Source organism: Corvus kubaryi, unplaced genomic scaffold, assembly GCF_017639235.1.
Source record: "Corvus kubaryi isolate FWS band 111438036 unplaced genomic scaffold, C.kubaryi_AGA036_p1.0 65067, whole genome shotgun sequence".
Classification (NCBI taxonomy): Eukaryota; Metazoa; Chordata; class Aves; order Passeriformes; family Corvidae; genus Corvus; species Corvus kubaryi.
Genome location: NW_024581738.1, coordinates 72391 through 140520, shown reverse-complemented (window position 1 = coordinate 140520; position 68130 = coordinate 72391). Strand labels below are relative to the sequence as shown.

At 50.0% G+C, this 68130-nt stretch overlaps 5 protein-coding genes across 17 annotated transcripts in view; 2 read left to right on the top strand and 3 right to left on the bottom strand.

Moving 5' to 3' along the window:
• LOC121672977 (myosin phosphatase Rho-interacting protein-like) overlaps positions 1 to 13474 on the top strand; it is a 73939-nt gene extending 60465 nt beyond the window's left edge. For 6 of the 10 annotated variants that reach the window (XM_042045958.1, XM_042045953.1, XM_042045952.1 and 3 more), the window contains 9 exons: positions 1 to 1343; positions 4290 to 4437; positions 5045 to 5162; positions 6073 to 6232; positions 6322 to 6441; positions 6924 to 7010; positions 7666 to 7828; positions 8158 to 8243; positions 12338 to 13474. The exon at positions 1 to 1343 is cut by the window's left edge and continues 2521 nt beyond it. In XM_042045958.1, coding sequence (XP_041901892.1) covers positions 1 to 1343; positions 4290 to 4437; positions 5045 to 5162; positions 6073 to 6232; positions 6322 to 6441; positions 6924 to 7010; positions 7666 to 7828; positions 8158 to 8243; positions 12338 to 12409 — 2297 coding nt within the window. In that variant the 3' untranslated portion in view covers positions 12410 to 13474. Of the gene's footprint in view, positions 1344 to 4289; positions 4438 to 5044; positions 5163 to 6072; positions 6233 to 6321; positions 6442 to 6923; positions 7011 to 7665; positions 7829 to 8157; positions 8244 to 9293; positions 9360 to 12337 lie in introns of all 10 variants that reach the window. The other 4 variants (XM_042045954.1, XM_042045960.1, XM_042045959.1 and 1 more) reach the window with 4 other exon arrangements.
• A 4435-nt stretch (positions 13475 to 17909) lies between these two features.
• LOC121672982 (mitochondrial cardiolipin hydrolase-like) lies at positions 17910 to 19732 on the bottom strand. The gene is made up of 2 exons (XM_042045966.1): positions 19309 to 19732; positions 17910 to 19193 (listed from the first exon to the last, which is right to left on the bottom strand). The coding sequence occupies exons 1-2, from the start codon at positions 19730 to 19732 to the stop codon at positions 18952 to 18954; spliced, it is 666 nt and encodes a 221-aa protein (XP_041901900.1). The 3' UTR covers positions 17910 to 18951.
• A 1590-nt stretch (positions 19733 to 21322) lies between these two features.
• LOC121672979 (folliculin) lies at positions 21323 to 32981 on the bottom strand. Of its 2 annotated transcripts, none has more exons than XM_042045963.1 (12): positions 32724 to 32981; positions 31192 to 31470; positions 29850 to 29996; positions 28983 to 29204; positions 28218 to 28378; positions 27416 to 27507; positions 26512 to 26702; positions 25837 to 25950; positions 25360 to 25483; positions 24968 to 25099; positions 23635 to 23740; positions 21323 to 22869 (listed from the first exon to the last, which is right to left on the bottom strand). In XM_042045963.1, exons 2-12 carry the CDS (start codon positions 31438 to 31440, stop codon positions 22668 to 22670), a joined length of 1740 nt encoding a protein of 579 aa, XP_041901897.1. In that variant the 5' UTR covers positions 31441 to 31470; positions 32724 to 32981; the 3' UTR covers positions 21323 to 22667. The 2 variants fall into 2 exon arrangements, with proteins under 2 accessions (XP_041901897.1, XP_041901896.1); XM_042045962.1 differs by lacking the exon at positions 32724 to 32981 and adding an exon at positions 32530 to 32625.
• Positions 32982 to 34292: 1311 nt separating this feature from the next.
• On the bottom strand, positions 34293 to 48059 carry LOC121672976 (COP9 signalosome complex subunit 3). Of its 3 annotated transcripts, none has more exons than XM_042045948.1 (12): positions 47953 to 48059; positions 44974 to 45103; positions 43979 to 44091; positions 43829 to 43878; positions 42873 to 42965; positions 41987 to 42166; positions 40908 to 41048; positions 39694 to 39867; positions 38774 to 38860; positions 38359 to 38472; positions 37702 to 37782; positions 34293 to 37383 (listed from the first exon to the last, which is right to left on the bottom strand). In XM_042045948.1, the coding sequence occupies exons 1-12, from the start codon at positions 48005 to 48007 to the stop codon at positions 37330 to 37332; spliced, it is 1272 nt and encodes a 423-aa protein (XP_041901882.1). In that variant the 5' UTR covers positions 48008 to 48059; the 3' UTR covers positions 34293 to 37329. The 3 variants fall into 3 exon arrangements, with proteins under 3 accessions (XP_041901882.1, XP_041901883.1, XP_041901884.1); XM_042045949.1 differs by lacking the exon at positions 47953 to 48059 and adding an exon at positions 47870 to 47892; XM_042045950.1 differs by lacking the exon at positions 47953 to 48059 and having other exon boundaries at positions 42873 to 43033.
• A 1731-nt stretch (positions 48060 to 49790) lies between these two features.
• LOC121672978 (5'(3')-deoxyribonucleotidase, mitochondrial-like) lies at positions 49791 to 58038 on the top strand. Its single transcript, XM_042045961.1, has 5 exons — positions 49791 to 50549; positions 53893 to 53993; positions 54316 to 54376; positions 54707 to 54821; positions 54987 to 58038. Exons 1-5 carry the CDS (start codon positions 50286 to 50288, stop codon positions 55142 to 55144), a joined length of 699 nt encoding a protein of 232 aa, XP_041901895.1. The 5' UTR covers positions 49791 to 50285; the 3' UTR covers positions 55145 to 58038.
• Positions 58039 to 68130: the final 10092 nt, after the last annotated feature.

Below are 68130 nucleotides of genomic sequence, written 5' to 3'. Positions count from 1 at the left end.
TTGTTGCAGAGAAAATGAGAGAATCTTTTCATCAGAGGTTAAAAACAATTGAAGAAGAGCTCCATAATACCAAAACAGCTCTCCAGCAGCACAAATGCATGTTGGAGGAGATCATCAAAGCGTACAGGACTCCTGAGTTTGACAGCGTTATGCACCAGATTTCTGAAGCACTTGAAATACAAAAAGATGCTTCAGAAAGAACCCAGATCTCCTGGGATGGGAGCCGTCTCCAAATGGCGCCATGCCAGAAATTAGCCAAGGTGGAGGAGACTGGCAGCGCACCAGACCATAGTAGTGAAGCTCTTGTTTCCATTCAGGAAGATCTTGCCCAGCAACTAAAGGACAAATCCAGTGTTCTGAAGGAGATATCTGTTGCCTTACTCTCTCTGCCTCCTGAGGAGGCCATGAGAGACTGTCAGAAGCTCCTGAAGATATCCCAGAGTCTTTCCTACCATTCGTGCATGGGAGACCTGGAGCGGTATTCGTCTTTGTTAGTCCACGATGCCATTGTTCAGGCTCAGGTTTGTTACGCCGCTTGCAAAGTCCAGCTGGAGCACGAGAGGGAGATGAAGTCCTACAAGGAATCCTTGCAGAGCATGGATGCGCTGTGCCAGGAGCGCGTGAAGACGGTGTCTCTCCTGCGGGACGAGTACGAGGAGCTGCTCAGGAAGCAGCAGGGCGAGTACAGCGAGGTGATCGCCGTGCTGGAGAGGGAGAACGCCGACCTCAAGGCAAAAGTGTCCCAGCTGGACAACCAGCGGAGGCTCTTGGAGGAGGAAGGGCATAAACACAGCAAGAGCCTGAGTGAGCTGCAGGGGCGGTACGAGGAGGAGATCCGGAATGTGATCGAGCAGCTCAACAGGACAGAGGATGCCCTGAAGGCTGAGAGGACAGAGGGGCTCAACCAGCTGGATGCCATTGTCCGCGACAAGCAGAACATGGAGCGGTATCACCTGGAGCAGATGCAAACGCTGGAGGAAAAGTTCCAGGCCAAGATCAAGGAGCTGCAGGTCATCCACAGCGAGGAGCTGCAGGCGCTGCAGGAGCACTACAGCCAGAACCTGCAGCGCCTGCAAGAGACCCTCGACGAGTACCAGAGGCAGCACCCGGAGGTGTCACCCACGGTGGCCCCGGGCACTGGGGACACCTGGGCGGCCGGCGAGGTGGGTGGCACCGGGCAGGACCCCGGCAGTGACCCGGACTCCATGCACGGCCTGAGGGAACGCATCCAGGAGCTGGAGGCCCAGATGAACGTCATGAGGGATGAGCTGGAGAACAAACATCTGGAGGGGAGCGCTTCCACTTTGAGGGAAAAATACCAGAAAGACTTTGAAAACCTAAAGGTCTTGATATGTTTAACACTTCCTGCTTTCTGCTGCTGAGTGTGTGGGAGGGCGTGTGTAGTCCCGGAGTTCGCTTGCCGAACCAAGGGACATACTCTAGAAGAGCCAGCGTGCCAAAACAAGTCCCAAAGTATTAGCCAGGCCTCTGTAAAGCATGGTGTTCCTTTTTCTCCATGCTGGGGTATTCTAAATGCATTGCTGAGGGCTTGGGAGGGTGGATTTCTGAAGGTGGTCTTTGCGTGGAGAGGGAAAGAGTTTCAAAGTAGCTCGATAACATCACTCTCTCCTTCAACACGAAGACCTCAGTGTTCCTCCTTGTACCCAACATGTACATTTTGTTTGTGACTTCCCTTTAAAAGCATTCCTCAACTCTGCCTATCCCAGTCTGATCAAATCTCCAGTCTGTCTCTGCTGCCTTCAAAAATGCAGGATGAAGTGGAAACTTGATGCTCTCAAAATGTACGTTCCTAGGGAAAGTAGCTGCAAACAGATGCCAAATTCCATAGCAAAGCAGAGCTCCTCTGCAGGAGGCTGCAAGGACCACGCTGGTGTTGGACACAGTAATTCTGTATACAAAAAAGAGTGCACAGTTGTGGAACACCCAGGTGAGGTGCAGAGAAACCCACTGGCAATGAAATGCCACTGATCAAATTGCCCCACCAGTCAAACTGGCTGTAACACTGGTTTGAGATCATCCAGCATCTAAAAAAAAAGGGGGTTGGTGGTTTGCTTTTCCTAGGAGAGCATTCCCAGTCCAGAAGTGAGTTTAGGGTGGTAGAGGACTCTGGCAACACCTAGGGAGGCTGCCAGGTTGAAAAGGAAGCCAGAAGGGCAGCGATGCAGAGACTCTGTTGGTGAGGCTTTCACAGACCAGTTGCTCTTAAGAATCAGCAAAAATGTGGGAGAGCTTGCTTCCAGCCACAAGATCCACACACATTTCAGCTGGGGGTGAAGTGTGGCTCAACTCCAGCCGAAAGAAAACCGGTTTTAGGTTGGGGAGAGCAGTAGTTTTGCTGAATCCCATTGGAATTAAGCAGTGGTGGTCAGAAAGCCATCCAGGTGATTGGAAACCTGCCCAAATTAGAGGCTTAAATGTGCTCCATTCTTCCCTTAAGAACTTGATGGAGAATGTAGCATCAGTAGCATGAGAGTAACAACCTGGAGAAGAGAAGGCTCCACGAAGACCTTGGAGCTCTTTCCAGTGCCTCCAGTGCCAGAGGGACTCCCAAGAGAGCTGGAAGGGACTTTTGACAAAGGCATGGAGTGACAGGACAAGGGGGAACAGTCTTAAGATGAAGGATGGTAGATTGAGATTTAATACTAGGAAGGAATTCTTCCCTGTGAGGGTGGCGAGGCCCTGGCACAGGGTGCCCAGAGAAGCTGTGGCTGCCCCTGGATCCCTGGAAGTGTTCAAGGCCAGGTTCAAGGCTTGGAGCAACCAGGGAAAGTGGAAGGTGTCCCTGCCCATGGCAGGGGGTTGGAACAGGATGGGCTTTAAGGTCCCTTCCAACCCAAACCATTCTGGGATTCTGTGAGATACGGGTTTGTACACGTGGATTTGTGGCAATGCATTTACAATACATTAAATAGAGCATCTACAGCCTCCCACGGAGGAGTGTAATTCCAAAATTAGAGTTGTTTCAGGAGTGGGACTTGATGATCCTTGCGGATCCCTTCCAACTCGGCATATTCTATGATTCTGGGTGTAATGAAGAATCCTGCAGGGCTGCTCTGTGCCACAGCCAAGTCCAGGCAGGTACTGGCACTGAGTTAGGAGTTTAAAAACAAACAAACAAACAAACAAACAAGGCTGGGAAAGTGAAGAATGCCTTGGGATTAAAAATTAAATGGGAGGGAAAAAAAACACCAAAGCTGAAAATTGGAAATGAGGATTAGGCGTAGGTAACAGAGCATTAGCCAACAAAGTGATGCTGAGGGGTGTATGTTAGTGAGGGTCAGTGGTGTTGGACTGTCCTGAGCACTTTTGCCACTGGTGAAGTGAATTTGTCCCCCTAAAATTTCCCATGGGGTCCCAGAGGTCCCTAGGGGACAGTTCTCACTTTCCACAGAAAACACTGGTGTTAATCAAGGGGAGCTCCACTGAAATCAGGGAATAAAGCCAGCCTGTGTCGTTAAGAGGAAAAGCCCTGTGCAGTACTTGGCATCAGGTTTGTCCCAAGCTGCCTGACGGGGCTCAGCACTTTGTCCCCAGTGTGTGCCCCTTCTTCCCTCGTGGCTTGGGCCTGCCTGTGGCTTTGCTGGTCCTGTCTGTGTCCCGCAGGCGTATGTCCATCCGGGATCCCAATGTGCTTGGGCTGGCAGCTGAGCTGGGAACAGGCGTTTGCATTTGTCTGCTGCAAAGGCAGGAGTGGGGGCTGTGCCAGGGGCAGAAGGACCAGGCAGGAATTCAGGACCTCACCCCTGATGAATCCCAACTCCCCAAATTGCTGCTCCTGTGTCCTGGCCGGAGTTCTTTCCTAGTAATTCAGTTAGCAAGTAATCGTCCCTGCAGCATTTGTAGCAATACTCGGTTGGGAATTAAGATCCTCTTGCTGTCACGTCATCTTCCTTCCACCCAGAGGCTGAAAAAAACAGGCATTGAAAAGAGCAGGAGGGGTGCAGAAGGTGCACAAAAGGGTTTTTTTGGTTATTTTTTTGACATATATTTGCATTCCCCAACCGGGTCTGCCCCTAAACCAGGTCTGCCCCTAAACCAGGTCTGCTCCTGTGTGTCCCTTTCCCTGGAGCTGTCAGGGGTCAAGTGACTGCAGGACAAGCCTTGACCTTTGCAAGGTCCATCCTGCTCCATGGCTGGGGAAGCAGAAGATCCATGCTGGACCTGGGGAGCTGAGCTGCCCGCTGGCGTGTGGCTCCTGGTGGGCTCCCCACTGCCGTGGCACCGGCCCTGTGCTCCTGGGCCAACCCTTTCCCCTCCTCCCTTCGCAGGCAACATGTGAGAGGGGCTTTGCAGCCATGGAGGAGACGCACCAGAAGAAGATCGAGGACCTGCAGCGGCAGCACCAGCGGGAGCTGGAAAAGCTGCGGGAGGAGAAGGATCGCCTGCTGGCAGAGGAGACGGCTGCCACCATCTCAGGTACCAGAGGGGTCCCCCATGGTGGGGCAGCTCTGTGGTGATGGGGATGTGGGGGTGGCGTTGGCTTCATTGAGGAGCAGGGCAGGGATGGGATGAGGGTTGGGTAGGCTGCACAGGGAATGGGAAAGGGCTTTTGGGAAAGATGTTTTGGATGGAGGACCATCTGGTCCTCCAAGTTTGGTGCCCATCTCCTGGTCTTTCTCCAGGCTTGGTACCCCTATCTTTGGGTGTTATATAGTTTGATTTGTTTTCCATTCCAAGTCAGAAAGGCATTAGTCATTCCTGTGGTTAAATTATTGTCAATTCCACATTGAATTCATTCTTCAGTGCTCCAGGAAATGTTAAAACGCTGCACTTCAGGGGCTCTGCCTTAGGAGTCTCACAGTCCAGGAAACAATGTTTGAAGTGGACAATCATTTGGACTTGTTAAAAAGCGGGATTTGCAGAAGCCCTTTTGCAGCTGGGGCACAGACTGAAGGGGCTGTGAAGCAGTGTGAGGTTTGCAGGGGTGACTTCGGTTTTGTTCCTTTAAGAAATGAACAAAAACTCAAAAGAACCACCCATGGGTGGAGCATGCTGGGTGCTAACACTGTGCTGCCCCTCACAGCCATCGAAGCCATGAAGAACGCACACAGGGAGGAGCTGGAGCGGGAGCTGGAGAAGTCCCAGCGCTCCCAGATCAGCAGCGTCAACGCCGACATCGAGGCCCTCCGAAGGCAGTACCTGTAAGACCATTACCATTCTCTGTCTCCTGCCATCTTGCAGGGAAATCATGTGTGGGAGACCCCTCTCTCCCATTTGATTTTGGCGTTGAGTTCGGGGCAAACCTGTTGTTGCAGGGGCCTTTTCCCTTGGTCCCGACCCAGCTGCATCCATCAGAGCCTCCTGGTTGCCCATAATCTTTCAGGCTCCAGGTCAATGTCCCCACATTACCCAAAATAGCTGCTTTTTGGTCTCCAGAAGTAGCAGATGTGCAGCCAGTGCTGCCTTTCATGCAGCTGCAGCAACGGGGTTGTTCAAAAGGCGAGGAGGAAGCGCTGAGCTTTTTCCATGTCCTCCTGTGGGAACTGAGCAGAGCTGCCTGTCAGCTTTATCAACCTTGATACATCTATATAAGATGGGGAGGTGTGCAAATACACCTGGTCCCGAGTGCCCAGAGCAAACTTAGAATCCTGGAATGGTTTGGTTGGAAGGGACCTTAAAGCTCACCTCATTCCAGGGTACCTTCCACTATCCCAGGTTGCCCCAAGTCCTGTCCAACGTGGCCCTGGACACTTCCAGGGGTGGAGCAGCCACAGCTTCCCTGGGAAACCTGTGCCAAAGCCTCACCACCCTCACAGGGAAGAATTTCTCATAGGTAGATTTTGATAGATCTCAGCTCAGTTTTTGGAAACCTGAGAAAGTTCTGCTACTTAACCTCTGAGAGAATGGCCTCCTGTCCCCTTTGGTGCCCAAGCATTGGCTCTGCCAGGAGAGGGAAGAGTTGACTTGCTCTGGGCTTGAGTTTTTCCCCAAAAGGAATATGCAATCCTCATCCTTAGCTCCCTGTTGGGTTTTCCTGGGATGCTGAAGGAAGGATGGGCATGGGGGGGGGGGGTGTGTGGAGAGGGCACTACCCCGGTGTGTGTTCCGCAGGGAGGAGCTGCAGTCGGTGCAGCGGGAGCTGGAGGTGCTTTCGGAGCAGTATTCCCAGAAGTGTTTGGAGAATGCCCACCTGGCGCAGGCGCTGGAGGCTGAGAGGCAGGCCCTCCGCCAGTGCCAGCGGGAGAACCAGGAGCTCAACGCCCACAACCAGGTGAGGGTCCCTGCCCAGGTGACGGTGGGCTCCGTGCTGAGCCATGGCTGTGCTCCCCCTTCCCACAACGGCTCTCCCCCTCTTCCCAGGAGCTGAATAACCGCCTGGCTGCGGAGATCACGCGATTGCGGACCCTGCTGACCGGGGAGGGCGGGGGAGAGGCTGCTGGGTCGCCTCTCACGCAGGGCAAGGACGCCTACGAGCTGGAGGTGAGTTCTGCAGAGGGGCATGTGGGTGGGCACAAGTGCTGTGTACCCCAGGAGTGTGTCACAGCTGGGAGGTGTCACAGCCATCTGTCCCCCAGTCAGCTCTCATGGCTGGTCAGCGCTGTCATCATGGGCTGCGTGAGGCCAGGAGATTCTGGGGTCCTAATCTTCCCTTCTCACCATGTCGAGCCAGACACTCAACTCTTCCTTCTGCAGTCCCTGCTTGTCCCCAGGATCCAATCCATGCAGAGCAGTGGGGACAGAAACTGGGGTGTGCAGGGAGCGCGTCAGCACTGCAAGCTTGGGCAAGTTCCCAAGAGATTCAGGAGGACTTTTCCTGGGAGAAGCAGAAGACGGGTGGACCAGAGACTTTGTGGTGCTGGCATGGGGCTGAGTCTCTAGCCCTTGGCTTGATTGTCACTGGGTACAGCAGGTGTCACACTGTGTCTGCTCAGGTGCAAAGATGCTGGTTTTTGTTCCCACAGGTCCTGCTCCGGGTCAAAGAATCTGAAATCCAGTACCTGAAGCAGGAGATCAGCTCCCTCAAAGACGAGCTGCAGACAGCACTAAGGGTAATGCCAGGGGTGGTTCTGCAAATCCTCTTACTGTGCTCTGCTCCTGAGTGTCTGTGCTTAGATTTCAGCCCATTTACACCCAGATATGAAACCATATTTAATTTTTCCCCTGAATGTAATTCAATACCCATTTTGGTGTCATCAGTAAAACACTCCATGTATCAATTTAAGACTTACCCCACAAAGGACACAGTGTGGGAAAACATTCCTTTCAGCATGATTTCCCCATTTTCTGTCACATCAGATCAGATTTAAATGGCACAAACAATCAGTGTTAGAGATCTGCCCAGCCTCGCAGCAGTGGAACTGGTTTGCTCTGGACAAGCCAAGGCCATTTCTGGGAATTCTGCTTGAATTCTGTGTCTTGGCTAAAACGAAAAGCCACAAACAGCCCTGTAGCCGAGGGGCTGCACGCACGGGCAGCACTGTGTGCTTGCCCTTGGCTCTCAGCTCTCCGCCTGTCTCCGTTCCCGCAGTCCCATATCGCTGTTGGAAGCAGCTCCGAGGGTGTGTGTTGCCCTGGCCAAGCCTTTCTCCTGCTGCCGGCTCTTCTTCCGCCGGCATTTGCCAAGCTCCTCTTCAGTGCATCCACAAACCCCTCGGCTCCAGCTGTCTGTCTGGCTCCATCGGGTTGTTCTTGTTCCCTTGCCAGGATAAGAAATACGCCAGCGACAAGTACAAAGACATCTACACGGAGCTGAGCATCGTGAAGGCCAAGGCAGACTGTGATATCAGCAGGTTGAAAGAGCAGCTGAAAGCAGCCACAGAAGCTCAGGGAGAGAAATCCCCTGTGAACACCACTGTATCGGGATATGGTCAGTCCTCCTCCAGCAGCTCTAAGCAGTCCTGGGTGTCCTGAGCTAACAGGGAATCCCAGAGTACAAACCCTTGTGCAGTAATGGGTCTGAGTGTAGGACTTGGCCTTCCAACCCAAAGCTGATGGGCTTTGAAAGCCTTCTGGCATTTTGCATCAGGAAAACCTTGTGATGCAGGGATGCCCAAAAGCCCTCTCTGCCCTTAGGGCAGCACTAAGAGTCGGGCTCATCGGGGCACTTTCCTGGGCTGGGAGGGCAGAGCCCCAGCCCTGTCCTTGCAGGAAGGCAGTGGGCACCAGGCTAATCCCACTTCTTTTGCTTCTTCCCAGATATTATGAAATCAAAAAGCAACCCTGATTTCTTGAAGAAAGACAGATCCAGTGTTAGCCGGCAACTAAGGAATATCAGGTCAAAGGTGAGCTCAGATGTCCTGCCCCGTGGGATGGGAGTGAGGAATGCCCAGCATTTCTCTTCGGTGGGGATCCCAAGTGGGAAGAAGTGGGCAGGGGAAGAAAACTAAGAATTTCCCAGCCACTAGTGCTAGCTTGGATGGCTTTTTACTGCAAAAGGACAGACTGTGCAGCCAGGCAGGGCCCACTCCCTCACTCTGACCCTGCTCAGATGGAGGCATGAAGCTGCTCCCTGGTTGGAAAAAAGGCTGGAGTTTACCCTGTTCTTTGGTCTTTCACAGGAGGACTATCCCAGTATCTGCTCCCTCTTTTCAGCTGAAATTTAGGTGGAAATGTGCACATCATTCTAGTTTTAATGTTCATCACTGCAAGATTTTTGTCTTCATGTGTATCAGCAGTGCCTGAGTCCTGGGCATATTTAACACACACTTTGCATGTGTGTTAACATGGTGCAGATGGCCCTGTGCTTCTGTGGTCCTTCTGTGCTTGCTGTTGATCCCAAAGCCCAGTGATGCTGTGCCAAGCTCTCCTTGGCAGCCAGTTACATCACGTGTGACCACAGGGATAAGGAAGGGCAAATATTGCTGATTAGGAGTCAGCATTAAACACAGGGCAGTTGGGAGGAAGCTCAGCATGAGCAAACCTGCTTTGCCTCTCACCTGGTGTCTCATGCTGATGTTTGAAGTGGTTGGGCCCTTGCAGGGCAGGCAGAATGCTTCGAGCTCGCTGCCCATGTGGGGAAACACTCGGAGCTCTGCGAGCAGCAGCTCCTCAGCGTGGGGTGTCTGCGCTGCACCCAGTGAACACAGAGAGCCCAGACCTGCTGGGCCACTCCAGTGTTGAGTTTCCCTTCACCACTTCAACTCAGATCACTTTCTGTGTGGTCCCCATGTGTGTTGCTTGGTGAGGAAGGAGAGGAGAGGAAGCAGGGGCTGTGCCAGTGCATCACTGTGGGTCGGGGGGCTGGGGCGGCGCCAGCGCCAATTCATTTGGGATTTATGAGCTTCTTCTTTTGTTTTTGTTTTTTTGTTTTATTTTGCTTTTTCCTTCAACAGTCCGTTATTGAGCAGGTCTCATGGGATAACTGAAATGAACCCGAGTCCAGGTTCCCTGCCACATAGGTAAACACATCGGCACCCACCCAGCACCGCAGCCTCCTCCAGAGCGGCCCAACCTCTGCATGCACTGCTCACACCTCCCTGCCAAACCAGAGCCCTCCTTCTCTTAATGACTGACTGACGGGTTTATTCACTGCTAATTCTTTTCCTGGGGGAAGGGAAGGGAAGGGGAGAAGTCGGTGCACCCAAGATCTGTGTGAAACGCAGTTTCTCTGCCTCTTCCCTGGGGAATATGGCTTTTTCCTGCTCTTCCCACCCTCACCAACACAGCTCATCGTGACGGAGAGGATTTGGACGTGGTGGGGCATGTTTTCCTGTTTGCTGTGTTGGGAGTGTGGGACACTGAGTGTGCATGCCTGAATGACTCTGCATGCCTCAGACTAAACTCAGCACCGTCCAGGTCTCGTAGGAAAACACCTGTTTTGCTGTTAGCCAGATGCAGGAATAGTCAGAGATGCCTTTAAGTATACTTCCCATGACAGCCTGGAGCATGGAAAATGGTCTCAGCCACCTCAGCTGCAGAGGGGATGTCCTGGACTGCCCTAATTTCCTTTATCCACAAGTGCTGCTTCTTCAGGTTGATCCATGCCTGAGCAAGTCTTCCCTGCCCAGTAACCTTCTCATCCTGTTCTCCGTCCCTGAGCCTCCAAGGCTTCCAAACTCATCCAGCAAAAGGAGGGAGATGATGAGAAATGAGGCTGACCCTATGAGCCAGGTATCTCCATTAATTGGAGCAATAGTGAATTTCCTGGCCCATGGCAAAGACTGAGGTGGGAGCACCTGCAGAGGCAGATTAGGAGAGGGGAGCTCCCAGCACGATGGCTGGAGAGCCCCAGGAAGTCTGTAGGAAGATCCCTTTATCACAGATATCATCCTACATTAGTCTCACTTCATCAGGCTCTCCTCATCAGCAACTGAAATGGGTTGTGGGACTGCCCTGGGGCTGACTTTGCTGGAATTTGTGCCATCAGGCAGAACAGTCTGATGATTCCTGGTGTCTCCTTCCATCCACTGAGAAATCAGATGCGAGAACTGGAATGCACGAGCTGCTCCCATTTAAAGAGGCCCAAAGTAAACTTCCTTTAGGAAGTGTGTGCTCAGAGACTCACATCCCAGGTGACTCTGCTGCCTGTTGGAAGGAGAGCACATGGCGTTTGGAAATTCAATCCAATTTAGTGCTTTCATTTCCGTGCTGCCTAGCAAAGCCCTTCTGTGTTTGTGGGCCTGTGGGAGGAAAAACATCTCCAGAAATACAGTAACCATAGGAATCTGCACAGCCTTGGGGCAAGTTTATCATGGAGTCCTGCCTTGATAAACACATGGGAAGGAAAACTCAGCCCAGAAGTCCAACCTGCTGCTGTGATAGAACAGTCCTCTGGCACCATGGCTGGGGAAGGGAAAGGAAAAGGGGAGGTGGCTGCCTGATAGTAGGATCATGGAATCAAAGAATGGGTTGGGTTGGGTTGGAAGGCACCTTAAAAATCATCTTGTTTCCAACCCCCTGCCATGGGCAGGGACACCTTCCACTGGATCAAGTTGCTCCAAGCCCCATCCAGCCTGGCCTTGGACACTTCCAAGGAAGGGGCAGCCACAGCTCTGGGCACCTGTGCCAGGGCCTCCCCACCCTCACAGGGAAGAATTTCTTCCCAGTATCCCATCTAACCCTGCTCTCTGTCAGTGTGAAGCCATTCCCCCTTGTCCTGTCACTCCATGCCTTGTCCAAAGTCCCTCTCCATCTCTCTTGGAGCCCCTTTAGGCACTGGAAGGTGTTCTAAGGTCTCCTTGAGCCTTCTCTTCTCCAGGCTGAATCCCAATTCCCTCAGACTTTCCTCACAGGAGCTGATTTCCATCCCTCCAGTCTATGCCTTTGAAGGTGCCAAGTCTTATTTGTAAAGCATTTGTTGCTATTTGTAAAGCAAATAATGTTCCGGCTGCAGCATAAATTCCTTGCAAGTTCCAAGGAGTGGGCTGGCAGACAGAGCTGTGGGGTGGGGATGGGCAGTGGGGCACAGAGGGGCAGAGCCCTGGCTATGGGGGCTGTTTTAGGGTTGGGAGGTGGCTGTGCCTCCTCATCCACAGGGACAACTCACCACCCAATGCTTTGCTCTCCTCAGTCTCTCACACCACAGGTTTGGGGCTGCAGGAACGAGGGAGGCTGGCATTAGGCTAGTGCATCCCCTCAGGCTGGTTTCAGTTTAAATCTGTCCTGCAGGAGGCAGGCAATTTATTTCTGGGTTTCTGCCCCTCTCAGTGCTGTGCTGCTGAGTCCCCATGTGTAGGTAATGGATTTCACAATTCCAAATGCCAGGGGGCTGCTGTCCAGCTGAGAGTTGTGCCTTGAAATCTGGATGCTGCATCTGAAATGGATCAGCCATCAGGGCCTGCCAGACCTGAACAGCATTTAGGAGTCCTCTGTCTAACCGTGGGCAGTCGAGGCAGCTTTGGTTTGGGAGAGTCCCAGAGTGGGGTGAGAGAAGGGGTGTGATGGTTGCTGGCAGCACACACCACTTTCCAGGGTTTCTTGAGCAAATCCTGCATGGAGTGGAGCCAGGACTGTCCCCATGGGTGCCACAGCTGTGCAGGAGGCAGGGGGGGACCAGCCTGCAGGTCCTGCTCAGCATCCTGGGGCTTCAGCGTAGCAGATCCGAGCTGGCCTGCCCAGGGCTCCCTCCGCTGGAATTGCCCCATCCAGCAGTGTCCTGTGAGCTCCGGGGGTCATTCCCAAGTCAGCTAATCCCGCTTGCAGCATGATGTGCCTCTCATTTGCTTCTGGTTCGTCGCCTGGTTCATTGCAATCTCACCCTGTCTCAAGGCAGTAACCACCCTCCATAACCGTGTGTTCTCTCTCAGCATGTCCCACTAATCCTCCGCCAAGGAGCCCATTCCTCGCTGCCACGTCTCCTTTGCCTGAGCATCGCTGCCTCTCCGCACGCCAGGCGCCCGCCCGTGCCCCAACGCTCTCTGTCTTTTGTCTCTCCCAGAGTCTGAAGGAAGGCCTGACTGTGCAAGAACGCCTGAAGCTTTTTGAATCCAGGGACTTGAAGAAAGACTAGTTCTCCCCGCTCCGCTTGACCACGCGCACCTCCCAGCTTGAGGCAGCACAGCACCAGCACCGTTTGTCTCTCGTTCCTTACGATGTCCTCGCTGTCGTTCGTCCTGATGCCCCAACGGGACCCAGCGCCGCGGTGGCGGTGCCCCCCCCTCGCCTCCCTGGCTCCTTTCCCTGCTTGTGAGATGCTCCAGAGACTCTGAGAGGGAGAGGAAGGGATTGGAGTGGGGTTTTTCCCCCCCTCTCTTTGGCGCTTTGTAGGAGAATCCTTTCTTTACTGTAAACCATTACACTAAGTGTCAGTATTAAGGCTCAGTAGCCTGTTAATAAGCTATAGCTCTGTCGGGAAGAGCGAGCAGGGCCTGGGTGGTGTCAGCCAGACCGAGCTCTTACTGCTGTCTAGAGACCCCGTGCTCAGAGCACACCAGGAGCCTGATCTAACCATTGATCTCGACTGCATTACTTGCACCTACAAGGGGGGAAGGCCCGGGGGAAGCTGCTGGGGAGCGTGAGTCCGTGCCAGCGTCCGCAGCCTGGAGGTACAACACTGACATCTCGCTGGAGAAGGATGCAAGAAGTGATTCTCCTGCCCCGTGACTGTGCCGTATCCTGAATGTAGGTGCCACTGAAGCTCACTGGGCTTCGGTGGCTGCCCAGGTGGTTATGGATGGGGAGCTGCAGCTACTGAAGTGCACCATCGACTCGGCCCTGTCGGCGCGTCCTCGCTCCCGTCTCGCTGGTGGTCGGAGTTGGTGTTCCAGGGGCCGAGCTGTAAGATCACTTTCTTGCCTCTGTTAGATCAAGCCCAGCACTCTTTTTTTTTTTGCTGTTACTCCCTTCCTCTCATTGAATCCCGTGTATCCCAGGGTCTGTGCGCATGTGAAACTCCCTTTTCCTAGTCAAAGGAAAGTAGAGTAGAAAGTAGAGCCAATATTGACTGAAAATGCACAGTGCTCAATGCATATAATGCTCCTTTTTTACCAGCTTCTTGAATTCAACTCTTCTTGTCAGCAGGGCAGCTCCTATTTTAATTCTTTAATCTTTTCCTGAAATAAAAATCTCAAAACCAGTATGTGCTTCAGACCTTCTCAGTCCTAATAGCTTTTGTATTTAAAACATACAGTTGAGCACCATGAGGCTGATAAATGGATACAAACGAAGGGATGAGGAGCTGGTAGCACTTAGATGGTAACAGCCAGCTGAGCAGAGGCTTCTTAGCAGAAGCCTGTGCTGCTTTGCAGGTGTGGGCTTCATCCCAGGCTAAATCTCAAGATGCCACTTGGAAAGATCCCAAGTCCTGCCTCTCCAGTCACCAGGGCTGAAGGAGACTCCGGCACATTGGCTTCCCAGTCTGGTTGGGTGCTGAGTGACCACATGGCTTCAGGCTGGGATGTGGAAGATACCGTGGCCTTCATGTGGAGCAGAGCTTCCTCTTCCTTCGGGGACTCAGCTGAGGTTGAGGCCAGCAGCCCCCAGTACTTCCCTGCTGGTTTTGGGTCAGGTGGGTGGCACAGGCGCAGCTCTCAGAGCCCTGCGGGGCTGGTGAAGCCACCGCCAGTTGTACCAGGCTGGACTATGGCAGCTGCCAGAGTTACCTTCATCCTCCTGGGAGCAGCATCTCTGTTCCAGCCACCAGACCCTCAGCAGGACACGGTGTCATTGAACCACAGTGTGAATCAGCTCGTCCAGCTTGTGTGGCCTTGCCGTGGCCAAGTGTCCGGCTTGGCACCTCCTGGGGCACTCGTGGCAGCACTTGGCAGCCGGTCCTGCCCAGAGGAGCCCCGCTTGTCCCCAGCCAGGATGCCAGCACCTTGCAGGGGGCAGAACGCCTGTTCCTGCTGGAAAGCTCTGCGTGCCTTGGTGTGCATGGAAGTCCTGGAGATGGGAGCAGGGTAGGAAAGAGGCTCAACCTGTTGGATACAAAGCCTTTCCCTCGTCAGCAGCACATGCCCTCGGATGTGTGGATGTGCAGCCAGTCACTGCATCCAAGCTCACCACAGCACTTCCATAATCTGGGCACTGGAGAACCTGGGAACCTTCCTACCCTGACCTGCCTGGATCACTTCTCCGACCAGTTCCTCCCTGGCTGCTCCAGGTCCGTGGTGAGCTCTGATCTCCTGGCAGAGGCCATGGGAGGCAGCATGGATTTTGGATGGCACGTAGGCCTTATTGTCATTGCTTTTCCCTTGCAAAATGTCACTGCCTCTAGAACACCCTCCTCCTCCTCTTCTCTTTAGACTTATGATGGCACTTTGTTCTTTTTAGCCAACCAAGCAGAACGTTCTGGTCTCCTTCTTGCCATGTGGACCTTACCTTTCTTAGATTCCCCAGCAAATCCTGTTCATATGCTCTAGCTTGTAGGAGCAGACATTTTCCATGGGGAAGTTGGGCTCCTCTGGAAAAATGAATGGAGGATCTTGGTCTTCTGTACAGACAGGCTGAGCAGTGGCCTTGACATTGTTGGGATCAGCTGCAACCTCTGTGGCAGTGTGTGGGAAGGATGTTTTGGGGTGTCTTTAGGGTGGGAGCTCTGGGTTCTGGGGGTCACCAAGAGGAAGAGGAGGAGGGAAGGTGCCTTATGCAGCCACATGTTCTTGAACCACTGCCGAGGGTTCTGGGCTCACTGTGGTGACTCTGAGCATCTCTCCAAGGCAAGAAGGCAGCACTTTACCTGCCTTTACAGTAAAGAGAAAGAACCTGCAGCACCAATAAACAGCCCCAAACTGAAATATTCCTGCAGAGCACAGTGCTTGAGAATAAAGGGAGAAGTCCTTTTACTCATAGCAGTGGTCCTTAGTTATCCTCCTGCTTCTTCCTGCTCCAGGCTTCATCCACCTTTTGGGATTAATCAGTGGCTATTTAAATTAGAAAGTGTGTGGGCAAGCTGCTGCATTCTGCATCACTCCACACTATTGATAGCAACCAAAAAGGGAGGTTTAGGAAAACTCAAGTGCAGTGAAGGCACAGGTGTCTTCTTGTCGGCTCCAAGTAATCTTATTTTTCCTGAGTAAAATTTTCCTCCCATTTGCACCATCTCCCCTGAGCCAGACTGAATCCTTCTCTAAATGTCACCTTTTCTTTGCCCACATATTAAAAAAAGAAGCAAATTGTGTTCATTTGCTTCAAAAATACAATTGCTTAGAATTGGTGCTGACTTGCAAACCAGAAAATTCCTTTTTTTTTTTGGTACCAGAGAACTGGGCTGCAGAAAAAGTGCTCACACTGCAAAATATGTCACTTTGGTACCAACTCTATTTGATGGCACTTCCACATGATCTCTGCATTTTTGTCCTGGTTTGGATACTCAGTTTGTTGTGGACACTCAAGCACACACACACTCGCTGTGGTTTGCCTTTGCTCTGTAATTTTTTCCATTTTTTTAGGTAAAAAAGCTTTCTTATTCCTTTTTTTTTAAAAACAAAAGTAATTTAAAGCCTGTATAGTATTCCAAGCACGCAGTGTAAATATTTATTCCTCAGTATTTTGCAGAGGGTTCTCTTTTGTGACTGAGTTGTGGGTTTGATTTTTAAGTCTCATTGTAGCACAGAGGCCCCACGTGTGGGTTGGGAGAGGAGCAACAAGTGTGATGTGTCCAACCCACCCCATCTGCCCTGATAAACTGCTTTTTGGGGGTTTGAGGACTGTTACAAATATCTTTTCAAACCTCTTCTGCTGATCTATGCCTTTAGCTTTGAAGGTGCCTGTCCAAAGATTGTGTACAGTCTGTTTGACCACTGTAACCGACTTTGCTATAAATTTGGGGTATTTTTTTCCAGTCAGAGGACCCAATAATCTTGTGTTTGATAGTGGCATCAACGCTGTGCATGTGCAAACTGTGACCTGTTGTTACAGAGAACAGCAACAGCTCCCTGCTGAGCCACAGCTCTCCTTGCACAGCCACCTGGGGCTGTCGCAGTGAGCACAGCGAGCCCCCGGATTTGGGAGGCACCAGGAACGCTGTGCAGCACATTTGGGATGCTCTTGGGCTGCCCAAGGGAGCCACAGCCCCCACGGCACAGACACCCCTCCCACAGCAGCGCAGCCACGAGCTGTAACTCACTGTGTAACTTCAAATGCAGTGTAACTACAACAAGGAGATCCAAGGAACTGCTGCAGGCACAGGGAGCACCAGGCTGGGAACAACCTCAGTGTGAGGCTGCTGAGGAAACAGGGTGTGGGATTTACTAGAGAAACTTGACAAGTTGGTACCAATTGAACTAACCCAGCTGGTCCTGAACTCATAAATAATGGGTGCAATTAGCATTATTTTCTTCATGCTTTCTTCACCCTGTGTGCAGGACAAGAACACTCACTGTTCTCACCTAGAGAGCACAAAGCATGTAAAATACTAGAGACTGTGGTAAGTAGAAAGCAGGAACGCTCTGGCTTGGCCTGTGACCACCCCCCTGGAGTTTGGGATGACTTGAGAGTTTAAAGAATCATTTGGAAGGATGGAGGTTTGGTTTAGGGGGAGGGAAGGAAGCTCTGCGAGGCTGTGGGTGGTGTCTGATGTGGCTGTTCAGGTATTGTTAATGGCCAGTCTTCCTCCAGTGCCCTCAGAACAGCTTGGCCTTGGTTTGGCTCTGAGCAGAGCTTCACCCGACTGACTAATGATGGGGACTTGTTCTGGGTCAAATCTGGGCACTGTGCTCTGCCACGTGTGTCTGGGAACAACCATGGGGGACTGTGAGCACTGAGGGTGAAGGAGTCATTTCCCAGGGTCGTTTCTGTGATGATGTGACACAGCAGCCAGTCCTCAGCTCCAGCTGTGGCGTGGCCGAGCAGCATCGGAGCAGGGCCAGCGGGACCCGGGCAGCGCTGGGATGCTGCAGCCTCAGGTCTCTCACACATCATTTTTTTCCCCCTGCAAAGGGGAAGGGCGTGGGAGGCTCCTGTTTCTCCATGTGTGTGAGTTCCTGTCTCCTTCCCTTCTCCCTTCCACTCCCAGTTTATTCCAGTGCTTTTTTAAGAGCCGCCGTTCCTCATCAACTGCTCGCTGTAATAGAAATGTCACTTTTTCTCACTGTATTGATTCCTTACAAACCTTGTGTGACATGCTAGGCTCCCCTGGATGTAGCTGATCATTTTTACTTTGTAAATATAATTACCTAACTTTACATTAACTATATAGTAATAAACTATTTTTGCACCACCCTTTGCATGCCGTGTGTGACAGGTTTACTTCTAAAAAGAAGGAAGAACAGGGCAGAGGTCAGAGCCTGAAAAGGGAGATGTTTGCCTTTAGTCTCACTTCACAAAGGACATGCAACAGGCAGCATTTTGACAGCAATAATATATTTTAAGTAGTTTAAATCTAGTGCTGCTGAATGGGATTTACTGGAGAATGACCTTCCCCAGGTGCTTCCACAGAGGCAATATAGTTTTCTTTCCCCCATGCAACCTTTCTCAGAACTGAACAAATCTAAAATCTGGGGATGTCCATGTATCATAAATATCTCAGTAAGGATCTATAGGAATTGGAATGCCAAAGTCAGATGAGGATATTGATGTTTTCTGTGAAAATGCTTTATTTAACAGTGCCAATCGCAGCACTACTAGTAACAAAACTGGTAACAGAATATCAATTTGGAGAACTATTAAGGCACTTTCTATTTAGTATAAAACAATTATTACACAGACATTATTTAGAGTTTGAAATACTCAGGTTTACATCATCTTTGTTCCACCCTGAGTTGCAGGGATGGAGATGCCGCCTCCCTCCCCTCACTGTCCCCAGCCTGGTGCTGCCAGGAGAGGGCACAGACCATGGCATGGCATCCCAACACCTGAAAGAACCAGGGTTTCCAGACCTCTCCTGAAGTGGATGACCCAACTGCAGCCATGTCTGCTCTCCAGACAAACACTTATCCCAAAGAACCGTTTCTCTCATTTCCTTCCAGACTTCCCTACACTTCCTTGCTGGAAGAGAAGCTGTCATTACTATCTGTGCTCATGCTTTTACACTGGAGCTCTGCTAGCCTTTAACCAAAGGAAACATGCACAATCAAAACTTTAACATTTTTGCTATTTCCCACAAATTTCCTTTGACAAACTTTCAACAATTAATGCCAACAGGGAATATAACTGAGGCACTTAATCTATAGAAGCTCGTAACTGCTGTAGCCCTTTTATCTCTCCTTTAGTTACTGGTGTAGAGGAGCCCTTGGGCTACAATTCCATTTGGCATTGGCTACAATTCCATTCCATATCCCACGCTGGAAAACTTTCCTTTTACCACTGAAACACGTGCCCAGCACTGTGTGAACACACCTGGTCTGCACCAGGACTCAGCAACGAGCCTGCCCAAAGTTTTAATGCCTGTGAATGCAGCTCTATGCCTGTAACCCTCACAACCAAACAGTTGTGTCATTCCCTCTAGCACAGGAATGACCCACAGCAAGGGATCTGTGGCATTTTAGGGCAGAGAACACTTCTCTGGAGATGTTTACCAAAGTTACACCCAGATGGACAAAACAATGATGTCTATACATAATAATAAAATCTGTGGGTGTTACCATGCTCCACTAGCCCTGTAAGGCAGCTCAATCATTTATTGCCTTTGAGAAAAAAACTGTAATTGGTGGGATTGTATTCTTCCCAAATCCTTTCAAACTCATCCTGAAAAGCCTTGACATACTCGGCGTCCTCCACGACCAGCACATTCTCCCGGTTGCTCTGGATGGCCTGCGTGGTCCAGTTGAGGGAGCCTGTGATGAGCATCCTCCGGTCCACGATGGCGAACTTGTGGTGCATGTACCCGCTGTGCTGGTCGTGGCGCACCTGGATCCCTGCAGAGACAGACACCTTCTCAGGGGTCACCGAGCCCCGCAGTGGGCCCCGGCCACCCCGGGTGCCGGGCTCCATGCCCGTGCCGCGATCGATGCCCGGCTGCACCGCGCTCACCCGCGTGGCGCAGGCGGCCGATCTGGGAGCCGTGCAGCCCCATGTACTGCGCGTCCGTGACGAGGCGGACGCGGACCCCGCGGCGGTGCAGCAGCTGCACGGCGCGGGCGAGCTGCGGGCAGGAGAAGCAGAAGAGGCAGAGGTCGAGCGAGCGGCGGGCGGAGAGGAGGCGGCGCACGAGGCGGCTCAGGGCGGTGTCGCCGCTCGGCAGCGGGCACGGGCAGGGCCGGGCGGGCGCCCCGGGCTGGGCCGCCTCGGCCAGCAGCGCCTCGATGCAGCAGGGCCGCGAAGGGAAGAACAGCACCTCCCGCACGGGCCGGGCCCGCCGCCAGGCCAACACCGCCAGCGCCACCGCGGTCACCGCCACCGCCGCCGCCGCCAGCGCCGCGCCCCGCGCACCCCCCACAGCCCCCAGAGCCCACATGGCCCGGCCCGGCCCGGCCCGCGCAGCCGCGGCAGAGGCGGGAGCGGCCTGTGGGGAGGAGTGGCCGCCACAAGGGGCTGGGCCGGGCTGCGAAATCCCGGCACCGAGCCTGCCCTCCCTTCCCCAAACGCCGACCCCTTCCCAGGCAGCGAAACTCTGACACCGAATCCTTCACCACACACCGACCGTGGACGCTGCAGACACACAACACATCCTTTAATCCGAGAATGGCTTGGGTTCGAAGGGATCTCAAAGGTCATCCAGTTCCAACCCCCTGCCATGGGCAGGGACACCTTCCACTATCCCAGGGTGCTCCAAGCCCCATCCGGCCTGGCCTTGCACACTTCCAGGGATGGGGCAGCCACAGCTTCTCTGGGCACCCTGTGCCAGGGCCTCAGCACCCTCAGGGTGGAATTCCTTCCCAATATCCCATCCATCCCTGCCCTCTGGCACTGGGAAGCCATACCCTGTGTCCTGTCACCCCAGTCCCTCTCCAGCTCTCCTGGAGCCCTTTTAGGCCCTGGAAGGGGCTCTTAGGTCTCCCTGGAGCCTTCTCTTCTCCAAGTGAACACCCCCAGCTCTCCCAGCCTCTCTCCAGAGCAGAGGGGCTCCATCCCTTGGAGCATCTTTGTGGCCTCCTCAGGACTTGCTCCAGCAGCTCCACATCCTTGTGATGTTGTTGGCCCCAGAGCTGGAGGCAGCTCTGCAGGTGGAGTCTCATGAGGGCAGAATAGAGGGGGACAATGACCTGCTGGACCCTGCCTGGCTGAGGAGACAGGGGTGGCAGAACCAGTACAAAAAGGCTTTGTCTGTAACTGCAGCCAGCAGTCACCCAGCACTGGGTCCATCACCCAGCAGCTGCAGCGCTCACCGCTCCCACCTCACTCCCAGGTACACGCTGCTCAGCCAGGCAGAAATCACATTGGAATATTTATCCAGCATCAATCAGTTTGTCTCTAAGGCGTATCATTTGGAGGGAAGGAGGGTGGTGAAAGATGTCTGCAGACATGATGCTTTTGTTAATTAAGTTGTGCACATTCCAGCTCTTGTTGATGGCAAAGGGAGCACCCGCGGCCTCACCTGCGAGCTGCAGGAACCTGCCCAGGCAATCATTTGGTAATCCCACATATAGATGTGTTTTGGCAGGCAAGCACAGCTGGGGTGTAGGTTCACTCACTTGGCAGCTCTCCCCCTTCTTTCCTGTGGGCATTTTATAAGTGTTAAGTTAGTGGTTTCCTTGCCCTGGCTCAAAACTGAGTCTGGTTGTCCATGACGGCCTCGGTTCAGGTCAGGATGGAGAGGGATCAACATCGTGCACGACTCACCAAGAGCAAGGGAGAAGCAGCAGCCTCGGGCTCGATCTCGTGACCAACCAACCTTTTGTTGTTTTGGAACAAACCACTGGAGTAGGTTTGTTGGATTGCTTGGGAGAGCTGAATTTTTCAAAAGACAAAACCAGTTCAGCAATCAAAAAGGTCTCAATGTCAAATGATGCCAAACTCACCTGCTCTGTTACGCAGCTCTGGACTGGACCAGAATAGTTTTAAAATAAAGAGTACTAGATCAGTCTACAAGAAACTAATACAAAGATAAGCAGAAAAGAACTATATTAAATCCTCTACATTAGATTTTGGCTATGGATGCAGGAATTTTGTGGATCAATTGCTGCTTCCCCCCCCACAACACACACACACATTGAAAATGAACACAAAACCAGGCTTTGTTCATTTTACAAAAATAGCTCTTATGAGATTTAATGCCTGTCTCCATTTTACAGATGTTCCAGACAAAAATCAACCTGCATATTTTATATATAAGAACAGAACTTGTGACAAGCTGGAACATCCTCTCTGAGCTTGAGTGAGTGTAGAAGGTCACCTGGGTAAAACCTGCCTTTAGCTTGTTCAAAATATCTGTGGTAATGTCAAGTGTTCCCAATAATGATCCAGAAAAACAAAAAAAAGACATAAATCCCAGACTTCACAACAGAAACAGTGATTCCTTACAGTACAGATAAGGAATATCTGGTTAGGTAATTAAAAAATGCACCAAGGTTTTCATCAACTATTAAGCAAAAATGGCTACTATAGAGTTATATAAGGGAGCACCTACAGGTTGAATCTCTTCTGCTTAACTTAATTAGGAAGCTAAAAAAGACAGAAGAGAACCTTATCCTGGCGAGGTTATCTTAATTACCTGGAAGTTCTGCAACCACAGGCAAAACAAGGCGAGTATTTTCCCCTCTGAGAGGCAAGCAGGCTGCATTTTGAGACTTCTTATTTTACAATTCACCCTCCCAGACAAGATTTCCAAAGCAAATGCTAAAACCGTCTCAAGTTAAGATATAAATAAATAAAGAGGAGTGACAGGACTCCCGTGGGATATCCTGACTTATGCTACAGCAGAAAATAGTCTCTTAAATCTGAGCACAAAGTCGTTTGAAATAATTTACATGTGATCCATACCCTGTGACGTGTCTCTTATTTTTGGTTCTTGTTCTCTCAGGCATTTAGGAGATTTATGAGGGATTTCAGTGAGATTAACCATATGCACTCCCAGGAGTTCTGGATGTTGTCACAGGCCTGCCAAGGAATCCAAAGGTGAGGCCTGCTGCCACACCATGAGGCTTAATGAGGACAGGATGGGATTTTAATTAATTTAGCTGGTTCTTTGAGCATTGCTGTGTTTTAGTCTCGAGTGTGCACATCTAGATTGAGCTGAGTTCCAGGAGAGACAGAAGCACTGTGGATTAGCACTTATTAGTCCAGTCTCACAGCAAGTAGAAAAGACTCAAGTCACTCTTCAAGTTGGTTTGAGGACGAGGAGAATAGTGATGAAGCCTCACTATCCACCTAAAGCACATGCTGCAGGCTCAGCAGAGGTAACCAGGGTTCCCTGCTCTTCTCTGAAGGCAGCAGGGGAGGTTGGGCACCCTTTAATTCCGGGACTCTGAGGACGTTGGGCTGCGAACTGTTGACATCAGGTGGGACTTGTACGTCTTGCTCAGGCCGGTCATCCAGAACTTGAGAAGCTTGACATTGTCCTCCTCTGCAGCTCCCAGAATGCTCAGCAGTTTTTGGGTATCCTCCTTGGGTCTGCTGTCCACTTTAGTGAATTTAAAGAGGACTTTCACTTTACTGCAGGAACAAGAGATTCCTGTCATTATCAAATGGACTCGCACGCATCAAACAGGGAACAAGGAGGAACTGGAGCTTCTCTTGGGACCTACTGCAACTAAATGTTAATAAATCCTTCAACCAGTGTTTCATGGAAACTATTCTCATGCTTTGATGAAGGAGGGGGATTAGTTAGGGAGATGACTCATTTGCAGTAATAATGGCATATTTCTAGTTTGGTTTTTTCACTCTAGCAGAAAGTAGAACAATTAATAGTGACAACTGGGAATCTTCCCTGCGAGACAAATCCAGGGCCCATCTGGCCTTCAGGTAAATTCACAAACTCGTGATATTCCATCAATTATTTCACATGACTGACTGGTCTTCCTTTACAGCTACCTGCATCTCTGAAATGCAGTGCCTGAAGGCAGAACCTGGGCATGTGTTTGGGTGTTACCTGTGCTGGGGTATGGCCACGCTGACAGGCAGAGAGGGATTTGCATATTTAATCCTCCTAACCAAGGTGAGGCAGACAGGTGTTGTCATGCAGGTAACCTACAGATGTGTGTACTGAAGCATAAAGGTTAAGAACTGCTTAAAGCCAAAAAGAGATTTAGGACTAGAGTAGAAAATTCTTAACTCCTGACTTAATTTGCTCCTGTAAATCCAACTACTGCTGAACTGCAGCAGAAGTCACCTGGACTGAAGTGTGTCCTGCACTCTGCTGTAACTGTTCTAGGAGCAGTGCCAAAGCTGCTCCCCTGAAAGCAAGGTAGCTCTACTTACTTCATCCACTCCTCCTTCAGGCAAACAAGGCACTGATCCACAACATCCACGGAGAGGTTCTGGTTGGTCAGGGCAGCTTCGATCTTGTTCAAGATTGTTGGGCCAACTGCAGGAGCAGAAAAAGGGGGAAAGGGTGAGAAAGAGGACACACAAGCCAAAGGCTACTGCTTACACCCTTACTACTACTTCTTAAATATATCCCCCAGTGGCCTGCTGGGATTTCATTTCCATGGAAGAGGAGCTGAAGATCATCCCATTAGAAAACCATCTGATCCAAGAAGCAACATGGAATTCAGTGAAGGACCCTGGGACATCAAAACAGGTTCAGGGGCCTTTGTTTTCTTCAGCCCCACTTCTTAACTGCTGCTTTTGTTGTGCCCTTATCAAAAGATCCTTAAAAACAAAAGGTTATGAAAAAGCCTTCATGCTTTGTACATACATATAAAAATATGAACCCTCAACTTACTCTTGATTTAATGTTCCTCTTGTTAAGGGCAGTTCCAGGATACTTAGAGAAAAAATAAACCAGCAACCAACCCAAGGCATTCCTGGACCACTTTTTGGAAGTCCCTAGGAGACTTTTTTCCCTAGTAAGTTTGATGGTGTGGTGGAGAAAAGACCTTCCAGTGATTATTTTTGTCCAGAAGTTTCTGGACATGCCACTGATTGGATGGAAAATAGACTGGTGTATTCATACATGTGCAATAGGAAGAGCACTACGTAGAGAGAAGTCTCTGCTTTGCTTCTCTACCTTCAGGGACAGAGAGGAAGGATGAGTCATCTGCCATGTCTTTTGAGACACTCAGTGAGGCCAATTCATCTAAATTAAGACTTCACAGAAAACATGAGACTGATGGACCTTACTCAAATCACACCTTAAGTGCACATGTTCAACTGCTGGAAGGAAGTAGGTAAAATTATATAAAAAAGTCTGGGTATTTCTCTATCAGTCATATTTGGCTATCAAGTGGAATGTGGAAAATTAGTGATGTTGTGGTCCTTACAAGTTAGTCTTACTCAAAATAAATACTCAAGTATTCCAGGATTGAAAGTGTAGGCTACAGAATTTCCCTACAATTTTTCTTACACGTATGTTACAGAATCCATTTCTCATTTATGAAAATTAATAGGCAAAATGCTGATCTGGGAGAACAAATCTTTTATAATTGAACAATCTGTGGTGAACCTCACCTCAAACAGCTAAACCCCAGCTGAATATTGACCCAGCTTCTACTCCAACCTCCTTAAGGGCCAGTACATGAAAACCAGTTAAAGATCAAGATGCTCTTTGAATCTCAGTGACAGAGGTTCTTTCTGCTTTCAAAGCACCCACCTCGATCTGCTGCAACAGGGCTCCCACTGGTGACAATGAACTCATACTTGTTGAGGGACTGCTCATCATCAAACAGGGTTGGGTAGAGGCTGGAGCGGGTGGCAGTGCGGACTTCCACGAGGACAGCAAACTCTGGAGCAACAAGAGTCCAAAAGAACGTGAGCTGTGCTAGGGCAGATTCCAAAACACAGCTACAGACCCTGCTATGGGCAGTGCCTAGAGAAGGTGTCACATCTTTTAGTCACTGACCAGGCAAAGACATGGGGAAAACAAAATGAAGCAGTTCAGGCTTTATTTCATGCAGGCAATACTTATTTAAAAAAAATTAAAAATCTGGTGTCCTTTAACATGAGATGACAGCAAGAGGAGAAGGTTCTGCAAGAGGTTCTTACCAGATGACAGGATGTGGGGTGGGATTTGGACATGTGGGCTCAGGCCTAGGAAGTTGCACCGATAGGCCTCCTCATACTGGTCACTGTAGGGGATGATCCGCACACACCCGATGGGCAGCATCGTCTGCAGGGGGAAGGAAACCAGTCAAGAGAAACTCTGGAAGTAAAACTAAAGGACAATTGTCTCCCTGACTTCAGGGCTGACCAAGAGCTGGAGCACTGCTTAGGCAGATGCTCCTGATTTGGAGGATCGAAGTAACCTACTCAGCTTGAGAGCCCATGCAGTCGCTGAGGACAAGCAAGACACCCAAAGGTTGTGCATGTTTTTTTGGGCCTTTTAATTGTTGTTTTTCTCAAAAACCACATAATTTAGAACACACTCTTCACAAGATTACATATCGGGGCAGATCATTATAAAGGCTGGAGCAGTAGAGAAATACATGTAAAAATATGCAGCCAAGAAATAAATGTTTCTACCCGTAGCACATCAAAGGCAGACTGGACAAGATCCATATCTCGAGCTTTCCAGATGACCTGGTTCCCCATCAGAACATGCCAAGCTAGCATTCGGAATGCTGATGCCCCAAGAACCTGGAAAAAAAAAACCCAAAGCATTCTGCATTGGTTACAAAAATGAGTGAAATGTCCAGTTTGCCCCGTTAAAAACATGAGTGACAGGTAGGAAAATGGCTAGAACTGAACAGCAGGAACAAACATGGAAATTTAGCACATGAACCTTCCCCCTCAGCCAGGTCACTGGGAGCACTGGAGAAAAGCAAGATCTGCACAGAATAATTTATTCTATTTGTAAATTATTTTTCCTCTCTGAAACACTTTTTTTAAAGGCAAATATTACTTGGCTTTAAAGATGCTGCACAACCTCTGTATTAAATTACTGCTCTTGGGAAGAAGAGAAGTGCAGAATTTGAGAGAAATCATCTGACTCCACCCCACATGACTGATGATCACCAGAGGCCCACATGAGGAAGGGAGCATGCCTGGAGATGCAGTTCACATCATGTTCCTGGCTGGGCAGGCACTGTGCTGAACACAGCACCAGGACATGTGCAGATTGCAGGAAATAAATGTATCTTTTAAAAAAAAAGGCATTATCAGGAGAAAAGAGCTTGTGGACTCAGCACCCTTTCTTACCTGTCTCATGTGCCTGAGAGAGCGAAAGACAGACAACCTTCTGTGAGCTATGTTCCAGCTGTTGCAATCTGGCATCAGAGATGTTTCAGGGGAGCTTTTGGACAGCTCCTGCCCTTCCACAACATCTGGCTGGGAAGAAGGCTTCTCTTCTTCCTCAGAACCATCCCAGCCTTCTGACTCTTCTTTCAGATCTAGCGAAAAAAAAAAAAAGCCAGAGTGGTCATAAAAATTGCTGCTGTCTAGGAATGGAAACTGGAAAGTGCCCACATGGGTGTATGTGGGAAGAGAGAGCTCAGAACACAGTAACTGAAAGTACTGGCAGCAGCACAGACACACCAAAGTGTTAATGACGTGTTAATTCAGATAAAAATAACTACTCAAGGGTCAAGAAGGAATTTTTCATCTTCTACAGAACAGAAAGTCATATTTTTTTATCAGCTATGTTCTCTATTCTTGTTTTAAAAGTTATAGCCAAAGCTTTGTAGACTCTAGTCTAAATGGGTTGATAAAATAATTCAATGCAGGAAAAAAAAAACTATGATCCTTTACTTTTAGAAAGTTTGTAGAAAAAGAAGCAAGAAATGCATATGTTGTGACTGCAAATCCTCCTGGCTATAGAGATTCGTTGGGAGGGCCAGCCCAGCCAGAGAGAACAATCTTGATGATGCAACACTGCTACTCAAGTGACAAACACCACGTGCAGAGAGCCTTTGAGGTGCCTGGATTTCACATTCCTGTCAGAGCCATCTCCAGATGGGAGAGTGGATCAGCTGCTTCAGGGACTACCATGAAGGTAAAGGAGATGAGCAATGTTTGTGCTTAAGATGCTGATCAAAGGACCCAGGGTTTCACCATCTAAAGCATTCTCAGAGGGTCTTTGCAGCTCTGGAAACTTCTAGCTCACCTGCAAGTTTCTCCATCTGAACAAGGGTGTCTTCTGTGGGTGCTCCCTCCAGAAGCTTCTCTGTAAGCCGGCTACCACAAGCTTTCAGAAGCCTGGAGACATTGAAAGGAAGAGTAGCAGGGTTCATGCAGCTTGCCAAGTAAGACACTTGGTGCCATGATGTCAATAAAAACTCCAGCACTAACCAGCACATCCCTGTGCTTTCATCAGTGTGGGACTATCGGCCCATCTTACAATCCCTGCCATGCAAAGTCACCCACATCCCATTGCTCTGCAATTTCTTAGTGCAGCATGCTTATCCCCCATCCAAATCACATGCCAGTGTTGCAACCCTCCCTGTGGCATCTTTCCAGGGAAGTTTAATGAACCAGTCAGGCACTGGAGCAACTGGACTCTCTCAGAGCCCAATGGCTGCATGTCCCACGCTGCTGATCCCAACACAGAGGCACTCCGAGGTGAACCACCACGGTCTGTCACATGTGAATTCGGGGTGCAACACACTGGGGGTAGGAGCATCTTTTATCCTTCCACACTTCCACACTGCAAAACCTTTCCATCTGCACAGCCATGGCCTCTATTAGCTGCCACATTAGTTTTACTTCACAGTAAAAAGACATTTATTTGTCCTAAAGGCATCAGTGTTGGCTCTTTCCAGTTCAGATGCTACTCAGCAAAGTCTAAGTATTACCTCAAAAAAAAAAAAAAAATACCCAAACACTCAAATCACATTCCCAGTCTTTCAGGATATGGCAATATCCTCCTCAGGAAGGAGGTGTACAAGCTGAGAACAGCAGCGCATTACCAAGCAAAGGAGGTGTGCAGACAGGCCCAGAGGTTCTCGTCGTTGGTCAGGGATGTCAGGGAGCGGGCGGCGTTCCCGTTGCGCTGGTGCAGGAAGGGGGTGAAGGCTGTGTTCATGCGCTGGGCACGCTGGGGGCACCCAAACTGCTCTGCTTCAAACACCTGCACACACAACAAGGGCAGCGTCACAGACTGAAAGAGATTCAGTGTTTGCACAGAGCTCAGCCAAAAAGTCACAACAAAAATACCAAGTGAAAAGGGTGCGTCACACAGACCTATCCAGTTACAGGAAAACAGAGAGAAGGGACATCTTATTCTTAGATGGACTAAAATTATCACTAGGTAACATCTGTGCTCCAAAATCACTGTCCTCCCCAGATTTACTTACTTGCATTTGTAACAGAGCTGTTGTCTACCAGGCCTGTAAAAAGCATCAAGTGTTTCAAGTGACAAAAATACCCTGTTCCTTCCCTCCTACATGCCAAACACAGAATCCTGGAATGGTTTGGGTTGGAAAGGACCTTAAAATTCAACTTGTTCCAACCACCCTGCCACATGCAGGGACATCTTCCACTAGACCAGGTTGCTCCAAGCCCTGTCCAACCTGGCTGTGAAGACTTCCAGGGATGGGGATACACACCATTCTCCTTGTGTCAATCTTAACAATTACCCTGGCATGAGCTGGATCAGCTTTTTGACTCAGCTGTCAATCAGGGACCGTGATGCTGCACTAACATTGAGTCACAGGAACTCTGCACTGACCCACCTTCAGCGCTTTGCCCTGGAGCTCATCAATGATGCCTCTGATTTTTCCCAGCAAGAAAGGCCAGGAGTTGATGAGGTAAATCCGGTCCATCATGATGGTGATGATGCTGTACCAGCGCTGGAAACCTCGAGCCAGGCTGTCTTTGATAAAGAAGGTGTGGCTGAACACAAAACCATGCTGTTCATCTCCAAAAAAAATTGGGCCTTCACGTCCTGGGCAGACCTGAAGGGAAGGGACACACACCAAAGTCATTAAATACATCACAGAGTAACCAACTAAACAGCTTCCTGCACTTTAACACCCACTTGGTAAATAAATGAAGCCTTTTTACACTACTACCCCAAAAGTGTGGTCCAACAGCCCTCCAGAGGTATCCTACAAACACTCCAAATCCTTACATTTAACTGTATTTTAAGAATTCAGCTCCATTCAACTACAATACTGAGAATCCAGAAGGAATTTTGCTGATCCTGACACACAACTGCTCATTAATCTGTAAGGTTTTTCCTTCATATCTGTTAGAGGATGAATATTAATGGTCTACAAAGGGCACTCAACAACAGATTCGGAGGTTTTTACAAGAATAGGTTATCTTACAATGAAAATTAATAAGCACAAGGAATGAAACCAAGAAGGGGATATTTTTAGCCTCACAACATGAGAGGAAGGAACCCTCAAGCTTATCAAAGATCAAGCTTAAAAAATACCACCAATTCTGGAATAAACAGACTTCTGCGCCTGTCTTTCCACCTCGTTCCCTCAGTGTTTCAGTCCGCACAGAGCAGCCAGGATCAGCTAAGAAATATCTTGGATCTGAAGTGATACAGGAGCCATAAATAGTGTTTCCCTGTCCTCCAAGGCAGGTACCTCACAGCTGAGGCTGCGGACGCAGGCCTGGCGCACGATGCTGAACAGCTGGGGGTGGTTTGGGTGCTGGTGGCTGACGTACTTGATCGAGGTCTCTTTGTCGTGGCTGACGTACCCCGGGTGTCCTCCTGCAAGAGAGCGGCAGCCCTGAAGGCAGAAAAGCACATCCAGCCATAAATGAGAGTGCAGTTATCTCGGGTTTCCAAAGAGTTCTGAAGCTTTGTTCCCTCCAAAACACCGTAAAATGTTATTCACACACACAGACAGGAACACAAAGACTCAGAACACAAGGAACGTGAATCAGGGTCAGGATTTGAGCTCAGCTCCTCACACAAAACTCTGATATACTTCCTCTGTTCTTATGCTCATTTTCCACTATTTAATTTCATTGTGAACTTGGTGCTGGCTCTACAGCTGGTAAAGTTCAGTTACAGCAGCTGTGAAACCAACTGGCCAAACAAAACTGGCTCTACAGCTGAAGGGAAAGTAAATAATAAATATGTCAGAGCAAGTACTGATAGAAGACAAGTATGAGAATCATGGAATCATGGAATGGTTTGGGTTGGAAGGGACCTTAAAGATCACCTCGTTCCACCCCCTGCCATGGGCAGGGACACCTCCCACTGTCCCAGGTTGCCCTAAGCCCGGTCCAACCTGGCCTTGGACACTTCCAGGGATGGGGCAACCTGTGCCAGGGCCTCACCACCCTGACAGGGAAAAATTTCTTTAGTATATCCAACCTAAATTCCCCCTCTTTCAGTTTCAACACACTGCTCCTTGTCCCATCACTGCAGTTTCTGATGAAGAGTCCCTCTCTGGATTCCCTACAGGCCCATTCAGACACTGGAAGGTTGCTGTGAGGTCTCCACACAAAGTTCTGTTCTCCAGGCTGAACAGCCCTGAACGACTGAGAATATACATTTTTCCTATTGTTTTAATTGATTTTGCTTTTTATATGTTTCCTAACCAATACTGCTCTTAAAATTATTATTAATAAATGATCTGACCTAATCTAACAAAGTAAATGCTCTTTGAGGATTAGGAAAGTATTTCTTATCCACAAGAGAATCACAGAATCACAGAGCTTAAAGACCTCAAGGTCCTGTCAAGGTGTATGTATTCAACAACAGCTCCTCCATCCTCTTGTGATGGATCATTAGGATTAGACTTAGGGCTAGCTTGCAGTTCATGAGGACTTGGAGATCTTCTGGCACTGACACATACAAAACAAGTTCTGTTCACATTTTTTTCTCTCTAAACAATTGAATTTACATCAGAGAATCCCAGAGCCCTTTAGCCAAGCCAAGGACACCAATGCCCATACACAGATTTTCACACTTGCCTCACACATGTCTGATTTCTTTGGCCCTGGGCTGCTGGAGTCGGCGCTGGCCCCTTCAGCCGGGCTGTGTGAGCGGATCCGGCTGCTCATCTGAATCCCACCTTCCTCCTCTTCTGCCTGTTCATTCTGCCCGGAGATGTCCCCGCTGCCGGCGCCCTGCGGGAGTGGTGAATGCAGGACCTCGGTGCAGAACAGGGTGCGAGGGCCGTGGAGCTCACAGAAATGGCACAGAGCAACGATAGCGTTCATAGTGAGGGCTCAGCACACCTGCCAGACCTCCTGCAGCCAGGGAGAGAGCACACGGTCAGCACACGGGGTATCATAGCATCTCTCAGGCCTCACTGGTGCCAGTCCTGTTCTGCATCCCTCCAGGAACAGCTGGCCTTAAGCTCAGCCTGAGCCTGGGAACTCCAAGACCATCGAGTCCAACTTGAGATCCCCACCTTGACACCCAGACCAGAACACTGAGTGCCACATCCAGTCTTTCCTTAAACCCCTCCAGGGATGGTGACTCCAACACCCTCCTGGGCATTCCACTGATCCAGGACCAACCTTCTGTGTACTGATGGGACGGGCTCGAGCAACCCAACCTGCTGTGCCCATATCCTGGACACTGAGCCAGGACACCTCAAGCCCCACGGGGGTGAATGAGGCTGGACCAACCCCTCATGCCCAGACACCTCCAGTCTTACAGGGACAGGTTCAGGGAGTCCCGGAATGGTTTGGGTTGGAAGGGACCTTGAAAATCATCCAGTACAACCTCCTGCCATGGGCAGGGACACGTTCCATTATCCCAGGTTGCTCCAAGCCCTGTCCAACCTGGCTTGAACACTTCCAGGGATGGGGTAGCCACAGCTTCTCCGGCCAACCTCTGCCAGGGCCTCACCACCCTCACAGCGCAAATTTCTTCCCAATATCCCATCTAGCCCCGCTGTCAGTTTGAAGCTTGTCCTGTCACTCCAGACCCCTGTAAAGTCTTGCCCCATTTTTCCTGTAAGTTCCTTTAGGTACTGGAAGGCCACAGTTAGGTCACCCCCAAGGCTTCTGTTTTCTAGGCTGAACAATCCCTATTCTTCCAGCCTTTCCTCAAAGGAGAGGTGCTCCTCTCCTCTGACCAACTTGGTGGCCTCCTCTGGATCAAGGCTGAGGTCACACAGACCCGACCCCCGTGCCCGGAGCCTCAGGAACGGTCCGGCCCTGCTGAGCGCCCGCGGATCCGAACGCCTCAGGCCCTGCCGGACCCGGGCCGGCCTATCCTGCCGGGCCCCGTGTCCGGTTCCCCGTGCCCGGTCACCCCCGGCCCAGTCCCGGCTCCCCGTGCCCGGAGACCCCGCTCACCGCGGCTCCCCCGGCCCGGCCCGTGTCCGCGGGCGCCTGACACCGACTGACCCACCGGCCGTACCACCCTCACTGCCAGCTGGGGGGGGGGACAGGGGCAGACAGCTCCTCGCCCGCGCGCCCGTCGACGCCGCGGAGAAGCGCGAAGATGGAGAAAAAAGTAGGAGAGAGAGAGATGAGAAGCCCGTTCGTACCGTGGGACTGAGCTGGCCGTCCCGCCGTTCTCCTGGGGAACAGCTACCTCCCCGGCTGCAGCAGTGGCTCGGCCCAGGGCCGCACTGCCCACATGGGCCGGGCGGAGCCATTACCTCAAGGGAGAGGGGACATGAGGAGGCATAGAAGGCGCCTCCTCCCCTCGCGCCGCTACACCCGTCCAGCTGTCACAGCGCAGAGTGGGAACAGTGGTGTTTGATCACCGGGAACACGAGAAGGGACGAGCGGCAGCCTGCGACCCGCGGGGGCCGCCCCGGGAGCGGGCCGCGCTCCCCCCGCGGGGTGGTACGGTCCTCACTGTGGGTCACGTGAGCAGCGGGCGCTGGGAGGGAACCCCGGGCGGCCGCGGGCGGAGTCCCCGAAGGAGCCGGGACGGGAACCGGGAGCGGGGGGACGCGGCGGGGCCGGGGCCGGGGCCGGGGCCGGGGCCGGGGGCAGAGGCTGCCGCGTTAGCGAGCTTCGCCATCGGCTGCCGCAGGGCCTCTTCCCGGCACTGCCCCCCGCCTCAGGGCGGTGCCGTGTTCTCCGCAGGCTCGGCGCGACTTCTCCACTGGAGACTCAGCACCCACTGTCTGTCTTAATTCTTTAAAGTGCTTAGAATGTAAGATTATGGCAGATGAAGGCTTCGAAGTATTGTCGTTTCCCGATTTATAAAGCAGCTGTATGGTGTTTACTCAGGTACAGCCCGGGAAGACCAGGGAGCAAATGCCAAAGTTAAATCTGTTCAGGCTCTTCATTTCCATTAAACTACTACAGTTTCTCTTCAGGATATCAAGTTTAAGTATTAAAAGATTATATACCTCTAGGAATCTATGACAGAAAGCTAAACCAAATTCCATGTGAACTATTAGGCTTCAAAATAACAAAGTACCGGATTCTTCCCTGCCCCTTGGAGTTGCCCCTTACAGAGTTTTAAATACCCGAATCTGAATGAAAATAGTAAATTTTCAAGAATATAACAGCATAGATTATTTAACTGAGTAAAACTTGTACTTCAATCCCAAGAAAAGAGCAGCTGATACCACTATAAGACATGCCTCTGGATCCAAGCAGCCACACATGGACTAATAATTACGGCTCTGATAAAAACAATACCCAGATGGCCTGCAAGATGGATTATTACAGAAACACAGAGGTCAGACATGAATCCCAGAATGGTTTGGGTTGGAAAGACCTTATGGACCATCCCATTCCAACCCCCTGCCATGGGCAGGGACATCTTCACTAGACCAGATTGCTCAGAGTAAGTGTTCCATCCAAAATCCCAAAGCCCATCTAGACAAGGACCTGCAGCAGCACTTCTCAAGAAAGACACAAAAGAAAGACTATTTCTACTCAGAATTGCTCAGGAGAGCACTGAGGAGTCACCAGCAGGGCTTGAACACCTCCGGAGCAGAGGGCACTGCCACACAGAGCAGGCAACCAGCAGCCTCCCCAGTCAGCCAAATCATCTCCTGAAAAGCAACCAGAACAAGAGATCCCCCCCCAAAAATCTAAGGAAAACCCAAATACAGAAGACCTACAATCTCATTTAAGACAAACTAAGAATGCCTCGTTTGTTATCTTTATTTTCCAATAGTACATTTAAACAACTTCTCAGGACTAACCTCCTGGGCCAGCAGGGCCACGCAGAGAACATTTCCTAGGTTATACAGATTGCCTATGACAACACAAACACGGCGCTGTGGCTGTGCTGTGGGACACAGAGGGAAGTTGTGGAGAGGAGGCAGCTGGAGTTACTCAGTGGAGCGATGGTTCAGCGGAGGTCACACACTGGGGCTCCTTGGTGGCACAAAAACAGGAGTGGGGGTTGTACACAAACAGCTTCCAAACATTCCTTCTTAGAAACATTTCAAAATCTCACAGTAACTGGCCTAGAGACCCCTCCTGTGGCTATGAACTGCAGTTGCACATCTAACGCTGCCTTCAGAAGTGTATTTTGCATCTTTGCTAATTAAAATGTATCAAAATCAGAGTCAGATATCAAAGCATGCACTCAGTATTCCCTGGACACATCTTGTGACCATGCACGATGGGAAGAAACAGCCACGGGACCTCTGAGAGTCCAAGTTGGGAGCAGCACAGCACGCAGTGTTCCTAGATTTGAGCAGAAGTCCTTCCTTGCAGTAAATACAAATTAAAACCAGAAAGCCCAAGTGTTCTCAAAGCCTCTCGGTTGACCACAGCCCATGCCATTAGTTCCAAGACTTGGAAGGAGCTGCTTCATTAAAAATCTGACTTAATTTCAGTGCTATCTCAAGACATGCAGATGCCAGACCATGTGTGTTTATCAAACTAGGACTTAAAAGCCCTTCCCTGGAGCACTTTTGGTGAATGCTTTATCTACTGATACTACAGGTGAGACCTGACTTTGAATTTCTAACAGAATTCAGACATTAACAGCACAACTATCCACGCCAGAAAAGGAACCTCAGCCATTTTCTAACTTTAAAAGCATTTGCCCTCTTAAAAATCAGATATATAATGGAATATATCACTTCAAACTATTACACAGCTATTTTTGCCATCCTGTTGATGTGAGCATGGATTTGTTTTATCTACTTTAGGCAAGAAAAAACAGAAAAATCTAGAGCTATTTGCCAGCTGCATAGATTAGTTTGCTTCCAATTTCACAGCTGGGAAACCATCCTGCAGCTCTCAGCAGGTAAATCCACGCTCATTACTAGGAACTAGTAGTGTAAAAGTGGATATTCGTTTTTTCTCCAACTCTATGACAGCATCCTGAATACATTCTCCTCTGACAAGGGAGCCACTGGCAAGGAGAGTTGAGCCAGGCACATTTCTGGATGGGTGGGGTTTGGGGTCAGTTGTTTGCAGCCCCTTCTGGGAGTGCCACCCGTGGTTGTAACAATCACCCTGCTTTGGGCTCCAGCATCACTAATGACTCATTTAACACTTCCATGGGACCAGAGAGGAAAATGGTGTATGTTCAGCATTGAAATGACTGCAGGATTAATTAGGATAAAAACCTTCAAAATCATAAATCTCTTCTAGTTCCAAGGTTGGTAATGCAAGTTATGAAAAAACCCAGGATTCTGCTTAAAGATCAGGTATAAAAGTTGTCCCAATGGAATTCTCTCTGTTAGGAAGTGATGAGCTGCTCACACTGTGGACCTCCACTGTGTTCAATAGTGAACTGCTATTTTATACTTTCAGAAACATCCTTCACCACCAACCACAATCTGGGACACCTCTTCACCAGAAAGCAGCACCCTGCTGTCACAGAGGCTCTGCTAGACATGGGACACCAGTTTTAAGTGAAAACCCCAACACTTCTGTATCAGCACTGGAAGCACAAATGGAGTATTTTCAACCACAGGTGACCTCAATACATACAAACTTCACACAGCAAGAGCCAGGAATGCTCAGCTCCTGCCTGGAAACAAGCTGGCAGGGTAGCAGGAGCAAGCAGCTCCTGGTCAGGTGTTTCAGTAGGAAGCAGTGGCTTCTCATTTTCTGACTTGATGACAGGTTTATATCTGCCTGACAGGAAGGTGCTGGAACAGTGAGAATCTTCAGATACACGAGAACAACAGAAAATTAAACAGCTCAATGATTTAAGGGGTGAAGCACTAAAGAATCCAGTAACAAAGTTTTAAAGTCTAAAATAGTAAATTAAAAACCAGGTATCATTCCAACATGTTATCTCAGAAAAAATCCTGCATTTTGAGAGCTGTATAGAATTCTATTTATATTCCATGCAGAAATACTGGTTTCCACCAAAGAAACTATCAGCCTGTTGAAAACCTTCATGCCAGTTGCACAGGAACAAACATTTAAATTTCTTTCAGTGTAAACAACTTCCTACCTAGAATCCTCCAGGACACCAACGTTTTCCAAATATCCTTTTGTTTAGGTCTAGTAAGTTTAATCTAAGAGCAAATAATATTAGCAGATATTTTGTACCAGAAACTTAAAATCATAAACAGCTGTCATGTATGTTTTCCATATATGATTCCTACTTTGCAGCAAACTTCCTTACAAGGACACGTTGACATCCTCATCCTTTGGGGAAGAACAGTTCTCATTTCCTCCTTTACAGACAGCACCAGCTACATTGGGCATATGCAAATTCTCTACATTATGATTTGCTTGAACTCCACCCCTCTGCCCCCACCACACATACGATAAATCTGCACTTCGAGCCAACTTTAAATACAGAATAATGAACCAGTAATTATCTTGTTAGTGAACCAACACTAGTTTGTATTCTTCCCTGAATAACACTTTTTTTTTTTTGCAGAAGAGGACTGCTACAGAAACACGGCAACATTCAAACCCTTTAAAACAAAAGGTAGATTATTTAATGCATTAACGATGTTAATCTGAAGATAAATAAATCCACAACAGACTTTTAAGTTTCTTTTGAGATTTCCTTTTTCTTTGCAGAGAATATTTCTGATATTATACAGTACTGAGAGGGTGTTCTTTTATTTTCTTAATGTCCAGGTGAAAAGCAAAGCTCAGTTCTCTCTGCTCTCTTTGTGGAACTCCTCAATGCCCTGTTCCAGGCGTGATTCTTTCATAAGCTTTTACTTGAAAGCGGAGTGGTGAGCAACATTAATTTCAAGAATAACTGGATGGTTTGGTCCCTGAGTCATCTTCTTGAGAGCCCATACTCTGAAAGGGAGAGAGTTAGTTCTGTTCAGAAACAGGTCTGCAGGCTTGAGAAAGACAGTTCTTTGAAGTGAACAGGCAGGAAAATAAAGTGCCTATGAAATAACATGCACTTCATTTTCTGGTTGAAATCACTACAGGATTAATTAGAAAAAAACACCTTCAAAAATAATAAATTATCTTTCTGATGTGTCATGATGTTTATGCACATATTATTAATAAAGTATAATAACAACACTGTAAATACTGACATTCAGTACAACACAGTCACTGCACTGAATGAATCTCTCACATACCCTTACTAGACATTATATCAATTACCTTCTGCACAAACTGAGGGTTCACAGTGATCTCTTGATCCATGGCTTTCAGTCGTTCATCAAGCTCTATACATTTCAGCATCTTAAAAATATGTATGAAATTGATTACTTTGACCAGCTTGCACCTGATCTTCAAGACATTTCATGGCTGTGCCATGTAGAACCAATAACTTTTGCCATCACTGAAGTTCCACATCAAATTGTTCTCATCCCTCACCTCCCAAACAGAAGTGTCAGACCATTTTTTATTCCCTTCATTTGATCCATGTCTTCCTAACAGCCCTTTTTAAGGCCATTGATAAGACAGTCCCATAAGGGTCAAACACCTTAACCTACAGGCAGGTTATTGAGAGCCAATGGAAGTGATCCTTGAAGATTAAAACTCTAAAAACAATCTTTCTAATCCATTCAAGAATCTTCCCATCACCAACAGCAAGCAGTCAGTCTCCTGAAACAGCTCAAGCTGTGCAGGACACAATGGGGAACACGTTGACAGAGAGTATTAATCTAAAATCTGTGAAAATACTGTAAAGCAGTCAAATAATGATTCACAGTCCTCACTCTCTGTATCTAAGTTACTACACTGGCCTCTGCCAGCAGCTCTCTGATTACAGACTAAGGTTCTTTGGTAAGAATTCCAAAAGCAGTTGAGATTTACCTCCTGATCAATGTTATGAAGCATAGCTGGATTGTTATATTTTTCCGGATTATCATGGAAACAGACCATACCATCTTTCTGATTAATACTTGCAAAGATTTCACCATCTTCTATCTGAAATGACAGAGGGTTTAATAGAAGTTACCACCAAGAACAGAATTTCAGGTAACTGCAACACACAGACTCTTTGTGGAATTGTCTTAACTTGGTTGCTTTTATTTCCCACAGGTTCCCAAAAACACATGATTCCTGCCTTATCCTACGTGGAGAACAGCTTTTGACATTTTTTGAGAACAGTCTAAACACCACAGCAGACTGACAGCATTTCCTCCACCACGAAAAAGAACTGTTCAGAATGTGCACTGCCAATCTAAACACTAATTATGGGATAGTTTAACCAAGTCAGAGGTCTTACCATGTGGAGGACGTATTTTTCTGCTTCTTGGGGCCCTGACAGCTGCACTCGACTTGCCATGTCTTGTAATGACAATGTTAAAAACGTCTGAAATTTAGAAAGTATCAAAGTGTTAAAACTGGATGTTAAGGATTTTCCCTGTTGATGCTTCATGGCCTGTGTAACCTGACTGTGGAAGTCTGATGGGAAGAAACAAGTGGAACACACAGTTATTAAAGGGATCATGAGAGTGAATCAGTTCTTTCTCCTGACATTAATTTGTTACACTGAGCACGTATGGAGTCATTACTCATTCCTGCAATTTCATTTTATACCAGACAGTCCTGATCATGTCCAACCTCTTCTTTCACCTTTCTACCCAAAAAACATGACTCTCCATCCCTTGAATTTCCTTCAAGAGATTAATATAAAAACCTCATTATGAGATTTCTTTTCTACTGCAACAAATATCATATAAGCTTGCCAAAAACCAGCTTTCCCCAATCACCTTTCAGAATTAATCTGATCTCTCAGCTGATGGGGTAAATCACTTCAGTGCTTCTGTTTTTCCTTTTATTTCAAGCACTTCCAAAATCTGTCCTATTCACTAACTCTTTTCTAATGAAGTGGCCTGTAAAGTTCAGTTTTTCTATTTTTTGAATAGGGATGAAGGTCACTGGGTTAAAGTGCTCACTTTTTTGATTATCTACGAAAACCTTGTGGGCAAACCCCCTTGACAGACAGACTGAATCACCTTTTAAGTAATGCATAAGCAGGCAACTGAATTGTTTTCCTATACAGGGCATTTTAGTCTCCTTTGTTTCAGACACCAATCTCAGTTATAGTAATTTCTGTCACATCACTGTGTTATCATTTAGCTCTAAATTGAATATATTTCAGAAATACACTCTTAGAGGAAAACTGCTCACAGTTTCTCTTACCTTGGTTAGCCTCTGAATATTCTTTTTGTAGAGAGATGACAAGCACTGCTTAACCAGCCCCATATTGTTATCCCTTGTGAAAGTTTCACTGTGTTTGTTCACCAGATTACGAAGCTCCGAGGGTTTATTGGTTGAATAAACTTGTGCTAATTCATGGTAAGCATTGCTAAGAGGCTGCAATTAGAAAAATGAGAACCCTTCTTAAAGAACACAGTGTTCAACCAGCCTCACAAAATCTGTTCAGTGCTCCAACATTAGAAGCCATGCAGGCATGGAAGTAAATTTAAGTAGCTCAGGCGTTTCTCATAAAAGGACAAGATACCCAAACATGGCTTTATGGCAAGGACAGACCCTCATACACTAAATCTGTGTTACTGCAGTGTAACATTTAATCAACATCATTCCAGGACCTCTGTGTGACAGTTTTACTTACAGCAGTGTGAAAAAACTCTCTCAGTTGACCAGCTGAGTTGGAGGTAAGTAGGGTAAGTAGGGTATTGCCTGGTCATTGTATTTGTTCTGCCCTCTAAGACAGCCATCCCTGACCACATCGGGTCACAGCATCAACAGCAGAGACTCAGAGGGGGAAATCAGTTCACCTAAATTACCTTAACGTGTTTTGAGCTTGTTTATTAGTCTCTGAAGCTAGAAGAATTTTGGAACTCTCTGGTCACAAATCAACAAACTCGGTGTTAAATAGGAACTAACCTTTAAAATTATGTTACTTAGCATCAGACCTCTCTCAGCAGCAGTTTTGTCTCCCACCCTACACCTCCTATCTGAATGCTTACAGACTCCAAACTTGGCCTTTTTTTCAGAAGCTTTTATTCTTAAAAAACCCTGGGGTTTGGGAATAAACTGTTTAGCATTTTGTACTTCAATCAGATGAAGTTACAGGTCAAATCTTTTCACAAGGACACTGCAGCTTGAAAGCCAAGTGAAATCTGAATATTTTTTAAATTCTAACATAAAAAGCTGTAAAAGAATGTGCAGTATCAGCAAAAGGAATATTGATTGGTATTACTCAACCCTGAAGTTTTCCCAAATTTTAAAAACCTTTATCACCAATATCATACAATCATAGAATGGTTTGGGTTGGAAAGGACCTTCATCTCACTCCAAACCCCTGCCATGTACAGGGACACCTTCCATTTTTACACATTTACAAATTCAGATTTGTTGATCTATTATTTAGATGTATTTGCAATACTTACCTTAATGAATCTACCAACTATCTGGGAAGTGTATTTTGGTAGCTGCTGAACTTTGCCAAGTAGTATCAAAGAAACTAGGATATACTTTTTATATGATTCCAACATAATATGACTGACTGCCATGGCTGGAGTAGTTATTGCCTAAGCAAGAGAGAAAGAAATGGAACAGAAATTTAGTCTGCTTACGGGTAGATCCTGGTAGCTACTCCATGAACAAAAAACTCAATTTCCAGCTGCATGCAAAAAGGATACAGTGACATATGAAATTCTCCTTTGAGCGCTGAAGCTTAACTAACTTCTGTCAAAATTAATTATCCAGAAATACAAGGAAAAAGGAAATTTTATACAAGCTACTCAAAACATATCACGTTACAGCAGTGCCTGTCTTAAAACAGCCCTGCTCAGATACAATCAGAACTTCCTTCCTTGGAATATATCTAAAGTATCAGAAGTCACCTGTAGCTACTTGTGAACCTGGATTTACACGGACCCTCAAAGAGGTTTTATAAAGCTGTTACATTATCAGATGTCTGCAGAATAGGGAAAAAGGAATTTAGTTTACTGTGATACTGGAATTACTCAAGAGCTGACCCTTGTTTACAAAAAGGAAAAATGCCGCACCAATTTGTTTGGCACATTTCACAGCATTTCCCTCACATACAAAGTTTTCCCAGTTTTGCTATTTCCTTTTCTTTCCCAGATAAAGCAAAACCAGAAAATATTGTAACAGCCTTGAAGAAGCATAACTCCTCTCATAAAAGTAGCCAAGGCCTTAGCAAAATCACTGGCCTATTTATTAAGGACGCACAACCGTGTGTCAGCCTGTGACCTGTTTCTGTGCTGCAGTTTCAAGCAGGCAACTGAAAAATATTTATAGTGAGATAAATTTAACATCACCCTTTGAGCTGCACAGCTTTACAGTGCAATAAGGCTGTAAGAGACTTTCTTAAAGGAAAACACCTCCAAAGACAGTTTGCTTGTGACAGTTCAAAGGTGCTGTGTTTTCTCAGCACTGTTACACATCTACTTTTGCCTTTCCAGAGATCACACTACGGACTTATAATTTCATTTCATGTTACCTGTTCATAAAAGTAGAGTGCTCTTTCAAAGTTCTTTAGCCCAGTGTATATCATCCCACCATAGTAGTAGTAACATAAAAAGTGCTTCGCATCATATGCCCCATTCTCTTTACAAATATCCATCATGTCCACATCTAGATACGGGAGGGCAGGTTTAAAGCATTTTGCTAACAAACAGAGCTACAAGAAAATAAATCAAGTTTTCATAAATTAGCCATTTCCATTCAAATTTCCATGAGAAGGAATTAAAACTACATTAATTAATACTACTGCATAAATATCACTCTCCCACAAGTAAAAAAACCAGAGCATGTCAGTAGTGGAGTAACACAGGCTGAAAACCCTTAACAGAGATTATGAACTGTTATAAAATTATCTGACTCGTAGAAATTAAACTTTGACAAAGCTGTTTGAAACTCCAGGCCTGTCAGCACTAAATATTCCTCTGAACGTTCCTGTCAACTAAATCCCAGGAGCCATGAGACAGAAGCACAAACCCAGGCCAAAGACACTGAGACAAACATGTCTTTTGTCAGACTTGAGCAGACAGTAGCTGGATATTACACTGATATCACCCCAGATAAGTTTTGTGTGACTTTCAGCCCACAGAGAAGGGATGTCAAAGGACTTTCTGAAGTCATAAACAAAATCAAAGACCTGAGGACATGCACTGAACATTTAAAATTAGTAATTAATCTGTATATCAGATTCAGATTTTATTTCAGTATATCATCTTATTTACTACTGGGAAAAAAACCAAACAAAACAAAAAACCAATTGCAAATCCATTCTTACACTGCAATATGTGAACACGCATTTCCTTGAAGGTTTATAGGTATTTTATAAGCTTTTATTCTCACAAAAAAAGCCCTTCTGACCCCCTTACCTGGCAGAGATCTGCGTGTATTGAGGTCAGCTGGTTTGTGTTCATCTGCATCTTGTCTATGGCTTGTCTGAGAATGCTAATTCCTCGCAGGGGCTGTCAGAAATTACATCTCTTTCAGATAATTTCTCATAGATGGCAGCACATTGGATCTTATGTTGACACTTACAAATGAAAAATAACACTAATTGACAGGTTCCATTAAGTAATAGTTAACTTGAGGTTCCCTTTTTGTAGGATATCGCAGTCTCTTGGAAAATAAAATTAACCTTGGCTACACAACTTCTCCTGATAAAGTCATCAATTCTGCTCCACAAAGCCAAGCTCATCAGGAATACAGTAATCTCTATCAATAAGAAAACTGTTCTTGACTGCATGACTCCATCTAAACTCCCACCAAATACTAAAGACAAGGCTCTCACTTCACTCCACTTTGAAGTAGAGATCAAATCTTGTCTATCTCAAGCTAGATTTCACCAAAGTGGCCTGAAAAGTCAGGATTTTAGCAACAAAACCACTGGTCAAATATTTCTTAATCAAGTTTCCTGCACATTGTAAGGCATTTCATATAAGAACATGATATAACACCAGTGAGAATAACACTGAAACTAAAATCACTGGCTCAGCAGTGCTAATAACCTTTGCAGCTCTCTCCTCTATTCATGTACACATTGTCTGAAGAACATTCTTGGTACTGCATATTTCCTACTTTGTGTGGGAGAGCATGTTTTTAGGTGACTCTTTTCCCCAAAAAATTATCTTCCTTAGGTTTTCCCTAAAGAAATCTTAGGATTTTGAATTTGGTTCATTACCTTTCAGTAAGCTTAACAACTAAGGAGCTGCACAGAAACACCGCATGTGAAGTTAGTGGCAAATCTTTATGGAGTAAGAGGCTGGTAACATCCCCTTTAAGCCTTGGGTATGTAGTGGCTTATTTGTACTAGATGATACTTGCTCACCTGTTTTCTCTCCACAAGGGCATTTGTTAACTGGTGGCACAGGCCAGCAACTAAACATAGTAAAAAACAAACAAAAAAACACCCCAGTGAAAAAGCAGTATTACCAAACTATCCAAAAATATATCAAGTCTGAAATTAAGCTTAACTTACAAGTGTCTGTTGCATATCTAATGTGTTCTCCATTACAAGTGCTGATAAAAAGCTGCACCTGTGAGAATAACGTTTCGAAGTCAGGGATGCTGGGCATAGAAAACTTCACAAACCTGAAACAAAGAAACAAAAGGTTTAGCATTTATTGCTTGGAGGTTCATAAAAAAGATTAATCTTCACTCGTAAGTCTTTACATGCAGGTGCTTGCAAACAAATCCAGAGTGTTTATGAGACATGGCATAGGATTTCCCCAGTAGCTGCACAACAACATTTGAAAATACCTTTCTCTGCACAACGTAATTCTCAATTTAGTGCAAACTACAATGGCAAACAAGTATCATTTTCAGTACTATCAGTATTTTGTTTCAAAAGTGTAGTAGAATCAGCACTAGAATTCTGGTCTTTCCCTTAAAAGATAATTTTATAATAGCTGTGGAACCTGCAGATAGTTCCCTTGAAATCAGATACAGCCAGTTTGAACTTCAAGACTAAGTATCTTAACCTTAGTTCAGCATCCCCAAGGCAACTCAGGTTTTATCTTAAACTCCAGACAGCAGCAAGAGCCTCAGTGCTGTCTAAAGACAAACACCCAAGACCCACGATAAAAGCCCATTTTTTAGTGGAACAAAACGTCTTGCTCCATGCTTACAGTTCAGTGCATTAACGGCCTGAAAATAAAGTTTTAAAAGTTCATTTTATATCTTTTTGCTGAACACATATGGAAAAACACTTATCATGGAATCCCAGAATGGGCTGGGTTGGAAGGGACCTTCAAGCCCATCCAGTTCCAATCCCTGCCACGTGCAGGGACACCTTCCACTATCCCAGGTTGCTCCAAGCCCTGTCCAACCTGGGCTTGGACACTTCCAGGGATGGGGCAGACACAGATTCTTCAGGCAACTTGTGCCAGTGCCAGAACAAAACACGTTTCTTGGCTGACAGTTCGGCTCATTGCCTGAAGTTTTAATATTTAGTTAAAAGCAAGCAACACTTACAAGACAGCAAGAACACCTAGTGAGTGTTCCTGTACATCCAGGGCACCGAGCACTGTATCCAGATGGGAAAGATTTTTTGCTAGCAGCTCTCCACTTTTATTGATCAGTTCACAAAGCTGGGTCATTTGCCCTGAAAAACAAAAAGCATTGTTGTCAAAACCTAATTAGAGAACATTCACCCATTCCCATACCTCATTATAACCTGCTTCCCTATGTAACCTCAGGAAATAGTAGTATCACCCCAAGTTTTAATTTTCTTTAATAAAATAGGCATTCATTTTCTACCCACCACATGTTTTTTTTTTTTTATAAAACAAATACCAGAGCTTCTTCCTTGCTGGTCCTCAAGCCCTACCCACCCTTCAGGTCTGTTCATAAGCATTTTTTTGAAGTAGACATTAAAGTTACAACTAAGTACCTACAACAAAAGTATTTAAAAACCTGTCCTTAAATTTACTTTGTACAATTAAAACGACAATGTTATTCTATATGGTGTGAGCTATGAACACAGCATGAAAAGTGACTCCTTTGATTTAGGAAGGTACGGTAAGCCCCAAAACCCTTATAAAGAAAGCAGATCCATTCCCATGAACTGCTTTCAAGCTCTTCCTCCCCCACAATTAATAGAATTAATTAAAACTACGCCCTTCTGAAGCAGAGTATTGTTTCAATGTTCAATCCTTGCAGATTAGAGAGAAAAAACAGAGGTTCTCTCACCCTTAACAAAAGTCTCCATAAAATGAGGAATAGTGCCTCCATTCAGAGAGATTTACACTACTCTCAGGTCTCTGGCCTTTTCCTTTGAGAAAGGAAAACTTGGGAAGTTCTAGCAATGAAATGTTAGTTTTGAAGTGACAGAGGGATCAAAAATTCCAGATGGGGGACCAGAGCCCAGAAACTCCAGAAACTCTCCTCCAAAACTGCTCTCCTCCATATGGAGTTAAAAAAAGATATAAACATGGGAAGGAATGGGCTTGTAAAACTCTCTGTGTTTTGATAATGGAGTTCAGGCACTGCAAAACCCTAGTTCTGGTGTCCTCCTTATTCCAGAAATCCACCCCTTCTACAGTTCTATCACTTAGCATTCCCCTGAAAAAACAAAGCCAACTCCCCAAACAGACTCTGAGCAAAGTGGTCTAGTGGAGGGTGCCCCTGCCCATGGCACAGGCTGGAAAGAGATGACCTTTAAGGTTCCTTCCAACCCAAACCATTCTGGGATTCTGTGATCTAACCCTCTACCCACACCCATACACTGAACAATTTATAATCTAAGTAGAAACTCCCATACCAGGCCCAGCTAAATGTCCCTTTATGTCACCTCCCAGGCAGCCAAATGACAGTCAGAAACCACCAGAAGTACACCCATTTCTCCTGAGTGCTCTCACGTCCAGCTGCCCGTCTGGCTCTGGATTAACTTTCACAGAATCCCAGAATGGTTTGGATTAGAAGGGACTTTAAGGATCATCACATCCCAAACCTCGGCCATGGGCAGGGACACCTTCCACTATCCCAGGGTGCTCCAAGCCCTGTCCAACCCAGCTTGAACACTTCCAGGGATGGAGCAGCCACAGCTTCCCTGGGCAACCTGTGCCAGGGCCTCAGCACCCTCACAGGGAAGAATTCTTTCCTAATATCCAATCTAGCCCTACCCTCTTGTCAGTTTGAAGCTATTCCCCTTTTCCTGTCCCTCCAGGCCCTTAAAAATAGTCTCTCTTCCATCTTTTTTGCAGCTCCCTTCAGATACTGGAAGGCCACAATTAAGCCACCCCAGAACCTTCCCTTTTTCAGAACAATCAGATCATCTCAGCCTTTCCTCATAGCTCCATCCCTCCAATGATCTTGGTGGCCTCATCCGGACTTGCTCCAACAGGTCCATGTCCTTATTGTTCTGGGTACTTTCTCACAGAGAACATCTCCCTAGCTCATGCCTCATGGAGAACTTCCATAAAGCCAACCAGTCTCCCCCTTGAGCCTTCTGCACCCCCAAAAACTTGTGATAGAAAGTTTTCCAGCTCAACTACAGGAGAACAAAGATCCATCTTCTATCTGGTTTGCACCCACACCTTGCAGGTATAAATTGTCTCTAGAGTAAAAATACTTTGTGTTTAATAAGCGAAACCAGAGTAAGAGAAAGCTGGAGCTCAACCCAAGGACTGCCAGAGATAAAACCTGGGGCCACGTTGGGAAGCACCAATTTTTGATCAGCTTCTGGAGGAAACATCTTAGGCAGAGACCAGTCAGAACACATTTCACAGAGCATCAACACAGAGGGAAAGTTCAAGAACCAGGAAACGCTGCGCCCACACACAATAAAATTAGGAGTTTGGCAGGGAAACTAAGAAATTCGAACTGTGATTATTAAAACCCTTTGTGAACACGTGGTTACAGTCTCAGATCTGTCACAGAGTTCGGTGGCAGGGCAGGACTCTCTGACCCTCTGTCCATGCTCTGCTTGGAAATGTAGAGCACGGAAACTTGGACAGTTCAGAAATATATTTTAAACCACACTTATCACAACCGGCCCGTTCATTACAGAAGTGACAGGCTGGACCACACAATCCCAGTTAAAGCCCTAGCGATGCTCGCTCCTCCCTCTATTTCAAAGGCTCATATTTTGTCAGGATCACTGGTGCGGGCTCCGCTACCGAAACCACCCCATGGGAGAATCACGGAGCTCCGTGAGAGCACCGCCGGCCCCTCGTGCCCTGTCACACCGCCGGGATCCCGCCGGGGCCGCCCCAAATTGACCCCGGCACGGGGCCCGCAGCCCCCGAATTAACCCGGGTTGGGCCCCGCAGCCCCGGGGGTGCAGCAGCCCGGACCCGCGCCTGAGGGAGCGCCGTGCGAACGGGCAGGCCCCGGCCCGCCCCCCCGTCACCCGCGCGGTTTGACGAACTCCTTCGGTATTCGCCGTCCTCCCTCGGCCCCGCGGGCTCGCCCCGTCCTCCCGGTCGCCCCGGCCGGCCCCGTCCCCCTCACCCTGGGCCGAGAGCTGCCGGACGCTGTTGACGAACTGCTCCAGGGCTGACGCCATCTTGGCGGCTCGCGCCGCGGCCGCGCGCGCTGAGGGGCGGGGCGGGGGAACGGCGCGCGCCGGGAGCCGCCGCCCGCCGTCCGCCAATGAGGGGCCACCGCGGGGTCCGCGCGACGCCCGCCGCCGCGCGCCACTTCCGCCGCCTCTCGCGAGAAGCGCGGTCGCTATGGCAACCGCCGGCCCCGCGTCAGGCGCGCGGGAGGGGCCGTGACTCAGCAGCGCTGGGGGGGGCAGTTGTGACGTCATGGCGCGTCACCACTCCGCGACATGAGGTGTTCCGCGACACCGGGGCCCCCGCGACACGGGGCCCACGTGATAAGGGACCCCTGCGACATGGAGACCCCAGCCGCACCGCGCCATCCGTGACAGCGGGCCCTCCCCGACACGGGTGGCCGGTCCCTCCCGCTGCCCGCGGGGCGGGGAATGAAGCCCACCCGAATGGCTGCACTGCACCAGCAGAGGTTTAATCCCTTTTGTCCCCTCTGACGGAGACCGAATGTGGTGCTTGTCGTCTGATTGCGTGCAATATTCGCCTTGGTATCAGGGAATAGGGTTTGAATGCCTCAGGTTAATACATGGATGTCTATTTTCCATCCGTGGGGAGCTGAAGCAACGTGTCCCTAAGCTGTTGCAAGCAGGGAATGTGTCTGTCGTTCAGTATCCATGAAGATGATGGAAGCCTGAGTGGAGATCACAGAATCGTAAAATATCCAGAGCTGAAAGGGACCCACAGGGATCATCCAGTCCAACTCCTGGCCCTGCACAGGACAGCTCCGAAATCCCACCGTGTGCCTGCGAGCGTTATCCCAATGCTCCTTGAACTCTTGTCAGGCTCGGTGCCCTGACCACTGCCCTGGAGAGCCATAAATTTGCATGTATTCCCTCCCTGCTTAGTCAGGAACATCCAGCTGTGTTGAAATCCCATTCCTTGCAGGAAGCAAAACGCCTTCGGTACAAGTGAAAGCACAACACAGACCTGAACTTCACACATTCCTCTCCCAGCCTCAGCTGAGATCACCATCGTGTCCCGCCAGTTCTTCCTTCCTTCCCTCCGTGACCTTCCCCAGGTCACCGGATCCCAGCAGTGAATTTGCCCTTTCTAGGACACAAGGACACTGCATTCCACTGGGAAACATTCTGGACTTGAAAAATTAAGTATTTTGGAACCGTGTTATTGCTGTCGAGGGAAATCTTTTATTTCCCAGCTCAGTGGTTGCCTAATCCTGTCAATACCACTCGGAGAACTCCCTCTTCTTCATCAGTCTTAACTCCCAAAGTGTTTTTTGAACAGATCTTTGGTCTCTCTGGTCAGAACATCGAGCCCTTCGTGGTGCAGTGGGTGCTTCTTTGGGGTCCTGAGGTTGGCTTTTAAGGGTTCCTGTCACGCGTGGGGACAGAGTTGTCACACGGAGCAAGAACTAGCAGAAACGGCTGCATTCTATGCAAAAAACCCACCACCTTACGTGTGCCTCCAAATGTACCCACCACCCCTGCAGGCAGGGACGGGCATGGGGAGGGAGTGGGAGGGGGACTGGGCATCCCGAAGACTGAGGGCGAAGGAAACTGAGGCAGGGAGGGACGCAGGGGAAGAGCGGCGGGGCTGGGGCAGCCTTAAGGCGGCCGGGCGGCGCGGAGCCACCGCGCTGTCGCAGGGCGCTTGTGCCGCTTTAAGGCGGTGCCGGCGCTCCGGGCTCGGCAAGCACTGGGAAGAGGAACTGGGCTTTGCACTGCCGGGTCGGGGCGAGCTCCGCGCCGGGCACCGGGCACCGGCCCCGCTGCCGCCGCTCCCCTCCCGCCGCCGCCGCCGCTCCACGCTCGCTGCCAGGGAGGGATGGGGCGGGGAGGGAGAGGACGCGCTGGGGGCCAGGACGGGCCTTTGCATTCCCCCCGCGCCCCCCGATATCCCCTCTGCTCCCCCTTGCACCCCTCCGCCGCTCCTTGCTCCTGCTGCAAAGGGATGCTCTTGACAGGGCTGCCCGCTGGCTTGGTGCGGGCTTGAAATAGCGGCCCCCCCCCTTTGCTTGGAGAGCCCCCCATCCCCTGCTCTGAGCCCCCTATCCCCTGCCTCAAGCCTCCCATCCCCTGCCTCAAGCCCCCATCCCCTTCCCTGAGCCCCTTTCTCTGAGCCCCCCATCCCCTTCTTCAAGCCCCCTATTCCTTTCCTCTAACTCCCATCTGCTTCCTCAAGCTCCCCACTCCCTTTCTCAAGCCTCTCCTCAACCCCTGCCCCAAAGCCCCTTCCCCGAGCCCCCATTCCCTGCCCCGAGCCCCCTCCACCATGATTTTGCTGAGCTGCTTCCTGCACCTGCGGCCCCGGCGCTGCGGCCCCTTGGCCGGGCTGGGCAGGGGGCTCGGCCCCACGGCGGGGTCCCGCAGGGCTCTGCGGGTGCTGGTGGACATGGACGGGGTGCTGGCCGACTTCGAGGGAGGCTTCCTCAAGAAATTCAGGGCCAGGTACCCCGACAAGCCCTACATTGCCCTGGAGGACCGGAGGGGCTTCTGGGTGTCGGAGCAGTACGGGCGCCTGGAACCCGAGCTGAGTGTGAGTTGTGCTTCCCCCGGCTCCGCGTGTGGGTTACTTGTGGCCAGAGCTTGGCCCTGAGGGACCCTCTGACCCCCAGGTTGTGGGTGCAGTGCTTGGGAGGGCTGTGGAGGCCACCACAGAGCTCCCGGCAAAACACAGGAACACAGGAAGGCTTCTAGCAGTGCCTTTTTTTCCCCAGAAATCTTTTTTCGTGCACATCTGTGTCTTTCGTGGAATCCCAGAATGGTTTGGGATGGAAGGGATCTTAAAGACCGCCTCGTTCCAACCCCCTGCCATGGGAGGGACATCTTCCACTAGACCAGGCTGATCAGATGGTCTAGTGGGCTTTTTCCCTGCATGTCTTGATAGAGACAGGTGCAAGGAAAGGGGGTATTTCAGAACATCTGTCTTAAAATACCCCAGATTGTATAGCTCGGGTTTTCTAGCTCTGATTTGGCCATGTGGATTGGTAGCATTCCTAAATGGATTATTTAGCTCCTCAAGAGCAATGTGAGGGGTGGGATGCAGCAGAGAAGTTCAGAGCCAGCCATGCAATTGACGCTTCATTCGAGGGCTTACTTAAAATTAAAACAACCCAAGCCCTCCCATGCCAGAATAATTATATTCAATTTGTAATTAAAGCTTAAAAGCAGAAGCTCTCTCTACATTGTAATTTATCATTCAGCAACAGGCTGACTGCTGCAGAGAGTTGGTTTCTGCCTCTACAAGTTTCCCATCCCAGTGGATATCTGTGGTCTCATCCATGGATTGCAGTTGCACTGGTTGAAACGTGTTATGGTAAACAAAAGTGTTCCTGTTGTTAGGAGTATGATGGTTACAGGGAAAGGAATGGGAATAAGGTCCAGGGCTCTCCCATGGGCAAAGTCCTAAAAAGGTTGATGAGCTGAAGGAATAAAGTGTCCTTTCTGGCTGGGAGCAGTGAAAGGGAAGTGCAGGATGTCATTCGTGCAGTAAAGCAGCTGTTCAAAGTTTGGCAGGGGTGACATGTGATAACAGTTTTTTTCTTTCTTGACTGTGACTACTTTGGATGTGTTAAATGAAGTGAGCTCATCTTGTGTCTGCTGTGATCATGTAAAACCACCAAAACCTTGGGCTGAACAAGTAGCAAAACTTGCACAGACCGACCTCACGGCAGCCCTGGTTTTCCCTGTGGTTTCAAAGCAGGGCTGAAGTGAGTAGGAGCTGCTCTATGGCTACAGACACATGGGCCATTCCAGTCTCTGATCAGAGAGCACCACTGACCTGCTGCAGGGACCAGAAAATAGGAGCCAAAGTGTCCAACGAGCTCCAGGTTCCAGCTCTGAATGGGAGAAAGCTCAGGAATGCACCAAGCACACAGACCTGGAAGGATGGGGAGCCCTGGACAGGCAGGGAAATTCCTTATGGGGATTGAGGGTCTGTCCTGGCACATGTTGGGATTCCCAGCCCAGGGGACTTTTCCATCTGCTGGGCAGCATGCTGGTCGTGGTGTCACAGGGAATTATTCTGGCTCTGGAAGTGGAGTGGGTCTTTCCTCAAGGTAAGCTTAGTTCTTCCCTTCTCAAGTCTGATTGCAAAATGCTTTTTGACATAATTGGAAGTGGGATAGCTGCGGAAGTGCTGCTGTAAGAAAACACTTCAGTGCAGTTTGAAGTGCTCTGCTGCATCACCCTGCATTTCTCAGGTGTCTCTTGTGCAACTACAGACAATATCTTATAAATAGAACATCGCTGCTCCCCAGTCTGAGGCAGAGCAACTGGAGTTTGAATGTTTGCATGGCTCCCTGGCATGCTTTTTGGCTGGTTGTTCTTGCCATGGAGCCTGGAGGCATTTCTGCTCTGAGCCAAACTAGTGCGTTCAGTTTTGGACAGGTGTGAAGAAGGCTTTTCTTCCCTCCTCTGAACCACTGATGTCTTCTGCTGCTCGGGCAGAAGGGAAGAATGCAACATTCTCTCCTTTTAAATTGAGTGTCTGGTCTCATGTTAACTGTGATTTTTTTGAGAAATACAGGGTTTGATTCTGGCATGTCATGTTAAAAGCTCAGTGCCCAAATTTGTAATGGGTGATGCATTCACCTCCCTGAGGGCAGGTGAGGTGTGCAGACAACATCCTGCATGAAGCAGGGTGTGACTCCCCACGTGGACCTGTGTTTTCCCTGCGGTGCTGCTGCCCTGGGCTCTGGAGTTCCCAGTAAAGGCCCAGTTGCTCACTGTTGCCAACTGCTGTTGTTTTCCCCCAGTAGAGGTGTAAAGGCAAAATGTGTTGGTTGCCCATTAGATTCCTGCTCATCGGGCAGCAGGGAGCGGCCAGCTGCTGCTGTGTCCAACCAGCCTATTTATTGCTATAAGCTGTTCTCACACACATACGTATTTATATATACAATACAAGAAGGCTGGGATGGGCCTAAAGTCCCTTTTGTTCTTATTCCCCTTATCTCAAATTTAGAAACAGAGATGCTCAAAAATGAAAATCAATCCTTCAGGGCTGAGCTTCCTTCAAAACTCTTCCTGGCTGCATCTGCAGCTCCTCAGCTGCATCACAGCACTGGGGCTGGGTTGCTTCTGTTTCTTCCCGGCTCTCCTCCCTGAGGACACAGTGTTTGTGCAAAATAATTGCTTTCCTTGGCACCTGACAAGCTGTTAACGTGTTTGAGGCAGTGCAGGGGCTGCTGTTCCTTAGAGCTGTGCTGAACCCATTGCAGGCAGCCCCTGGACTCTGCCCTCACCCCAAGGTTTTGCTCTCTGGTCTCCTCTCTGTTCTCCCTGTGCCATAACAGTGCACCCAGGCTGCTGTCCTAGATGTTGTGCTTCAAATCCTTGCCTGGAGATGCTCTATTTGCCTGCTAGACCTTGTCCAGGCTTCCCTGAGGGAGAGCCTCTGCATTCATCCTGACATGTGGTTCATCCTGTAATGTACTTTCTCCTGGGAGAGTAGCCTGGCTGCTATTTTAAGTGATCTCATGGAGACAAATAGGCCAGACAGCATCTGTGCCTGAACAGCATCATGGTACAGCAGGGCTACCACACCATGGATCCGTCCCTCTGGATGGGTTTGGTTTGGATCTGGATAATCTCTGGTGTTTGGCCTTACAGGAACGTGCTGCTCCCTTTGTGTCTGGGGCTGCAGGGGCAAACCAAGCCTGTTCCAGAGCATTTCCAATCTGAATTGTTTGGGATGGGTGCAAGTTGGCATGTGGGGAGCAGATGCACCCACAGAGGCAAAGGGGGTGAGCAAGAGGGGACTGGAGCTGGTGCTCCCGCTGTTCTCCGTGTCCCGTCCTCTGTCCTAGCAAAGGGTGAGGAGGATGCACATGCAGGAAGAATAGCAAGAAGTGCAGTAACTGGTCTCTTTCCCCTCACAGGAGAAAGCCATCAGCATCTGGGAATCCAAGAACTTCTTCATCGAGCTGGACCCTCTCCCTGGGGCTGTGGAAGCTGTGAAGCAAATGGCAAATTTGGCAGAGTGAGTAGGAACCTGCCCATGGTGTGTGGGTGTGGACACTGGTTCCCCATGGCCATTCAGGCCATCAGGCAAGGGAGGGGAGAAAGGGCTTTGACTCCTGGAGCAGTCACCTAGAACATCAGCCATGTGCAGCCCCTTCCTTTCAGCTCTCTGCTCCCAGCAGAGGTTGTGAAAAGGGGAACACAATTGTGCTGTGGGATTCTGTGAGATGGGGGATTAATGTCTTAAATCTGTTTGATCTGTGTGTGGTGGGAGGTTGGCTTTGGGCTGCTGCCTGCTCTGGCCCAGAATGACACTCTGCCCGTCTTTCTCCTCGTGGCAGCACTGACGTGTTCATCTGCACTAGCCCCATCAAGAAGTACCGGTACTGCCCTTACGAAAAGGTGAGCAGGCCCAAATCTCAGCTCCCCCTCCTATCCACACTGCCCAGTGAAAGGTGTCTGATTCCTCCATGCCTCTGGCTGTAAAATTTCCCTCTTCCATCCATTTGCATGAATTGAGGCTCTTGGTCTTAGTCTTTCATCATGACATCAAAAGCTGCTTGGGTTTAAAAGAACTTTTGCTCCAGCAGCATCCAAATCCATCCCACTAATGAACTTATTAAGAGAGATATCTTCCCTTTGTGGGGGCCAGGGCTGCTTCCACTCCACCAAGCACCCCCTGCCCCATCCATCAGCCTTCCCTGAGCTCACCAGCCATCTCTTGCCTTCCAGTATGCCTGGGTGGAGAAGCACTTTGGCCCTGAGTTTCTTGAGCAGATTGTTTTGACACGAGATAAGACAGTGGTTTCTGCTGACCTGCTTATAGATGACAGACCTGATATAACAGGTAAGAGGTGAGGGGTGCAGGAGTGACTGGAGGCAGCCAGGGATGGGTGTTGGTCTTTCCATGCTGTTGCAGTTTTGTAACTTCGGGCTCTTCATGTTGGAGTAGAATCATCTTCAGTGTTTCGTAGAGTTGTCCAGAGCACTGACCTCTCTCCTTCCTTTGCAGGGGCCGAGCAGAACCCCACTTGGGAGCACGTGCTCTTCACTGCCTGCCACAACAAACACCTGCAGCTGAAGCCCCCCAGCCGCCGGCTGCACTCCTGGGCCGACGACTGGAAGGCCATTCTGGACAGCAAACGCCTCCTGCCTGGCCACGCCACCTAAACACTGGCCACTACGGCCACCTGGGGCTGCAGCCACCTGCCTGTGTTCCTGTGGAGTCCTGCTGAAAGCCAGAACCACTGATGGACAGGCAGACAGACGCTGTCCCTGCTGCAGAGAGGAAGAGGAGGGTGAGCTGAAGTGCCACAGTCACCTGGACTTGAAAAAAAGACCCCAGCCCAGCCGTGCCACAAGGGACCAAGAGCAGGATTGTGCCTGTGGACCTGACAGCCTGGGTGGGGAGCATTTCCCACTGGCTCCTGGGTCTCTGTGCTGCATCTGCACCCCCCATGAGCCCAGCCTGGTGCTTCTGATGGACAAGGTCACCCTCAGCGTGTCACTGCCCTTGCCTGGTGCACTGCGTGGCACAGACCAGCTCTCCATCCTCCCCTCTGCGTTATGGTCAGGGATCATGCGTGGGGTTTGTTTAGTCCTTGCAGGGTTTCATCCCAGGGGGCTGCCTCGGGAGGTCTTTCTGCCTGGCAGTGCCTGGATCTGGGGAGAGGGGTGGCTGGGAGGGCAGGGAGAGCAGGCAGATGCTGTCCAGGCTCCCTGCACTGGGGTTGTGGTGGTGGAGGATTGTCACAAGCACATCCATGGATGCTGTTTGCAGTTCTCACACTCTGCAGGGGAAGATGTTGGAGGGATGTTCTGTTAAAGGCTGGGGAGCTGTGCTGGTTTCAGCCAGGGTAGAGTTAATTTTCTTCACAGAAAATATAGCCCCATACAAGCCACTGTGAACAAAATTAACTCTGCCCTGGTCGAAACCAGCACAGGAGCCCATGAGAGGTGCCCACGAGCTGTATCACAGCGTCAGTTTGTTCTGCAGCTCCACCACAGTCCCAGTGCTGGATGTCTGGGGACAGAGCATGCTGCCAGCCCCACTCCCCTGGTTCTGGGCTGCTGCAGAGAGGTGTTCAGTGCCTGGCTGGTGCAAAGGGCTCACAGCACACGCAGCTGTACCAGCCACCTCTGCCAGGGGACAGTGCCGGCGCTGCTGAGCTCTGGGAGCAGCCAGCGCTGCTGGGAAGCTTCAGCTGGCCACCAAAAAGGGAGGGTTTGGACCAAGGGGCAGCTCCAGGAGGGATGCTTTTGGCATAGCTGTGCCCACAGCCTCTTCCTCTCTTGTTTGTCTCATCCCTGCTTTGCCGAGCCCGCACCAGTCCAGTCTTGAACTTCAGCAACCTGTCTGGCACGAGAAAGCAGCTGCTGCTGCTGCTGGTTCTCCACCCGGCCTCAGAGAGATATCCCAGCTGATGGGAAAGCCAGCAGCTGGCTGGTATCCCCTCCCTTCCTGTGGCACTGCCGCAGGGCAGCCACAGCCCGGCTGTCCCGAGTGGGAGCTGGTGCTGGCCCACGCCAGGCAAAGCCCCAGGGATGATCCGGGTGCATCACTGCTGACACCACAGAGGCCATTGGCCCCTGCTGCTGTGTGTCCCCACGCTGTCCAGGATCCCACTGCCCTCCTGGCCCAAGGACTTGCTGGTTGCAGGAGTAAAATTCCCCACCTGGACACATAACCCTACAGGCAGAGGAAGTAGCCAGGGCTTGGCTGGGCTTTGCCACCCTGTGCTCCTTGCTCACACCTTTGGTTTGTCTCTCCCCTCTCCTGTGGGCCTCTGTGAGCAAAAGTACATGAACTTAAAGCTACATAACCAACAAATAACCTAATTCAGCAGTGGCAGCCAGACCCCTCCCGTATGCAGGACCTGGAGGGGTTCTGGAGTTGGTGCTTTGGAACCTGTGCCTTCCCTGGGTGCTGCAGGGCCAGGGATGGGGCCTGTGTCGATGTGGGGCTTGCCCTGTTTTTTGGGATGGGGGGAGCGTAAAAGCTGGCATGGTTGGCCCAGGGCAGTGGGACTTACATACCACAATCATCTTTTTTTGTTTCTTTTTTTCATTTTTCTTTCCTGTTTAAACCACTGTGTGCTTCTGTGGGTGGTGGGTTTGGTTTGGGGGGGTCTGTTTGGGATGTGCAGCTGCCTGAGGTGCAGGCTTCTGGCCAAGAGCTGTCTCAGCTGGAGGGTTTGCAAGCTGGGAACTGGGACAGCACAGGAGCACCATGAGCAGCAGCTGCTGAACATCAGGAACCCCTTGGCTCCACCAGACCCCCCCTGCCTGTTGGCCCCTGTGTGCAGCTGGGGTGACTTCATGAGGTCCCTGCTGGTATTTTCCCAATGGTACCATGTAAATACGAGCTGCCTGAGCTCCCCAGAGTCTTCTCCCTGCTCATTGAGCCAAAACAAGCTGGCACATCGCTCCAGCAGCTGCCCAAACCTGTCATCTTCCCCTGAAGCTGGGGCAGACCCGAGGGATGTGGCTCTCTGGGGCCAGCAGGTCTTTTCCTCGTGGTGAGATGTGATGCCAGAGAAACCACGTGTGTGCACACCAAATATACTTGAAAGCAGAGCTGGAGTTTCTCATGCCTGAGGCTCCAACTCGATGCACAGAGATCCTGAGCTGGTAGCTGGACTGTTTGCTCCCACGCTTGGGACTGGGAGGTGACTCCATCGTCGACGGATTGGCCTATTCATTGTTCAAGCCTGTCTGTGTCCAGCTGAGATACACAGAGCTTTTATTTTTGAATGTACATCTATAAACTCGAGGCAAATGAGGAGCACGGCAATAAACACTGGGTTGTTTGGCATCCAGCTGCCTAGAAATGGAGTTTGGGGTTTGCAGTTTCCCAGCTGTCGCTCTGTGTGGGGATAGGGGGTTCACCTCCAGGTTTGGGAATGTCCTCTTGTCCAGAAAACCTGGAACCAGCCCTGCTGCCCTGGCAGTGCCATCACGCTGTTAGACACAGTCCCTGTGGGCAGAAATAAAGCCAAGGGGTGGTTTGGGGTAGAGTTCATCTTCCTAAAGATCTTTTATAATAAATAAAGCTGTGAAGTGTGTGTCCTGTTGGGCCACAGAGCAGAAGCTATAAAAGGGGCTGGGACTGTCACTGCCTGGCTCTCTCCGGGATTTTATGCCTTATCCATCACTGCTGGCTGCTCCACATCCACACACCCAGCCTGTGAGGTGTCTGTGGACTCCCCTGCTTGCTGTGGGGCTGTGCCATGAGAATCCTTGTGCATGACCAGAAACTGCATGCTGTGAGCAATGCCATAGCCCAGCTGGACACACAGGACCAGAGGCAGGGAAGAAGGACTGTGGGACCATCCCAGGAGGGCTGGGAAAATCAGAATCAAAGGACAGAAGCGGATCGTGTGCTCCTTGCACTGGTGTGACTCCAGGACATGACACAAGGTGTTACCAGAATCACATCTGTGAGCTGGAGATGCAGTTCTGCTGGAGCTGGGACACCAAAGGCCTCCTGGCCAGCATGGGGTCAAGGTGATTCAGCTGCCTGCTCAAACAGCATGGCCTGAACTGGGTGTACATCTCCCCAGGATGCTCCTGCGAGGCCCACAAAGCTGTCCCAGGGCTGGTTTGAGCAACAGGCACCTCTCTGACCTTCCTGCTGCTTTTTGGGGCTTCTGGGCAGCAAGTGCTGGGCCACAGCTCCTTCTCCATCCCCACTGCCCTCGCCCTGCACTGGAAGTCCCAGCTCCCCAGAGGAGACACCATCCTTCCCTGGCCCAGGGATGGAGGCAGAGGGTTTGACATCAGCTCTGCCCTGAGCTGGGGCTGTTGGATGGTGGCACTGGGACCAGGGGCACGTGTTTGCAGTAGAAGATGGAACAAGTGGGAGGGACTGCATCCTGATGGAGCATGATGAACTCCTGGTCTGCAGCTGTGTCTGTTCTTCCACGCTCTCCTACATGGCTTTTTTCCCTTGAAAAGCCTCAGGTTGCAGATTATCACATTTATTCCAGGTGATAAGCAGTTTCCAAAGCAGGCAGAGGCAGAGAGGAGGGGTAAGGAGGTGGCAGTGCCCCGGCCCTGGCCCTGAGCACAGGGCAGTGCTCCAGGCCTGTGCAAGTGGGAGCCTTTGCACCCTTGCCAGGGGCAGGAGCTGCTGGACAAAGGTGCAAACACCCATCCCCCTCAGGGGATTCCCATCTGAGAGCATCCCACTTCTCCAGAGTCCAAGCTGGACCAAGGTAGCAGGCCCTAGCAGGGCGGGAGCAAGTGGTGCTCACCCCTGGATCCCTGGAAGCAGTTGCCACGCGGGTGCTCATTAGCTCGTTCTCATGTTGGCCACTGCCCAAATAACTCCGAGCAGTGTGAAATCCCAGCGGAGAGGGAGAACCAGGAATGCAGGGGCCAACCAGGGCCAGCCCTGACGCAAGGGCAGCGGGTGGTGTGGGACAAAGCCAGGGCAGGGGACGGGGCGGGGGAAGGATGAGTCACCCAAATACGCAGGACGGGAAGGAGCGGAGGAAGGGATGGACCAGCTGGAGGCAGCTGGATGGGGCTTTGCTCCTGCCACCGTGCCCCGTTTCAGGAGAGGAGCAGGATGGTGCCCCAGGGTCACTGCTGGGGCCAGGCTTCGGAGCCCGGTGGTGCCAACGCAGCGTGGGCAGGACATCCATGTGGATGGAAGAGGAATATCCACTAGAGGGGACTGTGTGATCGCGTGTGGGAGCGCGCTGCTGCCAGCCTGCGCTCAGCACGGTGTGCCAGCCCTCCTTCCAGCCCCTCAGCCCTCCCGGTTATCCCAGCCCAGGCTCCAATGCCCTCTGCATCCCTCCCGCTGGGAACTGCAGCCCGGAGGCACAGCTTACCGGGACCAGCCGGACCACCTGGGGGTACCGAGGGGCAGCCGCAGCTGCAGGTGCCAGGAAAATCCCAGAATCATAGAATGGTTTGGGCTGGAAGGGATCTTAAAGATCATCTCATTGCAACCCCCTGCCATGGGCAGGGACACCTTGCACTAGACCAGGTTGCTCCAAGCCCTGTCCAACCTGGCCTTGGACACTTCCAGAGATGAGGAAATGAGCTGGGCTGGCCCCCACCAGGTGCTGAGCCCCCTCCCAGCCACTTGTTCTCTCTCCAGCTGGATGGGGCAGAGAATGGGATGGGCAAAAACATGAATGATTTGTGGGTTAGAAGATGAACTAGGCATCTATAGGGTCCATATAGAAAATATCCCTGGAAAAATCTCAGGCTGAAGACTTCTGACAGCCCAGGGCATCCCCTGTCCCCCTCCATGCCTCCCTGCTTGGCTGTGCCCCTGCTTCCCCATGGGACCCCACAGCCCTCCCAGGACTGAGATTGCTCAACCTGCCCCTGAAAGCCTGAAATCCCCCAAGGAGCTGGGACATGACTTTGCTTTTTCCTTTTGCTCACTCTGAAGCCGGAGCCCATTTTGGGGAGTAGAGTGGGGGCACAGCTGCTGGTGGGGAGGACAGAGGAACTGGGGTGGTTCCTGGTGGGTATTGCTTGCCCTTCCCTTCTCCTCCAGCACCACAATAGTGTTTCCCTCCTGGTTGGATTAATGGGATTTGCTTCTCAATTTGTGCACAGGGACTTGAGTAATGCACTCCCCAGAGAGGAATCAACTTCCCTTGCCCCAGCAGTGCTGGGGAGGCCAGACCAGAGCCCACATGATAGGCTGCACTGGCTTTCTCCTGTCCTTCAGGGCTCCACACACATTAAGCCCGTCCTCCTGGCAAAAATCTTGCAAAATGTTTATTTGTGACTATGTTAACAAACATGTTTGGGGAACATGTTGTATTCAGACGTGAGCATGCCACCTTCTCCCTCCCTCCTTGGGGCCAGGACTGTGGGCAGTGAGGGGCCAGGGCTCACAGCTGCCAAAATCCAGCTGATGCTGCACTCAGAGCACCGCCGGGACCAGCAACCCCGAGCACGAGGCCACTTCGCCTGCTGTTTCCACCAACCACCAAACGTGCCAGCAACATCCCACCAGTGCCTTTTTCCTGGAGGTTCCCAGCTCATGGCTTTTTCCTGGAGATCCCCAGCTCTTGGATGCAGCTGCAGGAAGGGTCTGACCACGACCTCATAGAACCCTGGTGTCCTGCAGCCAGAGGGACATGGACACAAGGGCTCCAGGGATCCTGTCCAGCTCTGTAAACACCCGTCATAGGGGAGGGCACTGGTGTCAGGCCACACCATGGGCAGAGACCAGTGGAGCTGAGCTTGCACACCCCACAACCACCCTCAGCAGGTCTGAGCCCATCCCCATCCCTCACCTGCCCAGTCCTCCTGGGCTGGAGGGTGCCAGCAGTGATCCTGGTGCTGCTCCTCTCCCAGAACAGACCCACCCTATATATTATTTTAAACTCTAACTTGCCAGATTTGGGGTGAACTTGCCTTGGCTGTGTCTGGGTCTTATACCCCATGCCCCAGAATCTGCATTCAGCATCTCCAGGTAACCAGGGCTGGAGCTGGGTCTGTTTTCCTGAGATCCAGGGGAGGGAGATGAACAGCAGTTACTGAAGGGCTGTAGTTCACGTACTGGGTGAGAGCTCTTGAGGGTCTATGAAGATGTAACCAAGCCTGTGAGCCTTGTGTGCCCATGGCATTTTTCCTTTGTGCCATCCCAATGGGAGCCCCAGCTGGGCAGCACCTGTGCTGCCTTCACATCTGTCTGGTGAGTCACCCAACAGCTCCTGGGGATGGCTTCAAAACACCAGAGGGCTCAGGGAAACTCCCAAAAGTGCTGGGAGGTGCACTAGAAGCAGCTATGGAGGCTGGGAGTTGGCTTCTGTTTAGTAAAAGTCAGGCAAGAGGGCTCCATTGTGAGTGCCAGGGGACGTGTGAGGACGAGGAGCAGCTCCTGCTGCACGGGTTGAGCCCTTCCCGGGAAAAGGGATGGGAAAGGCAGGGAGCTGCTGCACTTGGTGCTGCAAAGAGCCTGCACACAGCACTGCTGCCACCCAGGCAAGGCTCAGTGCTGTCACCAGCTGGAACTGGGTGGTCTTTAAAGTTCCAACCCAGACCATTTTGTGATATCACTGCTGAAGGCACCATCCAGGAGTGGGCAGCAGATGGTCACAGCTCTCCATCTCAGTGGGATTGGGATCCCTGGTGCCTGTGTTACCCTTTCTGTGCCCACCTGCATGAGGCTTTTGGCCAGGTGCCAGCTGGGAACCCCCTGGCTCAATGCCCCTGCCCTGCTTCCTTCCCCTCCCAGTCACAGCCGTGCCAGGTAATGACTCCATGAGCCCTGAGGAACCATCTCTGAAGCTTTCCAAGTGTTACCACCCCTCCCATTGCAGGCATCTCCTTTGCTCTCAGTCCCAGACCCTCGGGCTCCCACAGCCTCTGGAAAAGCAAACTCATGCCTCGGGTGCCTGTTTTATAACAGATTTTCCTTTCCCAGTCTAGCAGAGCACTCTCACAGCTGTGCTTCCTGCTCATTCATCTTGTGCACATCCTTTTTATCCCAGAGAAAGTGCTCCTGAGTGGCTGCTGGGGACAGGCACTGGTGCCAGTGGCAGCCTCAGCTGCCCAGCCAGATCCCCTCAGTGCATCTTGGAGCACAGGGGATGTGTTTTGGGACTGATTCCCTGCACTGAGGCCAGTTTATTCTCTGCAGGACATACCAGTCTGCAGGGAAACATGTCTGACTGTAAACATCACTGGCATCTCCTCACTCCAAAATTGATCTCTGGGTTACCCACGAACCTTCCAATTATGAAAATGGAGGCACAGAACATGTTCTAGTTCCTTCCCATACAGTGGGGTTGGGGCTGCCCACACCCATGGGAGACCAGAAAACAGGGTGTCCCACCCTGCCTGGCATGGGCAGAGCCCAGCTTTTTGATGGGAATTCATAAAAAGAGACCACAAAGAGCCCACAAAAAAGGGCAAAGCTTCATTTCTACTCCTCCTGGTATGGCCACAGGGCAGAGACCCCGATGCACGGGGCTTTTGCCACAGTCTTTTTTAGCAAAAAGGGTTTCAGAAATGCCCAGACCATTAGGACTGTGTGTTCCCAAGAAGCCATAAACCCTCCTGCATCTGTCCCCCAAATTTGCAGCACTGCAGCCCCAGCCATGACCCAGAACCCACCCAGCCCTAGGGACCCCCCTGTTTTCCACCCTGCCCCGCTTTGCAGTGTGCCTGTGGAACATATCAAACGTGCCTGGAGGAGTGTTTCTGGCCCTGCACCTGCTTTCATCACGCAGCATTGTTTCCCCAAAGCCCAGGAGAACAGCAGCAGCTCCACACAGTCTGACTGCTGTCAGACCCAGCCGGCTCTGTCCTGCTCCAAGGTGGTTGTTTCATCCCAAACTAGCTAATTCTTGCTGCTTTTTTCTCTCTTGTGTTTGAAGGAGGGAGGGGAGAACAAAACAGCCCTTGGGGTGAAGTTACCTTCTTAATTAACAAGGCTGAGAGCTTTGCAGAGATTGTGCAGAGGGAGAGAAAAATAAGGAAAACTGGGCAAAACCGGAAAGGATTGGGTTCAGTTGTCAGACCAATTAACCTAGATCCACACTCTCCCCCTGGATGAATTGCTCGTTACGACGTAATTGCTCGGGCCCAGCTTCTGATTGAGAGAAATTAAAATCAGGCACTTAACAAGGCAACCTGGTGTGGAGACGGAATGCAGGAGCTGCCTGGGGATGCCATCCACAAGACAAAACTGAGAGAGAGCCCAAGCTTAGAGGATCTTGCTGAAATCAGCATTATCTGCACCATTTGCACCATCCTGGACTTCAAAACATGGCTGGGCTGGGGGCTAATTTGAAAAGGCCCTGGGAGATGGTGAGAAGAGGAAGGCCCTGATCTAGCCAAGCATTTCAGCATCTGCAAATTTGAGATGTAGCTGCAGGTCCAGCTCAGCTCAGTGCAGGATTTAAATGAAATACGAGGTGTGCTCAGTCAGGGACAAAGTGATCCAGGAGCTCTTTTGTCTAAAGAAAAAATAAAGTTCTTTGCAAACCCTTCTTGGCTCTGTGTTAGAACCCATCTGCCCTGAGAAGAGGGAAAATTCCACCATTATAGACTTTCGAATCTATACCTAGTGAAAAAAGCCACTAATCCTAATAAATCAGCCTAGGAAAACCAGCCTGTGCTGGAGCTGAGCACGTTCTTCCATGTGTAGGGCTGATGAGTTCACGTGCAGTGGGAAATTCAGACGCAGTGTTTGGGAAGGGACCGTGGTTTCAATATTAGCTTAAGAGTAGGCAAACATGTTTTCCTGCTACTGAAGGAGAAGGGGATCTCCTTGTGGAAGTGTTGGCCTTTCCCATCCCCTGTGGTTCCATCTGCCTCTTTTCCTGCCTAGGCATTATCCGTGGAGCAAGGGAGGGCTGCAGAAAGCCCCAGGCATGGCTGCACCCCCAGCACCGCTGCGCTGCTGTGCTGAGGCATGATCACAGCTCTGCTTCCAGCTGCTCGCCCTCCCAGCTCACCCTCCTGCAGTATCTGCTGTTCCCCCATTCTGGGGGGGATTTTTGGGGTGCTGCTCCTGTGTCTGGCTCATACTGGGGTTCAACTTCCAGCCCCATGGCCAAGCCCCGAGTGCTGACCCCCATTCTTGGCCAAACCGCACTGCAGTATGTGCTTGCTGTGCAATACAGAACAGTATCCTTAAAGAGAAAAAGCCCTGGGTACCCTAATTGCAGCAGTTTTAGCTTATCCTGGTGTCCAGTGCCTCATGGTGTCTCAGTCTCAGCCACACATGTCCCTGGAGCCAGCAGAGCCACCCCAAAGGGCTGAACCCCAGTTATAGCTTATCCCATCTGACTCATCCCAGTCATTCTTGACATCTGCTTTAATTTTTATGAATGAGCCAGCTGTCCCAACAGGTCATAAAACTGCCACAGGTAGAGCAGCAGAGGATGAGAATAGCCCAAACTAGCTCTATATCTCCAACTGGAAAACCCCAAAGACTCCAGCAACACGTGTCTAAAGGAAAACCAGCGGTGCTCTGGCTACACCACGTGTATGTATTGACATAGAAAACAGCCACGGTGTGTTTTCCAGCTCCAGGCTCAGCCCACAGCCACCAACACCCTTCAAACATCCCATGGTGGGATCCAGGAGAGTCTGAAGGGCCCATCCACTCTCAGGCGGTTTCATCTGAGGCTGAAATGGGCTCAGGATTTTCCTGTGAAGGCCCCGGGATTAAATTAAAGAGGATTTAAGCAGATGGTCGGTTCTCTCCTCATCGTAGTTGGCAAAATGGGAACCATATCGCTGAATTGTCTGCCTGCACTAATTAATGTTTGTACAGTGCTCTGCGCTGCAAACCACTGCTGATGTGCTAACTGCTATCATTAGTATTATTACTAAGCTGTTTATGCCTGTTCCAGTGCTTTCTCTCCTCATCCCCAAGGGCTTTGCCTCTTTCCTGTGCAGATGTATGGGAAGAGGAATCAGCCCTCTCAGGCTCTGGCTGGCTCTACCCCAGACTGAGATCCCTGGTTTTCAGGCAAAACCCTCTGGCTGTGCTCACAGCACCGGCTCCATGGTGAGGGCAGGAGCAGCCAGGGACCAGGAGGTTCTGCCCAGAGATGGGGTTTAGTGTCATCCTGCCCAGCCCTGGCTGAGGTGATTGTCTCAGTGCCCCTCCTGATTGCAAAATGGATGGGATGTTGCTTCCCTGCCTCCTTCGTGCCCCTGCAGGGAAAAGCTTTTTTGTGCTCTTAGGGGCTCTTTGCATCCTTCTCTGTCACTGCATGGCAAAGGGTTTTGTAGGGGAAGGGAGGGATCACTCATCCTTCCTAATGACCTGAGAGGAGACTGAGGAGCAGAGAAGCTCAGTGATGGATGAGCTCAGCCATGCTCCACGACAGGCGCTTGTCCCTGTGCAGTAACTGAGCAGTGACGTCTGCTGCCACAGACTGGGCAGAAGGGACACTGCATTCCCTACAAATAACCATCCTGCAAGACACTGTTCTGCACAGCTGAAGGATGGCTTCTCCCTTTCGTGCCCAGTGAAGCTTTTAGCAGAGAAGCAAATCACCAGAAATCATGGATGCTGCCTCTGGAAAGCAGTGAAAGGGCAACCATCTGCTCATGGGTGCACGGAGCAGCAAACACTCCCCACAGACACACTGAAACCTCAGAGCTCAAAATCATGGAATCATGGAATGGCCTGGGTTGGAAGGGACCTTAAAGGTCATGGAGTTCCAATCCCCTGCCATGGCAGGGGCACCTTGCACTAGACCAGGATGCTCCAAGCCCTGTTCAACCTGGCCTTGGACACTCCCAGGGATGGGGCAGCCACAGCTGCTCTGGGCTGTTCCAGTTCCAGTCCCTCACCACCCCAGGCACAGATCTTTGACCTGATCAATGTTTCCAAGACCCTGCTTTGAAATCCTTTGCTCAATTAACCTGACCAGGCAGAACATTCCTGTCCATCCCCACTGGCATCTTCCAGATACCGGAGAGTTTTTTGTGACTTGGTCAGGAAAGAAACTGCCCAAAACAAGAAACTGGGGGAGTCCCTGAGAGGAACCAAATGAAATACAGGATGCAGGGAGCCAAGTATCCAAAATGCTACAAGGCAGGCAGCATTCCCAGCCTTGCTCCCTCAGGGTGAGGAAGGCACCCTCACTGCCCAAACAGTGAGACAACTTGACCCAGGACTGATGCGATGCTTCCAACGGGAAGTTTAGGGTGTGAATCATCCTTCAATTTCCCCCATGGCAAATGCATGAGATGGAACGAGACTCAGAAAACTGGATGTGGGATTCAGGCAGAGCAGACAGCTCCTGGAGCGGGAACAGGGATCACTCCAGCCAGGACTGGCCCCCCTCTTGCCCTGGGCCAGGCTGCATTTGCTTTGCGGAGGTTGTTTAGCCCAAACAAAGAATCACAGAGAAAAACAGCTCCGGCAAGCAGGCGATCAACATTTTCTGTGTGGTTTGAATTATCCATGACTTTTGACCCAAGATTAAATCTAGTGTGTAACTGGTGGTTATATATTGAGTCATATGAGCAGCCTAATCGCAGAAACCCCATGTTCTCCAAACAGCCTGAGCCCTGTCGGGGCCAACTGTGAGCCGCTCACGTTTCCCAGCCAAAGCACCCTGCAGCTTTTGCATCATCCTTTTAATTCAACACTCACAAAGCATTTTTTTCATCTCACCGGTATCTCAAGCCCAGAACAAAACAAACCCTGTGATGCCATGAGCGGCCAGCCCAAGGAAGCCAGATTTCCCAGGAAGTTTGGCCTCCGGGTGGCTGCTCCGGTGTCTGGTAGAGGGCTGGGCTCACGCTGCAGCATTTTTCTCAGCAGGAGTTTTCTCTCCTCTGTATCCTCCATCAGCAGTTCTCCTGATGTGCATAGAAATTGCCTTTTGACTTCTACCTCTAGTGTAATTTGGGTGAAAATGAGCACAGGAGTTGGAAAGTGTTAGTGGGGGGTACGTGGCACGAAAAAGGGCTCTCCTGGGGTGCGGTGCCGGCTTTGATACCCACTGTGAATGCAGCAGGGCTTGGCACAGCATGGCCCTGGCTCTCCCCAAACTAATTTTTAGCTGTTTGCACCTACCTTCCCTCTCCTTAGGGCTGTGGGAGGCTGAACTGCTTCACCTCTCCCAGAGAGCCTGGCTAAGAGCCGTGAAAGGCTGCTATCAGCCACGGGGATCGGGTATTACTCCTGCCAGTACAGCCCTGCAGGCTCACAGGGTATTTCCCAGAACTGGTGGCCGGGACGGGGCTGGCACAGCCCATGTGTGCTGGAACTCTTTGCCATTCCTCTGCTCGGTCAGGCTGGGCAGCAAGGCCATCCTGGGGACCTGAGGAGGACCCAAAATAGGGATGATACAGGATCTGCCCAAACTCTGGTGAGTGGGAAGTGTGTTGGAAGACGTTTGCATTGCGCAGGGAGTTCCCGTGAGCTCACACACACGGGGTTGGCAGTGGGGACCTTGCAGGAACAGGGCAGTGAGGGATGCATGGGAGCCATAGAGGGAGCAGGGTGAGGGTCTCACAGCCTCAGATCCATGCTCAGGGCTGGGGGAGAGACACCCAGCTTTTTACAGCAAGGATAAACTAAGGATAAATCCTCTCTGTCCTCCTACAATAACTCACTGGCTGGTGGAAACCCAGATGGAAGAGCATGACCTCAGCACAGGCTGGTTGTCAGTCTGCTATGGAGCTGCTCAAGAGGCATT

Bases quoted from the DNA above. Each gene is read 5' to 3' on its own strand.
- LOC121672976 (XM_042045948.1), bottom strand. From the start codon at position 48,007: ATGGCGTCAGCCCTGGAGCAGTTCGTCAACAGCGTCCGGCAGCTCTCG. The intron at 43,879-43,978 runs GTAAGTTAAGCT...TACTATGTTTAG, and splicing joins TAGATATGCAACAGACACTT to TTGCTGGCCTGTGCCACCAG. The intron at 39,868-40,907 runs GTAAGTATTGCA...TTCTAATTGCAG, and splicing joins TAGTTGGTAGATTCATTAAG to CCTCTTAGCAATGCTTACCA.
- LOC121672978 (XM_042045961.1), top strand. From the start codon at position 50,286: ATGATTTTGCTGAGCTGCTTCCTGCACCTGCGGCCCCGGCGCTGCGGC. The intron at 50,550-53,892 runs GTGAGTTGTGCT...TTCCCCTCACAG, and splicing joins GCCTGGAACCCGAGCTGAGT to GAGAAAGCCATCAGCATCTG. The intron at 54,822-54,986 runs GTAAGAGGTGAG...CTTCCTTTGCAG, and splicing joins TGACAGACCTGATATAACAG to GGGCCGAGCAGAACCCCACT.
- LOC121672982 (XM_042045966.1), bottom strand. From the start codon at position 19,732: ATGTGGGCTCTGGGGGCTGTGGGGGGTGCGCGGGGCGCGGCGCTGGCG. The intron at 19,194-19,308 runs GTGAGCGCGGTG...CTGTCTCTGCAG, and splicing joins CGGCCGCCTGCGCCACGCGG to GGATCCAGGTGCGCCACGAC.
- LOC121672979 (XM_042045963.1), bottom strand. From the start codon at position 31,440: ATGAACGCTATCGTTGCTCTGTGCCATTTCTGTGAGCTCCACGGCCCT. The intron at 29,205-29,849 runs GTACCTGCCTTG...CCTTCCCTTCAG, and splicing joins TCCGCAGCCTCAGCTGTGAG to GTCTGCCCAGGACGTGAAGG. The intron at 22,870-23,634 runs GTAAGTAGAGCT...TTGTTCCTGCAG, and splicing joins CTGAAGGAGGAGTGGATGAA to TAAAGTGAAAGTCCTCTTTA.